A 72,089-nucleotide genomic window follows, 5' to 3' on the forward strand; every position below is an offset into this window, starting at 1 on the left:
TCCCTCACTATCCCATGTTTGTCTTGTTTGTCCTGTTTGTTTGCATTTGTTTCCTTACCTACCCAACTTACCTGACCATACCTGTGTCCCTTACCAAGCATTCCTCTCTTACAAAAGTAAAAAAAAAAAAAAAAAACAGACAACTATCCCATACATACCTCACCATTTTCAAACTTGTCTTCTTGACACACTTGATTTGGTCCAATTGGCTATCCAGCATGATTGTGTTCTTGTCAACCCTCTTTGTGGAGGTGACAATCCAAATTCAGATAATATTCTGTATGTATTTTCATTTTACCCTGTTGAAGAAATGGATAGATATAGTTCTTTCCTACCTCCCTTCTTCTACACATTCCTATATTGCTTTCCTCCTGTTCTTCCCCTTGCTTACCCCCCCCTTCACCGCTTTCCTATCTACCCAATTTTAACACCTATAATCTGATCAAAAATTAGAATCACAGACAACACTCATAAGTAACAAAAAAAAAAAAAAAGCAATGGGATCCTTTATTTTTTGGCCTATGTGTTTGTGTGGAGTGTGGCACCCCACACCAGTGCTTAGTGATAGTGAATGTCTCTTCTGTGGTGTGGTTACCTCTGAGCAATGCTGTTTAACCACACTGCACTACATCAACACACAGTAACACACTGTGAATGTAGTATAAACAATTATTTCATTGCATTATCACTACTTATTTAAAGTAGTACATACACCTGGATTCAAACCCTATATCATCTTAGCTCCAAAAGAAATGTGTCAATACATTTATACCTGCTGCTACAGAGTCAGCTAAGCAACAGGTGAGTTTCATACCCTCAGTACTGTGAATTCTCAGAATTTTAGCAATGGGGCTCACATTTCTACACTGCTTAACTATGTGCAAATAGGGAAGATGGTATAAATGTGTATCTTGCATTGACAAAAACTTTACTAGCCATCGCACAAACTTGCTGCTTGGTACTGTACTATGAAAAGTGGAAAATAGCATGTGTTACTTTCATTTACTGTCCATTTAGTCTTCATGACATTAAACTACATGTGGAAACACAAACAAAACAAAGGCACTATCTAAGAAAATGGCACATATTTACAATGTAGCCATCTGTTACCTCTACCTTGCACTGCAACCTTGGTCTCTCAGTACATGCTCACAAATATATCAACTACACTACATAAATAAATAAATAACAAATGTTGTCTTATATACCATGCAGATCTTTATAATAACAATACACATTCAGATTTGTCAGTACTTGTAGTAATGTGGACACCTGTTTGCATATAGTTTGTAAAGCTGTCTTAAAGTATAGCTGTACATTGGAAACACAACCACCAAATACTACACACTGCACACTCATCAATCTGGTAACATGCAGAACTTTAATATCTTGACGGTTGAACATGGCTAGCTATCCGTTTCATGCTGGCTTCCCAATATCTTCACTCCAACATCTACAGCTGATGGCATCTACTATAACTTGTCCTGCAGCCTTGTAAAAGTCAGACTTGTACCATGGCACTTGTGTAAAATACAGAGGTCTCCAGTCAGTGTACTTAGGTAGGGTTCTGTTCTCACTGCAGTCAACTGGGGGATGGGAGGTGTTAGTGTACTTGTTTGACATTAGGGAGAGCATTTTACACCAGCATGTGGGACACTGCTATTACCATCGCCATGTCAGATTGTGTCCAAACCCTAGGCCAGATCAAGATAGGCAGTATGCACTTTCTTACTTTCATGCAGGCTTATCACACAGACTTTGTGGACTGTGACAACATCATGAATCATGTATAACATGACTCAGAACATACATCTACCTGACACAGTTGGAAACAGACTTCAACACACCCTTCAGAAGGAATATGTTCCCGTAAAAGGCTGTACATCAACATGCATCCATTTCAGTCGGGGGTGACAGCACCTGAACCATGCATGTATAGATACATCCAGACTTTCCTCCTCTGTGAGGTAGACCAACATGTAATCATGGACCTTTTCTAAATGGACACTGGTAATATTCTGGCTGCACGCAAAAGACATGTGAGTTGTTAATGCTACATTCTTGGCTGTTACATCTGTTCATAGGTTCATAGATGTGTACTAAGCTAATCACTATGGAGCCTTTATAAGCCTAGCCCATAGAAGTGCCCTGCCATCATGCCACCTGACATTAGTTCCCAGTGCCTCTATCAAGTAGAGCCACTGGAGTGACCCCTGGGGAGAACTTTCTATTACCCATCCACTCATCAAGATTTCTCTTTAGAGGGACAGTGAGGTGCTCTGCTTGACATGTATGGGAAGTCTATTCCAGAGCATGGGCTGTCTGTGGGTGAGAAACCTGTCCCTCCAGTATGTTCTGTTGATTGCGGTAGTGAGGTTGAGGTCTCTGGAACATGTGGTGTGGAGGGATTGGGATTTCATTAGATGTATAATTTCTAACAGAGCTGGGTCAGACATGGCTTTGTAAGTCAAGTAGAGATCGCCTCTAAGTAGGTGATATGAGACAGAGAATAGCTAGAGTCTTTTGAGTCTGTCCGTATAGAACATGTGTTTAATTCCTGGGATCCTCTTCATGAGGTACTTCTGTAGCCTCTGCAGCTATTGCAGGTATCTATTAAGGTACATGCCCAATGGGGCATTATACTTGATGATTGGTCTAATGAGGGAAGAGTAGAGAGAGAGATAATGACATCTTTCTTCCTGGATGCAAAACTCTTGGTAATGGGATGTGACACACAGAAGGACTTTCTGACCACAGTGGCAATGTGGTGGTCGAAGGAGAGTTTGTTGTCAACCTGCGTCCCCAGATCTCCTATAATGCCTTCAGTGTTCAGTGGGCTCCCATCATTGTGTAATTAGTGGGAACTGAGTTTTACCCAAAGGAGATGAAGGACACATTATTTGGCATTGAGCTTAAGGTCATGGTTTCAGCACCAGTCATTGGTCTCAGTGAGGCCTTTCTGTAGGAAGTCTGCATCACTTGAGGAGTTAATAATGCCTCCTAGCTTGCAGTCATCTGCAAACCTGGTCAACCAGAGTCCCTTTTCATTGGCCTGGACTTCTGAGAAGTACATGCCAAACAGGAGGGGACTCAGGACCAATCCCTGTAGGACTGTTAGATGTCCTCAAAGAGGTCATCAAGTGCATCCATAATGACAACACTATCATACTGTGGAACTTGATCAGACCAAGGCATTTGACACAAATCCACTCAGAGGTATTCACTCTCCACTGTCAGATATAGCCATAAACACCTATGTCACCAAGTGGTTAGACTACTGGATCACATACATGGCATCTAAATATGTTGAAGTGCATGATGTGACCTATACCTTGAGTCCAGTGATCAGGTCCATACATCAGGGCTGTCTGCTATGCCCTTTCCTGTCCATTATTTAAGTCACAGATGTCAAGAATGACATACACATCCTGTATCCAAATAACTGTCTGGAGGACTATATATTGCGGGTGATCATTGACTCCAAACTGTGATAGTATAATACAGGCAGTATCAACACACACCAAAGATTGCTGCTACAGCCATGACAACACATGAGGTGAAACAAAAACATGGGGGGATTTGTTACATTATGAAAACAAATGCAGAACCCAGTCATAATGTAGTCATTACACCCCTACAAGTAGATCAAGTGGTATGATGACCTGTGTCTTGGGGTAGATAGTATGTGGAAAATCCACCAGTATGTGGCCACAGTGCTGACTAATTCCTTGTATGTAACACAACTACTTAGCATGTGCAGGACATCCACATCAAAGGCCATAATACCTCCATAGTTCACAGCCTTCATCACACCAATAACTGAGTACAATACACCCTTCTTCATGTATCTCCCTACACATCATCCAGTGATATGCAACTGAAGTGTACCATCTTTGCCACAGTCTGCTCTCACACAACTTGTTGGCCATACCCAAGTTTTCTTTTTGTTGCATAAACATTGCTGTCTGATGATGTGGAAGCCCCATTGAGGTGTTCTACCAGATGCATGTGTGATATCTGTACTGGTGATACACACAGTACCTACATAGCTGTTTGACAACACTGATGGCATGGGTTACATTTGTGACAGTGTGGATTGTGCAATATATATGTCACGCATACCGGTCAACTAGCCTGGATTGATTATAATGTCACACACAGGTATATCACTTTCTCTCCTAACACTTCCAGCGGATGTTACAGTGTCAGGATGGTGTGCTTGATTACCATCATAATGCTGACATGTCATAATAGTTATGCAAGTGTGTTTGTGCAGAACAATCTATAATCACTCAGAATTGCATATGTTATGTCAGAGTCATAGGATTACTGGTGGTATTATTCTGATATTGTCCATGATTGTGCATGATTCTGTTTACTGTTGTCTATGGGCCTGGAACTGCATCCTTCTTGTTGGAGACCTCTGCTGACATTACAGTTATATTCAGGCAAATCAGTTTGCACAGCTTCACAATATGCACCCAACCCCAATTGTATATAACATCCCTAATATATGTCCTCTGCATTGTTCATATCAGGATGCTTATATCACAAAGACATCTTCTCCATTGTTATGTCACCTTGTCTGACAGTCACAAAATATGCATTTTCACTATGCAGTCCGTACTGTACCATGTTGATATGTGATTAGTATTCCTGCTACAGCTGTCTTCCATCTACATGCCCTCATTTGCTGTACATTAAGATGTTTTCATTGTCCTGTTTCCCTGTGTTCATTTCTACAGTTCATCTATGTGCCCATATTCAATATACATACTTCCCCTGACTGTTTACTTTAAATGGCAATCCACATACCATTACAGATCATTTGCACAACTTTTATACAGAATGCCTGAAATGGGATTCCCCAATACGCTATACTGTATACACTGTCTTGTAATGTGTTTAGACCATATACATTGCTATATTATAAACCCTGGTAATTATTGTGGCATTCTACACAATCCTGCTAACCTAGTTTGCCCACAGGTAAACAGGTGTATATGTGTGCTGCTAGCCGTGTTGCTTTACATGGATTCCTGTGTTGTCAGCCACAAAATTACACTTGTTTATGTTTAAATGTGGTACACAGCATGATTATGTAATTAGTGCTGCTGTTAACAGTACAATCATGCTAACTCTGTGTAGGCTTCACATGAAGCCTACATGCAGTTTATTGAATCCTGGCGCTAGTTTATATGGAATAAATAAAAACTCTGTAGAGATCTGTAATCCAAGGTACACAATTTAGTTTGTTGATCTTATCTTTAATGGAATGAAACAAAATTATCAGTCTAGACAATTAAGCACAGGATATGTATTAAATAATATCTATTAATTAATGGAAGCATATATTAGATAGCATATCAAACATTCAGACATTCTCCTCATGCCTAAAGAAAAAAGCATTTTTATTGGTCCTCAGGTATAAGAGGACCTTTATCATGAGGGGTTTCCACCATGATAATATTATTTTTGAACAAATAGTGACACTTTATCAATATATAGCCAAAAATCAAAAATAACATTTAGCTATGCTTAAAATGAAATAGAGGGAGATGGTGAGGTTTCACTGGTGAATGGGAAATACAGTGCCAGCTGTGTTTGGATACTGATTGTAGTCCTTGATTGAATGGCATTATTAGCATAAATAGTGCCTTAAAACTCAGACCATTAAATCAGTAAGGCCTGTCTATTATTTTCTGTATGCGCTTTTAGTTAACATATTTAAACATTATATTAATTGCATGGCTATATTGTGAGGAAGCCTCATTATTTGTTCAGAAACAAAAGATCTCAAAAAATGTATGTTGTTAAATTTCCTGCAACTGTTTGCAGTTTTGTTCAATATTTTTAGCTTGTTCTTAGATCTCCTTTCATTAGATATTCGGGATTTGAGTGTGATGCATTTAAAGGGAATAATACAATTTATTGCTTCATGTTATGACAATACAACAACAAAGTATTTTGGAAAGGTCAACTTGTGAATATCTGGTATGATAAATGAAATTCAAAATGTGCAGAAGCAGATACAGAAAACTCGGGGACGCAATATAAGTCAGTCAAGATGATGTAAAGACTGCAAACAAAAATGCATATATAAATATGTATATCCATGTCTGTGTGTGTGTGTGTGTGTGTGTGTGTGTGTGTGTGTGTGTGTGTGTGTGTGTGTGTGTGTGTGTGTGTGTGTGTGATTTGAACATTTATTGAAGAAGGGATTTTCATAGTCACACAGGTAGTAATTTGTAAATTTTTTCAGTATGATTTGTTATGCCAAGTAAGAGAGTACATTGTACAGTGATGTAGTTTTGGAATGTAAACACACATTTAAACTTATATTCTAAATTTAATTATACATTTATGGACAATATCTAAAACTGCCTACTAGGCTTTGTAATTTACTACTAGATCGCTTCTCTGACTTTTGGCTAAGATCAAGTGTAGTAATTTAATACTAGACTCTACCTGTCATACTGTTATGACATGGAATTACAAAATCTTGACATTATGACCACAAGAAAAACAGTTCTCTTACCAGTTCTCGTATACTGCACTCTTCGTGATGGGATTTATGAGGTACATAAACTGTTATTCAAACCAAATAGTGGCTGTGGCAAATCAGCTACATTATCGCATGCTGAAGGAATACATAAAGCACCCTTGGGCACTGTCAGTTTTAAAGAAGATGTATGAATAAGTAAGACTCATGAAACTGAATTAAGGAAAAAAGGGATATCACATTTGTAACATGTTTGGCAAAGTGACACTGAAGATATGATTACATTTCATGACATAGGATCGTAGAATCATAGGTATTTCAAGGTAATTGAGACTTGGAAATCATTTACATCTTTCCAGTACTCTTTTATGTTGTATCTCCTGTTGGTAGAAGGGCAACACAGGTCGGTCTGCCAACAAATGTGTGGATATCCATTCAAACATCTAGGTTTGATCTAAAGAATGCAAAGTTGTCACTTAGCATAACTTCTAGGGGAAGTTTGTTACAGAGGTAGGATGGACATTGTGTAGTGAATGGTTTCCTCCAGCATGTTTTATTTATATGCTGGTGAACACTTAAGGCCTATGTTCTAGCATTTGTGGTCTTGTGAATATGCAAGAGATCAAACAAAGTAGGATGCCTAACAATATAAAATGCAATACATGAATATCCACAAAAGACTATAAATTACTAAGCGCATGGATAGAGATACAAGCCTTTCCTGGTAGCTTTGAGACTTTAAATCAATAATCTGTTTAGTTATGACCCTCTGGGACCTATGCCATTGCTTGATATGTCTAGATGGATACATCCTAAATGAGACATTGTATTCCATAATTGGCCTAATTAGGCGCACCTACACAGGACTGATAATTACTTCTGAAATGGATGACATACATTTTGATATCAGTTGTACTAAATATAAGGATTTTCTGACTACTATTACTACATGGTGGTCAAAGGAGAGGGAGTTGTCAACCGAGTGCCAAGATCCTTGATCAAATTGTCATTTTAGAGTTGGGTATTGGTTAGATTGTACACTATAGGAAAGAATCATTTACCAAATGTGATGATACTGCACTTTTTTCAGTTAATTTTAGTCCTTTTAGCATACATCATTAGTTTGTGAGGGTTAGTTTCCACTATACTGATTCGCTATCAAAGGGGTATTATGGCAATAATATCCAGCTTACATCCAATTACAAACTTAGTTAACCAAAAAACATGGTTTCTGGTTTGGAGATCATTATTTTCTTGCTCAGTGTGAGAGCATTATGAGCCCATCCACTTCTCTGGAAGTGATGATTGGGTATTAGGAGGCAGACTGTCCCACATTCATGTGGGTCCCTTCTCCTAAGTATCTAATTCCTCCCCATGGATGTAAGTGTTTTTTGTATATACTACCAATGTTGTAGGAGGTTCCATGCATCCTATCAAACATATGTGCACCTCTCCCAGCTTATGTGCAACATGTAACCACACCAGTCTGATAGTTGTGTGGGACAGAAGTGGACCATACTGCATCTCTTCTCAGGGTGGGTAAGCCAGTGGTGGCAACTCACTCCCACCCTCCTTGACTCGGTCTCTCCAGCTCAAGTCACTAATCTCAGGCCATCTGAGTCATAGTAAGGGTTTTATCTGTGTATACCATAGGACCAGGGACAGTGCAATGTGTTTCTTTAAGTATCCCATAAGGCTAAGCATGCATACAGATTCAAATGACTCTGTCTTGATCTTCAGCTGTTGCCGTGGCAGTAAAGCATGTGGTTGCTTGCTTGCTGTTTGCTTACTGTCTCCTGAGTGTCTTTTTTTCTGACTTCTAGGTCTGAAATTCTACAAGATGAAATTAAACCCAACAAAATTATAAACACTGTGCTGATTATTGTCAAAGAAAAATATGTTAAAACAAAAGCAAAGAGCACATTTCTGACATCTGTGTTTCTATATGTTAATGATAACAGATGCCAAAAATTTCAACAGGAACAACTGCTGTGAGAACATGCCATGGCTTGCTCATACATGACAATCAAGAGAAAAGTAAGAAAATGCCACAGACTGATCTTCATAGTAAAAAATGCATACATGCCAAAGTAATACACTGGTACTAAATAAACTGGAATTTAAGAAGTACTTCTAAACTGCTTTAAGCTTGATAACAGTGTGATCCCATACTTTGTCTACAAAATAATCATTTAAACTGGGTAAATCCATTTCTGTTATGTGTAGTAATTTATACACATGAACATTTGTGTGTGCGTGAGTGTGTGTGTCTGTGATAATTTATTATTTTGAATATGTATGTTGGCAAGACAGGTATCATTACCAATAAAATCACAGTTAGTTGAATTATACCACAGTGAACACGTGTACCTGATTGTAGAATAGTTCTGGTTATTTGCCTTTGGTCACAGTTACGTAACTGTGGATTTAGTATATATAAGCAAAGGGCTGTAGGAGAGAGAAAATCTCCCATATAAAACATTGCATGTGCATTTTGTTTGTTTGATTGCATATATGCATGATTGTGTGTAGAATTTATTTGTTAGACTGTATAAAGTGATTGGCTTGGTGCATTGTAATGTGTGTGTATATCATTGTGTTGTTAGGAAGTGTTAGCCTGAATTTAAGGATCACAAAAATACATGTGAGAGTTGTGGCCAAGATGACTAACTGAGAGGAGCAACTGATGAAAGCTTTGTGACTGAAAACTTTTCTCTGACAGAAAATATAATCAAAAAATTAGAATTTGGAGATACTTGATACCTAATTGTATTCTCTAATAGTCAGAGAAAAGATTTATAGCTGCAAGTTCTTCAAAAGCTGTAATTTTCCTGTCAAGAGTTTCAACTGCTTGGTTAAGAGAGAAGAAACTTTAACATGAGCCATTCAAAAACTGGTACTCAGGATGATGTCTGTTAAAAAAGGCTTTCAGTCACAAATGTCTAGTATGTAGGATGGTACTACTTAAATGAACAAGCTATATGCCAAAACAGAAAGTTTCAAAGAAGAGTCCAGAAAGAAGATGGAACACTTAGAAATTCTTATGAAACAGCAAAGTTCACAAAATCAACAGCATGGAAAAAGCTTTAAGTGATCATGGAGGGAGAATAACTGAAGGTGAGCGTCAGACTGAATTTCTTTTAAAAGAAAATATCCAGCTCTTAAATAAAGTGGATGATTTAAAAAACAGACTGAGATGAAATAACATCAGATTATATGCTCTATATGAAAAAAGTATGATGGAGATGATATAAGAAACTTCTTAACAATCTGATTATATAAGATTAAATCTACCTGAAACTTTATCTTTTGGAATTGAAAGGGCATATAGATCCCTGAGACCACAGTCAAAGAAGGAAACCTCTCCACCACATTGAATTATACTTAAGTTTATGTCCATCTAAGAAAAAGATCAAATATTAAAAACAGCATGGTCCAGCACACCTATTAAAATAGGTGAACAGGTAGTCGTATTTGACAATCATTATTCCAATAAAGTAATCAGTAAAATAAAATGCTGCTTACCACTGATTAAAGAACTTAAAAAGAACAATATTAAAACCACTTTGATGTTTCCTTTAAAGATCAAATTATTTGGGTTGGGAGTTAACATTCTGATTAAGGTATTCACCTTACAGGCACAAGGTACGAGATTTGTTTCTTTTGGAGTGCCCTCAAAGGTTTTTCACCAAAAAGGAGAGGGTATAGCCAACATGTCATATGTGGACCAATTAAAGCCCATTTGTGCCTAACCTACAAGGCAGACTCTGACCCAGCCCAGATAGAAATGTTGCATATTCACAAAACTAGCTGCACAAGGGTTAATCACTCCAAAGATCTAAACCTGATCTCTGACATGAATACATCATGCTGAAGAGATGGATATGTGTCCCAGAGATTGCTCCTTGTCTGGAATAGGGCTTCCTATTCATGTGAAACAGAGCTCTTCTGGACTGATCTAGTGTAAATCATAAAGTCACTCATGGGTTGGCACCCGTGTCCCTTATGGACAGAGACAGTCTGCAAAAATAGTCAAAACCCCCACTTGCTGGCCCTTGTTATATTTCCTCTAGGAATAGAAATTGGGTAAAATCTGGATAAAATTGGGCTTGTAATGGCTCTTGAGCCATTAGCCTAGTAGTCTTCTATGAACCTATGAACCTGTATTTCTTTCTGAAGGAAGTAAAATATTTGACACACTGGAGGAGGCATCCATCTTTGTTAACAAAAATAAATTCCTTAATAATACTGAAATTGTAGTTTATTGGCCGTTTGGGAAGTTTTTCCATCTCTTTCAACTTTCTGGTTTAAAAGACCGCATTTGCACTTGCTTCCCGCTTTTCCTGTAACTAGTCTAGTCCAGATACAAATTTGCTGTATCCAGGACTGTTTGTTAGCTTCTGAGTCCCCCAAACCTTTCTGTGTTGGAAGGAAAGCCTTCTAGCTTATCAGTGGGAATGGTAAGCACTAGGTAGCCTATCTACCACAAGAGGAGTGGTTTCTGGCCCAGAAATTATAGTTTATTGGCCGTTTGGGCAATTTTTTCCACCCCTTCCAACTTTCTGGTTTAAAAGCCTGCATCTGCACTTTTCCTACCTTTCCTGTAACTAGTCTAGTCCAGATACAGATTTGCTGTATCCAGGACTGTTTGTAAGCTTATGAGCGCTGCCAAAGTCTGCTCTTTAATTTTTCCCTTAGATTTTCTAGTTCTCTACTGTCCTGCACTTTTACTAGCTTATTAGTGTAACACTTTACCAGACTTCTTGTAGCAATTATTGTTGCACACAAAAGTGCTACCAGCACTAAATGTTCTACAAGGAAACAGCTTCAGTATTTATTATTAATGCCCACCCCTCCAGACATGTCTAAAGGTCAGTTCCATGTGCTTTCTCCTATTAACCTTGTGAACTTGGGCATCCTGTGGCAATGTAGCATCTGCCTCATGTACACTGACAACCCTCTCCTCTTATTTCCCAACACTCACACTTGTGAGAGATGCATTTATATAGCCAATTTGAAAGCCACACACTCTTCAGCCAAGACTAGCTGTTCAAGAGGAGGTCAACACTTGCATCACACCACATGGAACACATAGCCCTCCAGAACACAAACCAGCACTGCCTTCACATAAAAACACAAACCACACATCCACCTTTGTGGAGGGTCTCAATAAAAATCACCCAAACAGCAGAGACCTCCAAGGCAGAAACGCACTCAACCACCACAACACAACACTAATAACGAGACACATAACTCTCCTAAACAGTGTGCCACACAATCAAAGCCCCTAAGGCAAAACAGCATGCCCAACACACTAGTCATAGGTCACTCAATAGTGAGGCACACTGATGTCCCACTCACCAGGTTGAATAAGGAGAAAGTAATAGTCAGCTGCCTCTCAGGTGCCAGGATCTGCCACATAATACACGCACTCAGGTCTCTCTACAACAGGTACAAATATGACTCTGTCATTGTACATGTGGGTGTGAATGACCTGAGATGCACCTCTCTGGACTACATGAAAAGAGACATGGAGAAGCTCCCAGATTATGTAGTCCAGGAGGATATTACCCTAGCCCTGAGCAGCATCCTACCATCACCCAGAATGATACCAGAGTACAAGCAGAAAATCAGTGATTTCAACAATTGGCTAAGTTTCTGGTGTGATTCTAAGGGGATCTAGTATCTGTCTGCCCGGGATGAAATGATTGACAGATCTCTATGCTTTGCCAGAGATGGCCTGCATCTGTCACCCCTAGGTTCTAGGATACTGGCCAAGGCTCTTGCCACCCCTATAGTGCCTTTTTTAGGCAGTGTTCCAAGGACCAAATTACCACTGTAACAGCTACAAAACAAATGCAATCTGAGGTTCGTGTTGCTCAATGCTAGAAGTCTAGATCTCAAAATGCACTCACTCAAAGCACTACTTAAAATGGAGAACATCGACATTTGTGCTGTAACAGAGACCTGGTTCAAGGCAGCAGAAAGCACACCTGCAGTACCAGGCTATAACTCATTCCCCAACTTTCGGCCCCAAAACTTAGACTGAAGCTCCAAAGGCGGTGGTGTTTCCATATTCATAAAGGTTTCACACACCTCAAGACTGGTAGCCCAACATAACGCATCAGAGGTACTTCAGGTGTAGCTAACATTGGGTAAGACAGAGATTCAGGTCGTAGCCTGCTATAGGTTGCCAACTATGCCGCAAGACTCACACTCCACGTTCCTAAGTACCATGGAGAATATTAGGGTCCAACCTAACATCTCATACTGGGCAAATTCAACTACCCCTCCATTAACTGGAAAAACTACTCATGTACCAATACACTTATCCAATGTTTCCTGGAAATCATTAATTCTAATGCCCTGAACCAGCTCATTCTTACCCCCTGGTAGAGGTAGCAATATCCTTGACCTGGTCATTACTAACATGGGTGATGTTGCTCTACAGAAATAGTCAAATCCTACCTGGTTAGATCCAATGACAAACTAATCACCTTGGAAAACCACATCCCTCACCTCCCTCCCCCACAAAGGTAACCACCATGAAAAACTTCTTCAAAGTTAACTATGAGCTCCTACAAGCTAAGGTGGCTAACTTCACAGCACCCATGCAAGTGGAGAATAGTTGCATGACCACTGAATCATACACCAATGCACTGTACGAACAAGTACACGAATGCATTGCTCTCACCATACCCAATAGAACCAAGACAATCTCCTCCAAAAAAAAGAAGCCAATCTGGTAATCCCCTGCCATAAACAAAATCTACAACAGAAGGAGGAAGCTGATACGGAATAAACTCTAGTCCCAAGACTGGAAAAACTCCCTTAGCCTCAACAAAATGTTAACATCCCTCATCAAATCCTCTAAAGCTAGCTATGAAAACAAAATTACAGCAGATAGTAAAGACAACCACAAGGCCTTCTATAGTTATGTAAAGAATCTCCATGGCAATACCCAGATTTGCTCTGAGCTACTGCACAATGGTACCTCCTACACCGAGCAAACAGATATTGCCAATATACTGGCTGACAGATTCAGTGCTAAATTTTACCCTCTGTCCCCCCAAAGGACCAGTCACAATACCATTAGATTGCAGGCACCCAGTATTACTACTGCACAGGTTAAAACAGCACTGTCCAAGGCAAAGAATACAGCTCCTATGGGACTTGACAATATCCTTGGCTGTGTTCTACATGAACTATAGAGTGAACAGGCAGCTGACCTGTGTGCCCTGTTCAATCACAGCCTCACCTCAGGCTTTGTCTCTACTGAATGGCACACTGCTACAGTCATCCCTATCCACAAAGGAGGAGCAACTACAGACCCTGGGAACTATTGCCCCATTAGCCTGATGAATATGATATGCAAAGCTATGGAATGCATCATCATGGAGCTAATAAACAAGGATATAGGGAATCTCCAAACTCTGTATCCCACACAGTTTGGTTTTGTGAAGGGTAGATGATGCCTGCTCAACCTGGTCGACTTCTTTCAGTCAGTCAACAGAGCTGTGGATGAAGACAAGGTGGTTCATACAGCCTACCTTGATCTGTCCTAGGCTTTTGATACAATTCCCCACTCAGGAATCAAAGAAAAACTCACTAAGCTAAGCATCAACCCCTATATCATTAGGTGAGTTGCAAACTGTCTCACATATAGAACTCACAGCATGAAAGTAGATGACTCCAAGTCAGACTGATGACCAGTCACGAGTGGAGTCCCACAGGGTTCAGTCCTAGGTACTCTCCTATTTGGTATCTACTTCTCTGAAGTCCAGACCAACACAAAGGGAATCTGGCTGACAAAGTTCACAGATGATTGCAAGTTGGGTGCTGTTATTTACTCCCCAAGTAATGTTGACATCCTTCACAAAGGCTTCACTGAGACTGATGACTGGTGTTGGAACCATGGCCTTAAGCTCAATGCCAAAAAATGTGTCATCATCCCCTTTGGGAAAAACCTATTTCCTATGAATTACCACATCGATGGTAGTCCACCAAACACAGAAGGCATTATAAGAGATCTGGAAACACAGGTTGACAGCAACCTCTCTTTTGACCACCACATTGATACTGTGGTCAGAAAGTCCTTCTATGTGGCACATTTCATTACTAAGGGTTTTGCATCCAGGAAGAAAGAGGTCATTGTCTCCCTCTATTCTTCCCTCATTAGGCCAATCATCGAGTACAATGCCCCATTTGGCATGTATCTCACTAGACACCTGCAACAACTGGAAAGTCCACAAAAGTACCTCACAAAGAGGATTCTAGGCCTCAACCACTTGTCCTATATGGATAGACTCAAAAAACTCCAACTATTCTCTGTCTCATATAACCTTACTTCGAGGTGTTCTTTGCTTGACTTACAAAGCCATGTCTGACCCAGCTCTGTTAGAAATGCTATATCTAAAGAAATCCCAATCCCTCTGCACCACATGCTCCAGAGACCTTAACCTCATTACCACAATCAACAGAACATGCTGGAGGGACAGGTTTGTAACCCAGAGACTACCCATGCTATGGAATAGACTTTTCATACACTTCAAACAGAGCACCTCACTAGCCTTCTTCAAGAGAAATTTTGATGAGTCGATGGGAAATAGAAAACTCACTTTGCTTTTGCCTATGAAAAGAAGAAGTGCCTTAATCATGTCTGTCACAAAAAAAAGATAAGATCTGAAATTCTTTTCAAGTGTATAGGTGAGAAATCTATTCAAAATGACATCTTTTTTGAAATATTTATTTAGAAATGAATAACTGGTAAACAAAAGCTATGGTAATATTTTATACTGACCTGTTGATGATATATAACCTGTTTCCATTTTTGCTGATTGTTAACAGCTTATGTTGTAGTACTGTACGTATTAATGGGAAGAAGTAAAAATAGCATTTTGTTTCTGATTAGAACAGGTTAAAAGAATTACAAAGAATGAGACACAGAATAAATCAGCAGCTGCTGTAAATTGTCATTTTCACATGCTGCAATCAAATTCTAATGTGAGGATGTGAAGCTTAGATCAGAACAGCAGTTCACAATGGTTAAAATACACATTTAAATTAAACAAGCAGGAATATATATATATATATATATATATATATATATAGACAGAAAACTCCGGCGCCAGATGACCGACAGGTGACCAACAAGGGAATGTCGAATCGAGACGTAAGTGTGCGATGGTGACGGGGAGTTAGAGCCGGGGTAGTGCCTCGAGATTGTGGGATGTCGGTTAGGCTGTGGGAAAGGTGAGTATGGTTCGGGTAAGGTAAGTGTGTGCTAGTGAGGGGGGCTGAGGTGGTTAGTGGTTGAGTGAGTTAGGGTTGGGGTGCAGGGTGGTGATGTGCGTAAGGTGTGAGCTTTGGGGCTAGGGTGGGGGTTAAGAGAGTTAGGGTTAGGGTGCAGGTAGTGTCGGAGCTTGGGCTAGGGGTGGGTTAAGTGAGTTAGGGTTAGGGTGCAGGTAGGTGATATATATATATATATATATATATATATATATATATGTATAGTCATGATTGCTTATAATACTAGAATTAATAATAAGAATACATGTCTTATGAATAATATGCAAATACACAAGAATGAAAGTTAAGAAATATATACACATACTGTAATCTCTAAAAGACAGCTGATGATTAAATAGGTCTTTGGTGGGATATTTTAAAAATACAAGTTATATAAATAAGGTAGAATATCAGTGAACAAATATGACAGGAAAATATATTTAAATAGCAAACTGATTATAAAAAAGACAGTACTTATACCTGCATATGGCAGAAAGATGAATGTACAAGATCTCATATAATTTACATAGAAAATCATATAAAAAATGTTCAAAAAGATCTTGAAAGCTGAAATTTGAAGCTCAGTTATATGGACTTTGAAGATTGTTGCATATTGTGTGCTATTAGAATCACAAACTCTACATGAAATAACTCATTTCATAAGTCAGAGCTGAAATTTGAGTGTTATATTGCTGAATGAGAAGTTATGTTCTTACCATAACGTTCCATGTTAGTTGTCTTCTTCTCGCCTTCTTTCTTCCTGGATGGGTTCGGAGCCGATCCTTGGCTCCGACTCAGCCTAATACTAAAGCTTGAGAGCTATTTTTACCGGCTCGAGGCTATGCTATGTCCCATAATGCTAGGCGTCATATACCCAGATCTCATTTGATAGCTAACACTATGGACATATATGTCCCACCACAACAGAGAACAATCCACCTAATCATAGATACAAAAGGGAGAAGGACATATCTATATATATATATATATATGTATATATATATATATATATATATATATATATATATATGTAAATGGAGCTAGCAAAAAAGAGGGAGCAAGGGAGCTTGCTGGGGAAATAACTGAGGTAGTAAAAATTCTCACAAGGTACTCTAGATCTCCCAGGCTAGGGGGATGGAGGGTGGGACACAAGAAAGAAGATGAGAAGAAGACAACTAACATGGAACGTTATGGTAAGAACATAACTTCTCAATGTTAAGTTATCAATCTCACCTTCATTCTTTCTGGATGGGACAGTGTCCCTAGCACCTAAATCTTGGGTGGCTCAATGGAACAAACTCTTGAGTACCATGGAACCAAAATCAGCTCGACTTCTGGAGGCCATATCGAGCTTGTAAAGAGAAATGAAGGTATGAGGAGAGGCCCAAGTGGCCGCTGCACAAATGGAATCCATTGGCAATCTTGCCTGAAAGGCTATTGAAGAAGCTAAAGCTCTGGTTGAATGGGCTCTAGGCTTAGTAGGAAGTTCGGTGTTCCTCAACTGATAGACCAACATGATAAGACAGGACAACCACCTGGACAAAGTTACCTTAGAGACTGGTTGGCCTTGCTTCCCCTCAGCATAAGACAGGAAGAGCTGGTTTGATTTTCTCATTTGCTTAGTTCTATCCAGGTAGAAGCGTAATTGACGGTGAACGTCCAAACAATGTAACTTTCTTTCAGCTCTATTGGTGTAATTTGGGAAGAAGACTGGAAGATCTATGGTCTGATTCAGATGAGATTATTTTGGGTAAAAAGGACGGATTATTCCTAAGTGACACTCTTTCTTTGTGAAAAACAAGATAAGGAGGGCGAACGCAAAGGGCTTGAAGTTCCAAGACCCTTCTTGCTGAGGTGATGGCTACTAAGAAGAGTATTTTCCACGAGAGCAACTTCAACGAACAAGAAGATGCCGGCTCAAAGGGAGGAAGAATTAAGGAAGACAGTACCAAATTTAAGTCCCACAGTGGGGGAGGGTCCTTAACCAGGGGCCTAAGTAAAAGTGTTCCTTTTAAAAGACTTTGCAAAGTTTGTGGGACATGATGCTGGCCTCTGACAAGCCAATGTGGAAATTTTCAATAGCTGCCAGTTGAACTTTGATGGTAGCTGATTAGGAGCCCGATTGAAAGAGTTCTGCTAGAAACTCTAGAACTGTCTGGACAGGAGCCGTAAAGTGGTCCACATGCTTTTTCCCTGCCCAGACAGAGAAACGCTTCCATTTGCTAGCATAAGTCTTTCTAGTAGTAGACTTGTGAGAAGCAAGGATGATATCTCGAACTGGTTGAGAGATAAGGGGAAGCCTGGCTAGGGTTGGAAGTGGAGTAAACATGCTGTGAGGTTGAGAGATCGAAGGGACTGATGCAGCCCATCCGACTGATGGGTCAGAAGATCTGGCACTGGGTCCAGATGCCAGGGCTGCTCCAGTAGATGGCGTTGCAGGAACAGAAACCAAATTTGTCAAGGCCATTAAGGGGCAATGAGGATCATCCTGGCTCTCAAGGCAGTTGCTTTCTGGATTAATTGAGTAATCAAGGGAAAGGGGGGAATGCATATAGAAGACCCCGGGGCCAATCGTGAACCACAGTGTCTCTGGGGGGTAGACCTGGGAGAGGGAAGAGGGTGAAGAAGTCTGGGCACTTGTTGTTTAGAGGTGTTGCAAAAAGGTCGCAGCAAGGCTGACCCCACTTTTTGAAAATTCCTTCCGCTATTGTCTGGTTGAGAGACCACTCGTGAGGCATGAGAATGGCTCTGCTCAGTCTGTCCGCTATGACGTTGGACTTCCCGGGAATATGCGTTGCTACCAGAAACTGTTGAGAAGAGATCGCCTATTACCAAAGTCTGAGTGCTTCTTGACATAGGGGGTAGGATCTGGTTCCGCCCTGCTTGTTGATGTACCACACTACAGACATATTGTCTGTTTGAATTGCAATAGTCCCGGTGGGTAGAGAGTCCTGAAGGGCCTGCAAAGCTAAAAGTCCCACTCTCATTTCCAAGACATTTATGTGCAAATGGTATTTGAAGGGTTGCCATGTGCCCTGGACTGTCCTGCCCCGAAAATGCCCCCCCACCTGATCAGGGAGGCATCCATTGTCACAGTGGCAACAGGAGGAGGAAGGACCACAGGTCTGCCCTGGAGTACTTGAGGGGAGACCGTCCACCAAGAAAGATGTCTTTTGCATGACTGAGTGATTAGAATGGTGTGTGACATGGGGAGCTGCTGAAAGGACCACTGGGAAAATAGCATCCACTGCAGGATCCGCATATGAAAACATGCTAGGGGGAGTAAAGTGATTGCTGCTGCCATGAGACCAAGTGTTTTTAGTACAAATCTGGCTTGGACTCTGGTCTCCTGTAATAGGATCTGAACATGGTTGCGAATGTCTGAAACTCTTTGTGTGGGTAGTTTTGCTGAGAGCTCCACTGTGTTTATAATGGCGCCTATGAAGGTAATAGACTGACAAGGTGACAATGCAGACTTTTTGAAATTTATAGAGATATCTAGCGCATTGCACATTTGTACAGCATAATCCCTGGATTGGAGTAGTCGATGCCTGGTGGTGGCAGTAAGGAGCCAGTTATCTAAATATGGAAACACCTGGAATCCTTGTCATCTCAGGTGAGTCGCAACCACTGCCATGCATTTGGTAAACACCCTGGGGGCTGTGGTGAGGCCAAAGGGCAGGGCTCTGAATTGTTAGTGACTGGCTCCCAGCCGGAAGTGGAGAAACCTTCTGGAGTGCCTGTTCATCTTGATATGGTAGTATGCATCCTGAAAGTCTATAGAGCACATCCAATTGTCCTGACCCAGAAATGGTAGAATGGACTGTAGCGTGACCATCCGGAATTTCGTTCTTTGAACAGACTTGTTCAGCCTGCTGAGATCCAAAATAGGTCTCCAGTCCCCTGTCTTTTTTGGTACCAAAAAGAACTTGGAGTAGATACTTGTTGATCTGCTGGGACTGGCTGGGTGGCCCTTTTTCTTAGCAGCTTTGAAATTTCTAGTGCTGCTAGATCCCTCAGACTGGGTGGAATGTCTGGAAAGGGCCCTTTTGGCTTTTGTGGGGTGTGAGTAAAGGGAATTCTGTAGCCCTTGGATATGATCGCCCATACCCATTTGTCTTGCATGAGGGAATGCCAGGCTTCTGGGTACAGTGATAGTCTTCCCCCAACTGCCTCCGAATGTGTACAGTCGGGCAGCCCCTCAGGGGTGCTGGAAGGGTTTGTCAGAGAAAGATTCTCTGCTACCCTGATTCTGTGGATCCCCCCTGCCCCTCGGGTGGCATCTATTACTGTTCCCTCCTCTGTCTCTGGAAGGAAGCTCACCACGTGCGTCAGGCAGTACTCCCTGAGGTTTGCGGGACCACATTTTCCCACCTTTCTGACCCTTAGGGTATGGTCTAGAAGGGGTAGAAAAATGGATTCCTACGGCAGAGAGAGTCTTGCCTTCCTGCTCGCACCTGGTCAATGTATCCCTCACTTGAGGTCCAAACAAGGCAGAACCATCAAAGGGGGTGTTAGTGAAAGACACCTTGAAGGGGTCGGCAAAGTTGCAAAGCCACATCCAGGTGTGTCTCCTTAGAGCAACGCCCATGCCTGCAGCCCTACTCGCTCCATCGGTGGCATAGGAGATGAGCTGCATGGAGGAGTTTACAATAGAGTTCAGGTTCTCTAGCTGGGAGATGATCTTTTCCTGAGACCCCGCAGCTGATGAGTCCTGCAAGGTATCACCTAGTTCTTTGAGAAAGTCTCTCTGAAGATGGGTGAAATGGCACAAATAATTCAGCGGATGCATGGCAAAGGTCGCTGAAGAAAACATCCGCTTGCTGTACCTATCCATAGTCCTAGATTCCTTATTCGGAGGAACTGAAGGGTCAGCCAACTCCTTCTTAGTGGCCGCCGCCACCACCATGGCATCAACGGGGATGCCCTTAGTGAGAAATTGCTTGTCCGAAGGGGCTGTAATAAATTTTGTGGGCCTCCGGGGAGTTGGTTCCATAGTATCCGGAGCCGTCCATGCCTTCCCAGCCACCACCTCCATGAGTGGGTCGAATGGCGGGGACACCCAGGAGGTGGAAGGGCGAGAACCAAACGCGTCCAGGTACACCGACTCGTCCTCGGAAGGGTTGAGGGCAGACCAGTTCCCCCACTGTTTAAGGATTTCTAGGATGTCAGAAAAAGAGACATCCTCAGAAGGGGACCTTGGGGACCCTTCCGAATCATCCAGGTCAGTGTCAGATGTCACTGACTCCGGGGAGTCCACATCCTTCCTCTTGCATGTCCTCTTCCAAGGGGGCTCCCCCGCAGGATCAGGGGAGGCCTCAGAAGAGGAGGATACGCCCAATGGGGCGACCTGGAGCATTGGTTCTCCACGCTTAGGTTCGGGAGGGTAGGCAGAGACCAAAGCAGGCACCATGGAAGGAGGGGCTGATGGGGCTGACCGTGGCACCGGTATAGGAGCCAGCATGCACCTCATGACCTCAAAGGTGCCCCCATCAGACAGAGAGGAGGGACCCAGCTCTTAAGAGATGAGAGCTCCTCCCGGCACCGAGAGGGATGGCTCTGAGGCCAATGCCGGGGCCGAGCTCACCTGTGCTGATGCTCCGAGAGGGAGAACAGGGTCGGACAAGGGTCCGATGCCACTCGCCCCCTCGGAACTGACGAGAGAGTCTCGGCGCCCGGATCCCTCCAAGGACGGAGCCAATGAAGGGATTGGAGCCGACAAAGGAACCGATAAGGGTGGAATTGGATCCGACGCCGCCACGGTACCAACTCCGATGGCCTCAATCTCAGAGCTCAAAGGAATAGTCGGAAGAGGAACTGGAGCAGGTGTTGGGGAAGCCGCTGTCTGTTGAGATGGGCTATGCAATAACTGGGTGAGCACCTGCGACTTCAAAAGCCTACTGACTACCCTCTTGAGGTTGTGGTCTGAAAGCCTGGAAGATCTAGAGGAGTGAGACCTATGGCTCCACTCCGACAGCAAAGGGGACTTCGGAGCCAACCTGACCGACTCCAATGAGGGAGCTCGGGAGAGCTTTCGGCTTGGAGATGGCTCCGACGCCAAGGTCAGAGCCAACTTAGGCCACGATGTATTGGTTCTGGCCGGAACCGACGAGGCAGAAGAAGGTCTGCTTGGTGCCGTCTCCGGACATGGAGCCGACGGTTTGGCAGGCTTGGAAGGTTTTCCTGACAGAGGCTTGGTAGGAGAAACTTCGGGCTTCAGTAAGCCCCTTAAGATGAGCTTATTTCTGCACTCCTGCAGGACTCTTGGGCTAAAAGCATGACAGATGAAACAAGAGTCCAGCAGGCGCAGAGGGCCCAAACAATACACACAAGAAGTGTGACCGTCTGTCAGAGACATCTTCTGACAGCACGAGTCACACTTCTTGAATCCCGATATCTTGGTATCCTTAGACATGATACCACAGGAATGGGACAACAAAGTCTAACAAGTATGCAAACACACACACACAACACTTGACAGACACTCTTACAGTTACTACAATAAAACAAAATTCCACACACACACACACACCTAGTAAAGTAACCTGTATAAATCTACTTTACAGACTACTGTAAAAGGGGGGAGATAAAGGCCTAATCACCTTAAGGGTGGAAAGAGTAGGAAAACTACTAATAAAGGGTGGGAAGACTAGTCGGGTGACTACTAACACTACTAGAAAAAAATCTAGGAAAAAATATCAATCGAAAACTAACTATGATTATAAAAAATTCTAAATACGACCTGGAGCCGGTGAAAACGCAACCTTGTAGCTGAAGCGGCAAACGAGATCTGGGTATATGATGCCTAGCATTATGGGACATAGCATAGCCTCGAGCTGATAAAAATAGCTCTTGAGCTTTAGTATTAGGCCGAGTCAGATCCGAGGATCGGCTCTGAACCCATCCAGCAAGAATGAAGGCGAGACTGACAACTTAGCATTAAGTACATACATTTTGCTAGAAAGTAAAATAGATTTTTCAAGCAATTTAAACCCAGGAAGGGAGAATGTGATTTAAATTAAACACATTGTAACTTTTGTATGCAATATCGACTGTGATTTTTTTTTGACTCCGTAGAAATAGCAAAACATTCTCTTTGTACATTTTTTAATGAATTAATTTAATAAACGAAATGATTTTTCAGTATTTTGATATTTATCATAATAAGAGTATTACACCACTATAAGACATAGACACGTACCTTTAAAATTAATTCAGAGCTTTTGTTAGATATATAAAATATGTATATATCTTTTAGCATGATAAATTTGTATATGCATTGATTTTCCTGTTGTATAATAGTTTAGTAAGAAAAGATTACCTGTCACCTGTAAGTTTACAGATATCTTTATCCCTCAAGGTCTCACTCTGGTCTACTTATTTATTTAGTGATTTAGTTATAATAATATTGAATGAACAAATAATTTAAATATAGTTAATTGGAAATTATACTACTATCACACACACACACACACACACACACACACACACACACACACACACACACACACACACACACACACACACACACACACACACACACACACACACACACACACACACACACACACACACACACATATATATTTATATATATATATATATATATATATATATATATATATATATATATAATACAATATTTGTTTTAATATTTATGATTAATAGAAGATGATTATTAAACTTTTATATAGTAATTAGGGAAGAGTTTTAAATGACAAAATATGTAACTTAATAGTCTTATTACTTTTAACTTATGTATCATATTATATTACTTATTTGTAAGTCATGGTAACATTTTAGCAAGTTTTTGATGAATTTTTAGATCTTGGTAGGTAAAGAGATAGTATAGCAGTTTGTCTATTCAATAGGAAAACTAAGAACTTTGATATCAATGGTAGATTATGTTTTATTAGTAATATATACAGTTACAGTTGTAGACTTACTTTTATTTTTGCTATTTATGAGTTTTAGTGGTTTAGTTTGTAGAAAGAATCCAAAACATATGGAATGTTAAGATACTGTTGGAAGAACACAAAAAGATTCCTATATGCAACTACATAAATATGGTGGATAAATGTGTGATAATATCTCTTAAAAGCAGTATTTTCAAATACACAGTATGGGTAGTTTTAATCATCTGTGAATGTAAATTGATAAAATAATGGCAACAAAAGGAAATCATTAATGAGAAATCTAAAATTAAATAGAGGAGACATTATATTCTTGCAAGCAAAAGACTCACTTGATAGGTAAAGATATACACCATTTAAATAATTTAGGTTACAAAATGATATCATCTGATTCTTTTATGAAGCATAGTAATGGACCTGCTACACTTTGGAGAAAATCTACTGCAATGCCTAGGGTCATGGACTCCACTGATGATCCCAAAGAAATGTATACATTCACAGTAATTAAACATAATCGCAATTTCCATACAGTAGCTGTTTTTTTATCACTGGAATAGGTGCAAGAGTAGCTAAAGATCACTTAAGCTTACCACAAAGTCATTGGAAGGGTAGTTTAATTTTATCACTGGATTTTTAACTGCGCATAGAATATAGATGATACAAGTGAACAATAAAAAGCTAAAATTCTACCATCAGCTAAAGCACTAATCACATGGATTAGTATAATAATTTAGTTGATTTAATAGTAAAAACAGAAGATAAGTTATTGTACTTTACTCATATTTTATGCACATGGGATGTAAATTAGAATTGATAGGATTTATGCCTCTACAGATTTACTTAATAAAATGAATTATTTTAAAACTATTCCTTGTCCTTTATCTGATCGTACTGCAAAAAGTATTAATATTTTAATTAATACAAGGAAATTTTAGATTTTTTTACAGAATCCCAATATATATATATATATATATATATATATATATATATATATATATATATATATATATATATATATAATTAAAATTATTTAAGATTTGCCTTAAGGAATAAATCAAGAATTGTTTATCTTTGAATGACAATGGTCAGGTTAGTAATGTTATGTTATGGGACTCCTTAAAATGCATATTAAAGATAGAATGGGAAGACAGACTAGTAATAAAATGAAAAAGTGGGATAAAAAGTTGTTAGAAATGCAAGATGAAATACATAAAGCAAGGTTTGAACAGCAACCAAAGAAAATAGATAATACTGAAGTCATTAAAAGTACTAAAAAATATAAAGCAATTTCAATGCATAAAGTGGAGATAATTTTATAGACAATGTAAATGCCCAGTTTCACTCAACTGCACTTTTGGCATTTTCATCTCGAGATACTGAAATTTGAGATTTCAGTATTTCGAGATAGTAAAGTATATATATATATATATATATATATATATATATATATATATATATATATATATATATATATATTGCATTCAATTGGTTTAATACCTGAAGAAAAGAAAATGGAAAAAAAATGTTAACTCCATTCCTATGGTATCCTAAAAAGCTGATAATTGCTTATAGAAATCATATAAAAAAAAGCTGATAATTGCTTATAGAAATCATATAAGATTATAGAAGAGAGGTGGTATTAGCGTCCCAGATGTGAATCTTATTTCTTTGCTCCAAAGTTTTAATCTACTATACTGTGGATAGACTCAACATATACTAGCAATGGAAAACCATTCAAGAGCAGATTATACTAAATTTTTATAGGTTTATCAAATATAAATAATTAGAAATATGTAACAATCCTTTCATTTGTTTAACAAAATTTACTTTAGAATGAAATTAATTTCAGTGTTGAGACTCTGCATATATAAATCAATTCTTAAAACAGTTAATAAATATGTTTTTAAAATCCTATTAATATCATTATGGAAATTTTTGTGCCTACCCATTGTGCATAGCTCTAGATTTAAGGAAACTCAAAACAATTTTTTAAAATGAATTTACTAAAAAGGAATGGATTGGTATTATGGTCTGATTGCTTTGAATAAGAAAAAAGCAAAGTCAGTAGAATATTTAGTGAAAGGTTATAAGTTGGATGAATCTGTTAACCCATCAATATTATCCATCAGTAAGAAATTAAATGAATTCATAGATAACACGAGTAAAAAGGAACCGAACACTATTTCCCATTATAAGAATGCACCAATGTTATCATCGAAGATAAATTGACCTACAAAGGAAGCTTGTCCAAGTTATATAAGTTAATTATAAATAGTAAAAATAAATTTTGATGCAATAAGTTAATTATAAATAATAAAACAAATTTGATGCAAAATTCTGGAACTTTTTAGATAGTAGTGGATTGAGTGAGTGAATAGATGGTAAGATTAAAACTTTGTTGCTTAAATCAGTTAGTCAAACTTCTTCAAGTTTATACTGACAGGTTTTTATGTCAAAATATATACTTTGAGGGCTGGATTCATTAATGCCTCCACTGAGTGTACATTAAGTATTCAACATTCTGAGTGAATAGACAATACAAGCATAACTTTCACCTTCTTCCTCCTATTTTAGCTTTCCTACTGATTTTCTTACAGCCTTGAATATCGAGAGAGATTCATAAATGTTACCACAATGTGAAGACTATCCCCCGGATTCACAAATCCTCCATGTAAGACTTAATAAGTCTTACTCGGAGGCTGCAGTTGAACGGTATGAAGTCAGCGTGCCATGAATATTCATGAGGGCACGCTGACTCAACCATAACTCTTACATGGACCAATTATGAAAGCAGGGGGCATGTCCGACTGCCAAGCAGTCTAAATGTCCATGCCCCTGCAAGTGTAGTAAAAGCAAAATGTCAACACACAAGAGCGAGGTCGCTCAAATGTACTTGCACCCAACACCACACTCCCTGACACTGTAAACCCCCATCACAGTTATAAAAAGTAAAATATTTATTTATTTTTTTAAAATCCACGATATAGCTGCTCGTATTTGCGTGTGTGTGCATGGGTGTGCCCATTGCTTATCTACAGTTAGCAATTCCGACATGGAAGAGCATAAGAAAAAATGTTTATGCAAATCACACCAAATTGCAATAGCGTAATGGTAGAGCATGTGCACAAAGAGGATGCATTCACGGGTAGAGTCCCACCACTCCCCTTCTTATTTATGTTTAAAATCAGTATTTGAAATAATACCAGACATATATGATTAAAATTTTATTAAAAGCAGTGAAATGGCCAATGTATCAGTGAACAAAATATATATTTTTAAAGGATCCAGATATATAATAGCCTGCCATTAAGCAGTGCTTTACCCAGCTAAACAGAGGTGCCCATAGTTTAATAGTGCTTTACCCAGCTAAACAGAGGTGTCCATAGTTTAATAGCGCTTTACCCAGCTAAACAGAGGTGCCCATAGTTTAATAGCACTTTACCCAGCTAAACAGAGGTGCCCATAGTTTAATAGTGCTTTACCCAGCGTAATGTGTTTGCGCGGACGTGCGCGCCGCACCAACCAGGGCACCTTAGGGCACCGGGGAGCAACGTAGAGCTAAGTTGCTTAAACACAGCCACACCCCCTAGCCTGTCTAGACAGTATTAAAATAAAAGAGTGACAAGGTTCGAACCCAGGACCCTGTGCATCATAATCAAAGTACAGTGCCACTAAAACATGACAGCTTTGGAGAAACAGCCACTATTAGCATGCATATACTTAGAAATGGTAGATTAACCATTACTAAGCAGGTCTGCAGTCAGCTTAGAATTCTCAAAAATGGCCAATCACAAAAAAGTGTGGGAAATGCAGCATATTTAAGCCCCATAGGTGGGAATACTCACCATAACTGATTGTAGCTCACATTTGCAGTCAGAATGGCAGGTGCAGGAGAGGGTTCATGCTTCCGAGCACAGTGTTGGGGCATCGAGGAGTCGAAATACATGGTTTGGCTCCTTGTCCACTGTCATGAGTACAGACTCCTGCAGGGCCAGTTCCAAGGGACGGAATACAAGGCTGAGGCTTGGAACCAGTTAGCTCATGACCTCACCAGTGTCACAGGCGTTCCTCGCACTGGTGAGCAGGTCCATCACCACCATGCAGACCAGAAGAGACGGAAGCAGGACCGCTTGAACCAATGGATCCAGAAGGCCCATGGGATGCAGGATGCCCCACGACTGAGTATGTAGCCATGGAATGCAGTATGTAAGAATTGATAACTGAGTTTGTATAATGGATAGGTATGTCTCAATATCCCTTCATTTACTTCACAGCTGCAGGTGACCATGCTGCGAATCAGCAAGCCTATGCTGATAGGCTGCAAAGGCTGCACCACCAGGCAGGTTAGTGATTATTGTGCATGTATTGTTATATAAAATAGGGGAGAGAGCATGAAATAAAGTGTTGTAGTACAATAATATAGCCATAAAATGGCCTGAATAAGTCCTCTGCATGTACTGTTATACGAAAATTCATAGAGCTAGAAAAAGAGCGTAGTAACCCATTAAGAATGGTAACATATGTCTGGAATAAAATCTCTGCAGGTACTGTCATATAAAATAAGTGACTGAGCCTAAAAAAGTGTGTTCTAACCCATTAATAAAGGTATAATATGTCTTGAATATGTCTGCCATATGCACTGTTATAACAAATAAAGGAGTCAGCCTGTGGAAAAGTGCGTAATGTCAGTATTAAAGGTTTAAAACCCGGATTGTGTGTGTGTCACTTAGTTTGAAATGTTGTACCCTTGCATTATACAAATAGTACTGTGTTAGAAAGTGCTGGCAACCCAGAGTTCTGCAGTCCCATCTAAAGTTGGTGATGGAAGTGCTGGTAGCTGTGAAGCATATATACAGTCCTCAACAGTCAGTTACTGGTTGCCATGCATAAGTAAATCTGGCACACAAGTAGCATGCTAATATGTTCCCCAGAAATGTAAGTGTGCTTCAATAAATGCAGGGTTCTGTACAAATTGAAGTGAAAATGTCATGTGAAAACATCCAGATATGTAGATAAAGAAATATAAATGCAACCATGAAATATGTAGCAGTAACATCTGCATCTTGGACAGTTAGTATGTCAGATATAGGTCAAGTATATATTGAATTAGCCAAACCCACTACACAACCTAATGCATGGTGGCAAGTGTAATAATACATGTAGGGAATATACACCTGCAGACACTAGGAATGTAGTGTAGAGTAAAAGTGTTTATAAGATGTTAACTGAGGTTTTTCTACACCCTACTGTTTGTGCATAAACTATGCAATTCCACACCTCAATGGGTATATGTAATCTTAAATATTTGTTGGGACATATGTCCTATTGTTTTCTAAATATTTGCATTGATGTTGATGTATGTGCCCTGTTCAAACACCACGTTCATGGTGGCCTGTTGCTACCAAACATCCCTGCATGCTGTTGGAATATCCACTGCCGTTCAATATATGCATGTGTTATGCTTGCTGCTCAACTGTTGGAACCTTGGTGTGTTGGGTTAATGGGAATATTACTGCATGCTGTTACAACTAATCTGGAATGCTGTTGTTTATGTTGTAATTAAACACACCTAATCACAGAACGTATGGGAAGGCCAGTCCCAGCGGACCCACCTGTCCCTCCTCAGTTGGCGAGTGCACCTGGCACCAGCAGCTCCGGTGCCCAGCCCGGGCTCCCCTCCTCCGTTGGTCCTGTGCCACCTTTGTGTGGAAGCGCTACAGGGGATGGGGCTTGTCCCCCACGTGCAAGCATGGGTGGAGAAGGGCCACCTGTCACCCTTCAAATGGTCCGGGCTGTGGTGCGTAGGGAGATCCAGCGTTCAGTCGCTGATCCCCTATGCCAGCTTCAGGCGAGAGTGGTGCATCTCTCAGGTGAGCCTGTCCGTCCTACTCAGCCCCCAGCACAGACACCCCCGGGGCTGTGAAGGTGGAGTGGTGACTGCCCATGGGTGGGGATCTCAGTTCCACTGTTACCATTTGTGGGCTTATGGGCTTGCGATTTCCAAACAACCTTCCCCGTCAATTGTGTTCACCCACCCCATGTGTCAAATTCTGCCCCTGTATGCGTCTTGTTTGTCTTGTCTGTTTACCTCCTCAATCTACCTCCCCAAATATACCTATATCCCCTACCTCACATTCCACTCTCACCTGAAATAAAAATAAAAAAAAAGGGCAATCTGTTCCCACAAAAAAATTACGCCCCATACATAGCTGCTCATTTCACACACATGTCCGCTGGACATGTAAACTGATATTTATAATTGGCAGTACAACATACTCTGTTGTCCTCACCCCTCTCTCAGGGGTGGAAGGTTGCAAATTTCACACCAAATTACAAACATATGCACAGCTGTTGCTGATAAAGAAATGGGCAGCTATGGGCCTTCCCTACACCCTTCCTGCACATCCCAGCTGGTTTCCCTACTGTCTTTCCCTCTTTGTTCCCCCTTTTTCACCACTTTCCTATCTCCCCATTTTCTTTTCTTTCAAAGAAATTAGCATGGGGGTTAGTGGGAGTAAGCACGTTTAAGCAGTAGTTAGCGGGGGTGTGTGAGTGTGAGCTTGTGTGCGCTTAGCTAAGCATCGCTAAGTGTCGCGCAAACCCACGCCAACCCACTTTCAACTGCTTAAAAGTGCCTTAGTCACTCTGTATGACAGGGCCCTTGTATTGCTCAGCAGCAAAATAAAATACACCTGTCAGTCTCAAACCCCAGACCTTGGGCTCACCAGTCTGCATGAAGTACCACTACACCACAGCAGATATACGATAACTTGGTGCTGAAAGAAATATATCATGCATTACAATGAATGAATGTAAAGGGAGAATAGGAATGGCATAACACAAATCATGTTCTGTGGCCCTTAACCAGCAATTGTTGTGGAATTGCATGACATGACTGTGAAAAGAGAACCAGCCATGCTAGTAGTGAATAATGTTACAGTAGCACCTTACAAACCCCACACAGTATCAGAGCAGGATAAACACTGGCATATTTGAATAGATCAGAGGCCAGACCTCCCAACTGTGATGGGTTTAGAGGGATGTCACTGATTTGCAAACAAATGTTAGCTGTGCCCCTCAGACTCCCTGTGAAGTGTAGTAACAGTAGGCAGAAAGGTGGGGAATCCCACTTAATGATAAATGTCAATAAGCAAGAGTAGACACTGCTTGCATGTCAGAAAAGGTGTAGTAATACATATGCTCAGAATCCCCCAAAGTCGCAACTGCAAAATATCTGAAATATATCACAGGTGTATCCCACTGATATGTACCTCTCCCTGAGGCTGTTCAAATATATACCTGAGAATATCTGAGGCCTGGAAGAGTCAGAAACACACAAGCATATCAGCCTGTCTGCTGTTACACACTCTGCGAATAGCTGTAGAATGAATTCCACAAGCATGCCCTTATGTAGGAGTACAACACAGAAATATCAAAGGATGTAGCCATGTACTGCTAGCAACCACCTGTGACAATGCCATTGTTCAGGTGCTGAAAAAAATGGTGTGGTGCACAGTCAATGAATACTAGGCTAACCTCTGTCTACCATCTGGATATGTCCACAGGTGGGAGCTACTCAGACAGATTACTAGCCTTTATAGACTTACAGGTACACTGCAACTCTGCATGTTCAGCAAGATAAACATCACACGATAATAAATAATGCACTCTGCAATTCTGCACCCCTACCCAAAGGTACTATATACCCGTGTAGTCAGGCACAACCAAGGGTGTAGGTAGGCATACACAGTAGTGAAATATGTCCAGTTGTCCTGAGCAGACTGTGCTAATGTCAACACAAACAAACCACAAACTGTTCAGAAGTGAGTAACGTACTAATGACAGTATATCAGTTCACAAGTAGTGCATGTACCTAATATTCATAATTGGTAGTACAACATACTTACTCCTCACCCCTCTCTCAGGGGTGGAAGGTTTCAAATATCCCTCCTAATGTATTGCATAAGCACAGCTGTTGCTGGTAAAGAAATGGGCAGCTATGGACTTCTCCACGCCCATCCTATACATCCCGTGCTGGTTTCCCTACTGTCTTCCCCTCTTTGTGCACCCTTTATCACCACATTCCTATCTCCCCATTTACTTTTCTGTCAAAGAAATGAGTGCAGGGGTTAGCGGGAGTGAGCACTTGTAAACAGTAGTAAGCGGGTTTGCACCAATGTACGCGCATGTGTGTGCTTAGCTTAGCATTGCTAAGATATGATAAGCTAAGCCAAGCTTAGCTTAGTATTGCTAAAGTAAAATTAGCTAAGCTAAGCTTAGCTTAGTATCGCTAAGCATCATGCAAACCCATGCAAACCCGCTTACAACTGCTTAAAAGTGCCTTAGTCACTCTGTATGACAGGGCCCTTGTACTGCTCAGCAGCAAAATAAAATACCCTTGTCAGTCTCAAACCCCACACCTCGGACTCACCGGTCTGCATGATGTACCACTAAGCTACAGCAGATATACAATAACTTGGTGCTGAAAGAAATATAACATGCATTACAATGAGTGAATGTAAAGGGAAAATAGGAAAGCCATAGGAATACATTGCAATAACTACTGTTGTATGCCAGTTAATTCTCTAATGCAAAAAGAAAGTACATACTCCCATGTATCCAGTGTTAGCATTAGGAGGTGTGAGTAAACCTACACACTGAGAAGAGTGTACTGCAAGAAGCAACAGTCAGGTTTCAGTACAACATGCATTTCACTGGTTACAACCCAGCTTCATATATGAGACATATACCAACCTTCTGACTGAGACAACATTGTCCACAGCAAACAAGCATGGTCCCCACCTTGCAAAACTGAAAGGGCTATGCCTACCTAATCTATCATTTTATAGCAGTGTCCTGAAATCACAGTGAGAACTGCAATTACCACACTGCAGGCTGCATGCAATTACTAAATGGTGGGCACCAATTTGTGCAGAGGCCATCACATGCACATGTGCAGATACCTAGAGAAGCAGCCTGTATCTGCTGTCCACACATGCAATAATATCATTGCACCAACTGGGAGAGAGAGCGCGAGCGAGAGAGACAGACAGAGACATACAGACAGATGGATACAAACAGGCAGTAGGAGACAGACACTGAAAACAAACATCAACAAACAGAGGAAACCAAAACCAAAAAAAAAAAATACAACACCTACAACAGACGGAGGTGAGGAATACAAAGGTAAGGTATGCAACAGATATGTATTTGCTGACATCCGAAAGATGTATCTGAAGGGTACCCTACATACTGTGAATCATCCATATGTGGCAGCAGTCCGTATCTATATGTACATGCACATTTGCATAGGGCAAGGGACATACTGCAACTGTTAGTGAAGGCTGGACATATGTATGTTGTTGAAGGCTGCTATGTGCATATATGCATGTACGTTGTAGTGTGTGGCATTGCAGACAGCAAGCATTGCCGGTATATGTCGTGTGGTGATTAAACACTGTAGGACTGAGCCACAGGCAGTGAGGCCTGCTACAGCTATGCGGCCTGAGGACAGCAGAATGCATTCTGCACAACATTGTGCAATAGTATTACATAACCGTATGTCTCACAACTGTTGCATAATTGACATCCCCACCATGAAAGGTGGGCAGTATATGTGCCTATATGTGCAGCTATATGTACAGCAATGGATGTTTAGATGTATGTGTATATATACATGTGTATATACATAAATATATATATATATATATATATATATATATATATATATATATATATATAGATATATATATATATATATATATATATAGATATATATATATATAGATATAGAAATAAAGATATATAGAATTATAGATATATAGAGCTATATATAGATATATACATATATACATATAAAGATAGATATATGTAGATATATATATATATATATATATATATATATATATATAGATATATATATAGAGATATATAGGTATATATGGATAAATATATTATATATAATATATATGGATAAATATAGATATATATAGATATATATGGATATATATGGATATATATATATATATATATATATATATATATATATATATGTATAGATATGTATGGATATGTATGGATATGTCTGGATATGGATAGATATGGATAGATATGTATAGATATGGATAGATATGTATAGATATGGATAGATATGCATATATATATATATATATATATATATATATATATATATATATATATATATATATATAGAGAGAGAGGGAGACACAGGGTCATATGTACTGCAACCGGTGCCTGTTGTCCAAGGCATGGACTGAACACCAATGTTGACACTGCAGTGCCATACCCCATTCCAAAACACCTTACGCAGTAACTGCCACATAGGTGGTAGCCTGCCTAACACTGAAGGTGTCAGAAGGGAACACTTGACACAGGTGGACAGTAGGCTCCCCTTTGATAATCACAGTGCCACAGTAGTCGGTGTTCCCCTCTACTCATCACAATGCCCTATGCGGTATGTACCTCACATGACAACTACAGCAAGTGGACAGGCCACAGACATACCTAACAAAGAGTAATACTGCCCTCAAACACATGCCTTATGCAGACTGACTCACAAAATCACAGCTAGAGTGCATTGCATACCGCCCACCCAGAGGTTACCACTGCTGGACATACAGAGGTATGTCACACCCATAGCAGTCGGCCAATCACCATGACAACACCTCACAATCCCTCCGGGCTACATGACCAAGGGCCCTAATCCTTGTCACCTCACTAAACAGCAAATGCTGGAGGTATAGGTTCCTATCCACAAATATGCCATACTCTGGACTAAACTACCCAGCATTAACAAACAAGGCTCCTTATTAGCAGATGTCATACATACCCCTGATGATTATTTTGGAGATAGGTAACATGCCCTGGGAGTCACCTCTGTGTATCCGTTTGACAGCAGTAAGTGAAATTACATTACATGTGTGTCAAAGGGCAGGGTAGCATATGGTTAGGCTGCTCTAGGCCCTAGGGCCAATAGCATATTACCTACCTATGACACAATGCACACACACACATGTACTCAGTGCAATATCTGCTATGTGAGGTGGAATGAGTGTGACAGTGACTGTGTGCAAGGTTTGTAAAGGTGTGATAGCTTAGTGTGAGGTTGTGCCTGTCATGGTAGTTTGTGTCCTAGGTGTGAGGCCAGAGAAAGATGTGTCAGTTATTGTGATGCAGACATAGTAGGATGGCATATGTTGTGACGTAGTTCCTTGTGTATGACTGTGGTGTCCCATTGTAGGCTGAAGCAATACATGTATGCTCAGTAAGTGGTACTGCTGGTGACTCCAGCTCACATATGAACTGTTGTACTACCTGAAGCTGTAGGCCTAAACAGCACAGTATGGTGTATGTTCACATTTCCTGGTAACACTGTCTTGTGTGTTTCCTGTAGTCTGCACAGATTACATACCACAGGCATAGGTATCTGTAAGTAGGGGCATACACTACTATAAGGTACACAGGTAATGCTCATCTGTGTCGGCATACATCTGTGTGTTGTATGTATGTCTGATGTGTATGTAATGATGCCTGTACCATGCCCGCAATCACATGTATGTTATAGGGTATGTGTGTGTATCTAGCAACATGTATACTCTGTTACAGCAGTATGCCAGCTATATTAACAACTGTGCACATATGTTAGGTAGGGGTATGGCATCAAAGACTAGAGTAGTTTACTGGTAATACTGTAAATGTACATGACATTCATTGCATTGGATGACATATTTCTTCATGCATTAGCTTGATATATACCCCGGGGCAAGGTTGTGCATTGTATCCCAAACAGTGTGCTGACTACTGGTGTATACTGGTTTGTTATATGGAGTGTGGCAGGCACTGTCAGCCAGTTGTGGGCTGAGCACTGATATGTGGTATTGAATGTGTGTATCCTCTGAAAGACAGATAGATGCTATATATGGCAGTTAAGTGATATCTGTACTTCATAATGTTAAGTGTGCCACATGACATGCTCACACATATCGTTAAATTGTCTTCCAGGGTTATGGCTCATCAACGTAATCCATCGTATTCAGCTTCAGAGGAGCAGGAAATTCTGAACAGCCTGGTGCAGCACTATAAACTGCTTTTTTCCAGGGCCAGCCAGCACCAGCATGACCATACTGCACTGTGGCAAGACCTTGTTCACCGGGTAAAAGGCATAGGCATGCATAGCCAGACATATGAGCAGGTACGCCATCACTGCAATGATTTAATTAGATATGTCCGGCAGCATGCATCTGATATCCATAGGCAACAGCTTGCCACAGGTGGTGGGGCGGCCATACATGAGCTGCTCCTAAGCATGGTGGCTCCTGGCCTACAGCAGCAACAGCATCACACATGTGATATCATGGAGGCTGGAGCCACCCAGCAGGATGACATGGGGTGTGCAGGTAATACACCCTAGTTGTAGACTACCATTACCTGTATTGTTAGAATATGCATATGTGAGATGTGTACTGTGTGTTTAGCAGTTGTGCTGCCTAACGTGTGCAATACTGTTATTTGGAATAGTGTCCGTACACCTGTGACTGTTGACTGTTGTTCCACTGTCGTTTAGCACACTCACAGTAGCAATGCCACAGTTGTGGCCACTGACAAATACATACTAGTTGTAGACTACCATTACCTGTATTGTTAGAATATGCATATGTGAGATGTGTACTGTGTGTTTAGCAGTTGTGCTGCCTAACGTGTGCAATACTGTTATTTGGAATAGTGTCCGTACACCTGTGACTGTTGACTGTTGTTCCACTGTCGTTTAGCACACTCACAGTAGCAATGCCACAGTTGTGGCCACTGACAAACTGTGTCATATTCTTGTAGGTCCCTCTGGTGTGACAGCAGGGCAGATGATTCATGCTGGTGAGTGTGTTAACACTTTAATATTGGTAATGAAATGTGCATGTCATAGATGAGGTGTAGGCCATGTACAGGTAGCACACCTACGCGTAATACATGCTGTGCATGTTTGCTGTGAGACATCAATCATCTCAGTAAAGTCAGTAGCTGCCTCAATCACATGCAATGCACAGTGCAGCAGACACAATTGTGGCAACACTGTACTGCACATTGGATATGCATAGTGGCTACAGCTGTATACAACAGAACACGTTTATCATACGGAGTACATGAAAACATGCTACATTTGGCATTACCACACACCCGCTGTAAGGTCACTCTTCAGTATCCCACATGTCATGCACACACACACATGATGTACCTCAGGGGTAGAGGCCTATCACGGGGCTGTGCAACACTCTGCAACACATAGCACAGTCATGTTAGGCAATGCTCCCTATTGGGCACTTCACACACCCATGTACAAGGTGGCTGTGTAATTGTGAACATAGCCACGGCACTGCAGTTCAGGTACATCATGCTAGGTGGTGGTCTTGCACACATTAGTAGCTGTGAGTGACCACAAGATGCATGTTGATGGCACAGGGTACTATACCCCATCCAGTTACAGTGACCACAGTACTACTCATAGCAGTCATTGCTTTGCACCTCAATGTTGTTCGTGTGCAAACATATGCACCTATACACAATATGCATAGCATGTTGTGTGTGTGCTTACATATGTCAGTATACACAATATGCACAGCAGTCACCATCCAAACAAAGTGTCACATATATGTCCTAGAATGCTAGTGGGTGTACAGGTCACTTGACACACATTGGGTATGTGTGGTGTTTAATGTTGCAGTCGTGTAGCATGCCATGCCATGTCTGGCACCGACATATCTGCAATATGTCCCACACTCACCATAACCACTGTACACTGGCCATGTCGAGCATTGGGATTCCTTCATGTCAACATGCACCACACATCCTGTGTGTGTACATAGCATGCATGTGCTACACCCATGCCCACTATTATCTGCTATGGACACAGACACTGTACTCAGACATGGATATCTATGTGTCATACAGATAACCATGCAGCCATGGCATGTATACTTGTGAGTGATGGTGCACAGGGCATTACAGAGCTGATAATACCTGCACAGCAATGTTGTGTCCATGTACACATTGTGTTCCAGGGTGTAGCCAATCACTGAACAACTACAGAGTTGCATCAAAGCCATGTATACTGCCATTTAATAGGGGCATCTACAATTACACTGCATGGTCTTGTGAAACACATATTCTGCATGCTGACATGTGTGTGGTGACTGTTTACCTTGTGATACTGACACCCACCTTCACCCACTATAGAGTATGTGTTGGATTGCTGGTATGTGTGTGTAGGTGCTGTAGTGAGGAGTGTATTAGTGTTCATGTGTTCATGTGTGCATGTGTTCATGTGTGCATGTGTGCTTGTGTGCATGTGTGCATGAGTGCATGTGTGCATGTGTTCATGTGTTCATGTGTGCATGTGTTCATGTGTGCATGTGTTTATGTGTTCATGTGTGCATGTGTGCATGTGTTCATGTGTGCATATGTTCATGTGTACATGTGTGCATGTGGTCATGTGCAGACCGTAAAGTGTGGTCCCTGTCTTCCTCTCACAGGTGCTGAGTTAGGGGTTGGCGAAAGCAGCAGGCAACCTGAAGCCACTGCCATGAATAGTGATGATGATGAGACATGTATTTTGGCACAGGAAGGTTTGACAGGGTCTGTCGTTGGTCCACCAATCGACAGTACACAGCGTTCAACCTCATCTATGCGCACACTCATACTGTCAATACATCCCTCACCACCAATGGCCATAGGCGAGGGACAGCATACAGTTGACATTGACCAGGAGAGTGTGGTACCCATGGCACTTGCATCCCCTCACAGCAGCCATAGCCGCATTCCTGGAATGGTACCACATAGGCAGAGGTTCAGGGGGTCTCGGGGGACCACCGCTGGTCGTATTGCCCCTGGCAGGCGAGCCCTCACAGGTCTTACAACTTCCAGTATGTTCTGGGCTGTAATGCAGGCTCAGGCACGTATGGAACGGTACACCAGACAGGGACTTTGGGTGCAGAGGCCACATTACACCGCTATCAATGACAGCATCTGTGACCTTGCCAGTGCCATCTGGGCTTACACCGAGGTCATTGATAGACGTTGGGAGGGGAGACATTAGATGCCCTCCACAACATCTCTTCCATGAGCCAGGACCGCGCGGGATGGTTGCAACGTCGACTCGGATGCATGCCAGCAACAGCAACAGCTGGCAGTGGTCGCAGATGGCCCACAGTTCACAGCTGCTCCCATAGTGGAAGTACCAGCCCCAGGGCTGGCCTGTCCATTGACCATCCCAGTAGACCATGTGCACGTGGCTCTGGCCAGTCCCAGCAGGGACATGGGTCCAGTCGTCATACCTCTGCCTCTGATGACAATACCCAGTCAGGGTTGGTACCCGATACTGTCTGTAGCACTCCTGCCAGGCACAGGTACTGTGTCCATGGCCAGAGACAGTGATCTGTACAGCCTAGCAGGTACAGTCTGTGGCTGTCCCACAAATTACCGTATATGGCAGCCACATGGTGGAGCTGTGTGCATGCAGACACACACACATTAATCAAACAACTAGGGCTCACACATACACACACACATTACATCAACATTGGCCCATGCTGTACTGTTGTCCATCACACACACACACACACACACACACACACACACACACACACACACAGACATGTCGATTGGATGGGTCAATGTCAGGCTCTGACAAACAACAAAACGCCCTGTGCATATGATGATACCTGTGTCGCCTCCTGTTATCTGCAACATTGACGGGGGAACAGGCTAACATGGTGCTGATACACAGGGTGACACTATAGCAGTGTAGCAATAATAGCAAGTTGTCAACAAGGAAGTGTAACAACATCCTTGTAGGTATATCTGAGCAGACATTATGCATCAAAGCTCTGATTGTCAATGTAGCATTGTTTACAACACTGTTAGGTCTGAGTATGTATTGTCCACCCATGTGCCACTTGGCTGAAGTGTAATGTATTGCCAGCATGTGTTAGTGAGTGGACAGTACATGTATGATGTGTGCAGTACAGACTAGCAAGTGTACATCTGTGAACATGGTGGGTGCACACTGTCTGCATGTACGTGCATAGTGGACACACGGGACATGTGGCATACCCTGTCATACACATTGTTAACATCTCATAGTAACAACGTGAAGTACCAAACTGCCAGAGCCACGGATGTCGAAAACAATGTTTTAATGTTACATGTTGAAACATTAAAACATTGTTTTCGACATCCGTGGCTCTGGCAGTTTGGTACTTCACTTTGTTTCTTGGTTTTAGTGTACCAAATATCCTTTTTGATTTCATAACATCTCATAGTATCTTTCAATGGCCAGTATGCCTTCTACTACAGTTATGTACTAACATGGGTGAACGTGTGTATGACATGGGTTGACATTATGCTGTGGGTGATACCGTTATTATCTGTCAATGATTTGCGGTCTGGTAGTATACACAACCTCAACAGCATGACTATAAGCAATCATTGGATGATGTCCTGACAAATGACACAGTCGAAGGGAACTCAGTAACAACTGGATCCTTCTGGTGCTACACTATAACACTAACCAGTGGTAACGACCGCCACCCATTCCTGTGACCACACCTGTTTGGCATATAGCCCCCTTAGGTACATGCAAACACACTAGAAATGTGTCCATCCAAATCTGGAAATGCATGCATTGGCCTACAATGTATTCCCTGGATGGGACGCATATCCTACACAAGGGTATCATACAGACAGATACCTGTTGTCTGATACATGCTTGGGACGCATATCCTACACAAGGGTATCATATAGACAGATACCTGTTGTCTGATACATGCTTTATAGCAGTAAGTCAACTATGGCATAGTCATCCTCATGTACTATACATACTATCCTGTCAGTACCACACAGGTGGTAGCCCTCAACATCTATGTTGGGTACCAATGTGTACATACAGCCTCATGTTATGTCATGTGTCCCTTGGTATCCACATATCCATAGGTATTTTGGTGTCCCAAGGTGTATCACATAAGACATTAGAGGCCTGAATGCATATCCACAAGGCAGTTGTACACCTATAAAGACTGTCCATTACTGGCAGTCTTTGTTGTGTATGAACATGTCTGACATATACCCCAGGCATATACCCTCTCTCACACTACTCTTAAGTAACTGTCATGGGTGTGTGTGCCACAGATGACCTTGGCCACAGAACACGACAGTGGACGGCCTTGTCACAAACATACATATGTGACCTACGATCTGAGAAGCAGCGGCACAACCTGTTAATGGAAACAAATGTATTCATGTAGTATGCAGGCTTCACACCTATGTACTGATTGAGGGGACATGTACACAGATATATTTGCCATGCAGATACCTGATGTGTGCAATGCACTTACTGTTGTAATCATAATATGTCATACCATAGTAAAAGCAAAACCCACACTGCATTGACCAACAGTGACACACACACAGTCAGCATTTGCAGGATTCAAACCCCTACCTAACTATGTTATGATACCAGAGAGAGATGCAGTAACACGGCGCACTTTTTGCTTTACTGGGTGGTTTTTCTTCTCCGGCTGTATTTGTAGGATGGTAACATCATCAGTCTTTCCAAGAGGAATGTACATCTTTTAGTATGTTTTCCCAGTCTCCAAAAAGGGCACTCCTTTCAAAGACAATATCACACATACACACCCCCCCACACACACACAGAAAAAGTCAGCGTTTGCAGGATCTAAACCCCTTCCTCACTATGCTCTGATACTAGAGAGCGATGCATTAACACAATGCGTTATTTGCTTTATTGGCTGGTTTCCCTTCTCCGGCTGTACTTGTAGGATGGTGACATCATCAGTCTTTCCAAAGAGGAATGTACCTCCTTTAGTGTGTTTTCCCAGTCTCCAAAAAGGGCATGCCTTTCAAAGACAATTGCACACATACACACCCCCCCCCACAGACACACACAAAAAGTCAGCGTTTGCAGGATCCAAACCCTTTTCTAACTATGCTCTGGTACTAGAGAGAGATGCATTACCACAATGCACTATTTGCTTTATTGGCTGGTTTTCCTTCTCCGGCTGTATTTGTAGGATGATGACATCATCAGTCTTTCCAAAGAGGAATGTACCTCCTTTAGTGTGTTTTCCCAGTCTCCAAAAAGGACATGCCTTTCAAAGACAATTGCACACATACACCCCCCCCACGCACACACAAAAAGTCAGCATTTGCTGGATCCAAACCCATTTCTAACTCTGCTCTGGGAGTAGAGAGTGATGCATTAACACAACGCGCTATTTGCTTTATTGGCTGGTTTTCCTTCTCCGGCTGTATTTGTAGGATGGTGACATCATCAGTCTTTCCAAAGAGGAATGTACCTCCTTTAGTGTGTTTTCCCAGTCTCCAAAAAGGGCATGCCTTTCAAAGACAATTGCACACATACACAACCCCACCCCCCAAACACAGTCAGCGTTTGCTAGATTCAAACCCCTACCTAACTATGGTTATGATAATAGAAAGAGATGCATTAACATGGCACGCGATATGCTTTACTGGCTGGTTTCCTTTCTCCTGCTGTATTTGTAGGATGGTGACATCATCAGACTTTCCAAAGAGGAATGTACCTCTTTTAGTGAGTTTTCCCAGTCTCCAAAAAAAGAACACCTTTCAACATAAATTGCACACCTACACACATTCACTGTTTGCAGGATTCAAACCCCTAGCGAACTATGTTATGATACTAGAGAAAGGCGCATTAACATGGTATGCTATTCGCTTTACTGGCTGGTCTTCCTTCTCTTGCTGTATTTGTAGGATGGTGACATCATCAGTCTTTCCAAAGAGGAATGTACCTCTTTTAGTGAGTTTTCCCAGTCTCCAAAAAGGGAGCACCTCTCAAAGTCAACTGCATAAACACGCACTCACTGATTGCAGGATTCAAACTCCTACCTAACTATGTTATGATACTAGAGAGAGACGCATTAACATGGCACACTATTTGCTTTCCTTGCGGGTTTCCTTTCCCCTGCTATGTTTATAGGATGGTGACATCATCAGACTGGACATGGTGATGTGTGTACACTTTGTTTTATGCCATTCCAGGAATGGTCCATGTGGGTCAGCAGGTGTCAACAGCTTGAACAAGACCTCATAATCCTTACCTTGTGTGATCTATCTGTGGACACATTGACATTCCATCATCTGTCAACACATATTTATGCACAGCTTGTTGGTTTTGTGGATACTATATGTGTATGTGTCTGGGATGTTGATAAAGGGCTATTCAAAGTCTATGTGACACATGTGTAGATGTGTTCATTGATGTATGTCCTGGGTGGCTGCCTTGCAAACAGTCTAGCATGTTTGGGAACCATGATCCGCACATGAAGATATCACAGTTGGTAGGGTTGTGTGTATGTCAGCTTCCAATAGCTCTGTTTATGACTGCAACCATGATGCACTCCATGACCTTGCAGATCAGACTTCAAAGGCGTACTGGGCTTGACTTCCCATGGTGTGTTGTGTACCAACACTTGTGGGGAGTGCCATATGTAGCTGTGACACATTCAACAGTTCCACATCCTCAGCTGACTGTTCAGGTGCAGGATCTGTTTGTTCTGTAGTTTGTGCATGACACATATTGGGAATCAATGTATTCCACTTGCTGCCATGCTTTTGGCAGTGGGGGTAGCTGCTCATCCATTCTACATTTGATATCTCCTGGTATGATGATATGGACTATTGTCAGTGGGAGGTGGGTATGTACATATGGGCCTGTCCGTCAGGATGTCAGCATTGTCAGTCAGGTACAGTTGGCCCTGACTCAGGACATATATGGGTGTACATTGCTACTTAGCTGAAGGAGGTGTCATGATTCAGTCTGGACTCCTTCTCAGCTACTCTTTACAAAACACTAACGAACATGAGCACTAATCCCTGTTATACTCTTTTACATGCTTAACACCCTACTGATCCTTTGTGATCAGGCTACAGAGTATGTCATCATAATATCCTGGCATGTCCAGGGGTTGGTTTCGTGTGTACTCTCCAGTCCAGATGGTGGATATTGCGATATTGACACAATGTCACATCTGCCTCATGTACACAGACAACCCTCTCCTCCTCCTGACAAACTCAGATATATGTGTGAGATGCACCTATATAGACATACAGGGTGCTGAACTCTCTCGACCCATGACTGTCACAGTCTATCAGGTGGTGAAGGTAACCACACACACCACATATCAGTCTCACATATCCTCTAGCAACAGCACCCAAACCACATTATCACACATAGACATACTCAGATGCTGTAAATGTACTCTGCCTAAGCAGCAGAGACCTCCAAAGCAGACACACACACACAACTGCTACCCCACTACAATACCCACATATCACATAGTTAATGTCAGTGTGCCACACAGTCACTGCCCTTCGGGCTAAACAACACACCTAATACACTTGTAATAGGTGACACTTAGTGTCAGACACACTGACGCACCACTCATCAGCCCTAACAAGGGAATAGTCACTTTGGGCTGTCTATCGGGTGCCAGGATCTGCCACATAACACAGGCAGTCAGGTCACTCCAAAGCAAGTACAGGACTGGCACTATCATTGTCCATGCTGGTGAGTAAAACCTCAGACATTACTTCCTAGACCACATGACATGATACATGGAGGAACACTCTGATCATGTAGCCCAGGCCAGTATGACCCTGACCTTGTCTAGCATCTTATGCCCACCAATTATGATGTCACAGTATACAGACACACATATCATGGTTAACAGTTGACTAACAAATTTGTTTCATTCATAGGGGATACAGTGTCTGTCAGCCTATGGCTCAACATGCCACGTAGCTTCACTATGGACAGCTTGCACCTGTCACCATTGGACTTTGGTATGCTGGCTAAGGCTCTTGCTACCACCATAGTGCCTTTTTTAAGCAGGGCTCAAAAGACAAACCCACCTCCATAGACATTACAGGTTAAATGAAACTAAGGGTAATGCTGCTCAACACCAGATGTGTTACCCTCATATTGCAGCCACTCAGGACTCTCCTCAGTATGGAGGATAGCAATATCTATGCACTAACAGACACCTGGTTCAGGCTCGCTTATGCACACCAGCACTACCAGGTTATGTTTCATACCATGCTTTCTGACAACAAGACGTGGAACAGACAACACAACTAGGGGGCGTATCCATATACATCACAGATACACACACCTCCAGGTTAGTAGCACTGCACAAAGCATCACAGACCATACATATACAACTACTATTGTGCAAAACTGCCTTTCAGTTTGTTGCCTGCTACAGACCACCCTCCCAAACTCAGGAACCACACTCAGCTTTCATGAGAACTATGGAGAATATGAAGGTCTCCACAAACACCATTATATTGTGTGACTTCATATACACAAATATTCACTGGGGATACTACTCAAGCCCCAACACCCTCACCCAACAGTCACTACAATTTGTAGACTCATATGCTGTGGCACAACCAGTCAGCACAGCCACAAGGGGAAATACATATTGGACCCGATCATCACCAACATGGGGACTCTATGTTCCACACCAGTGATATACCCCTCATTGGTAAGGTCAGAACATACATGTATCTCACTGGACATACATATACCCTCCACACACCCATCCTGGGTAATCTTGCTGAACTTCTCATGAGCCAGCATCTCACTTCACCAAATCAAGTTGGTATCCTTCAGAGACCCTGAGACAGTGGCAAATACGGCTCACACTGCTGAATCCTTTACATACATATTCTATGGACACCTAGTGGACTGCATGGATTGTGCTATCCCAAATAACAACAGGACTCACTACTCCAATGGCAGGGGACCTGTCTGGTAGACCCCAGCCATTAATAAGCTGTACAACATCAGGAGGATGTTACTACATGATAGAGCACAATCCCAGACTGGGAAGGCATCTGTGATCTGTACTAGCAGACAGCTACGATCTCTCATGAACTTTTCTAAGGGCCACTTCTACCAGACAATTGCACCAGACACGTCAGACTATCACACGGCCTTCTTCAGTTATGTCAGGAACCTGGGTGGACATTCACTGATATGCTGTGAGTTACTGCATACTGACTAAACGTACCCTGAACCCACTGGCATTGCCAACATCCTGGCAAACAGGTTCAGTGCAGATGTCTCCCCCATCCCCCCTAAGGAGCAATTATCCACCCCAACAGAGTATAACCTCCCTGACATCACACAGTAACAGTTGAGTGCTGCCCTCCCCAAAGCGTACATCACATTATCAATGGGACCAGACGGTGTCCCAGCCTGCATATTACACGAGCTTCATGACAGATGTAACCCTCACATTACATCACTGTTCAATATCAAAGTTACTACAGGATATGTACCCAAGGAATGGCATACAGGGACAGTGGTCCCACTCCACAGAGTTGGTGCCACAATGGACCACAGACAATATTGCCCTATAAGCCTAACTAGCCTGTTCTGCAAAGCTATGGAGCGTATTGTCATGGGACTCGTACACATAGACATCGGGAACCTACAGACACTGTGTCCTACACATTTCAGCGTTGTTGTGGGCAGATCTTGCCTCTTGAACCTGTTTGTATTCTTTAAACGGTTAACAGGTCCATCGACATAGGGATGGTTGTCCACACAGCCTACCTGAACCTTGCAAAACCCTTCATCACAATAACCCACTGGGCCATTATGCGTAGGCTCACCAGCGTCGATATGGACACATATCTCACACGATGGATTGCTACCTGGATCAGGGATAGCACCCACATGGTCAGAATAGCAGGTGCCATGTCTGACTATACACCAGTTACTCATGGCATCCCACACGGCTCGGTCCTGGGACCTCTCTTGTTCAGTATATATTTGTCTGACGTACAGGCTACCACAGGGGGAATATGGCTGAACATGTTTGCACTTGACTGCAAACTGGGTGCCATGATCAACTCTCCAGCTGCCACATGCATACTCAAACAGGGTCTCACAGAGATGGATGACTGGTGCCTGAGCCAAGGCCTACAGCTAAATGCCATTAATTGCATTGTCATCCCCTTTGGGAATAACAACATGCCCACATATTACCACATAGGTAGTACTCCATTACATACGGTAGGAGTTGTTAGGTGTTTGGGGACATGACTTGTTCGTACTGTCGCCTTTGACATTCATGATGCCAAAGTGGTTGGACACACCTTCTATGTGTGCCACCTTATCCCATATGGTTTCACATGTAAATCAAGTGAGGTCATTGTGCCCCTATACACATCACAAACATGCTTGGTTACAATTCCACATTTGGGGTGTACCTTACCTGACACCTGCAGCAACTGTACTGGCCAAAGAGGTTCCTCATCAAGCAGATCCAGGGACTCACACAGATGCCCTGCACAGTTCGGATGCAGTAACTCCAGCTCTACTCAGTCGCTTACCACCTACTCGGATATGATGTGTGCCTGTTGTTTACAGATATACCCAACCCAGAATTACTGGACATGCTCCACCTCAGGATATCTGACTCCCTTGGAGCTAGACATTCCAGGGACGTATACCTCAGCACAGATGTTAATAGGACATGCTGGAGGGACAGATTCTTATCCCAGAGGCTCCACTCACTCCAGATTGTAATCCCAGTTTTACATAGGCAGAGCCACCCACTGACCACCTACAGGAGACATCTTGATGACTGTATGGGTGATCGTATGTTTACCCCTGGGATATCTTCTGTGTCCCTGCTAGACAGAGGCACACTAGCCTAAACGTACATGGGCTATCATGTGTGACCTACTATTCACACACACAGTGTAGTAATCTATGGCATTTATGAATGCCAAACACACTCTGGCTAGGCTTGTACATGCCCTAGGGCAGATAGCCTAGTATCGACATCTGAACCTATGCCTAATGTTCAGGATGCACAATGTTTATTGCTGATACTGTTTGCAGGTCTTTATCATCTTTGCTTTACCAGCTTCTATGAACAACTTCAGTATCTGCAGAAAATATTTGATTATGACAGGTTTCCACTATATTATAGATGTGTCTGTTTTCATATAACTGTGTGCACAGGGCGGATTGCTGGATAGTGACAGGTTCCTGGGTAAACACATGCAACTGCCAGATATGCATGGCCCACTGCTGTACTCAGACATGGCCTAAGTGTGTGAACATGCCCAGTTCAGGCTTTCAGTGTTTTGTTGCCTGACATTTGTCTCATTTATTCAAGTGTGTGAGCATGCCCAGTGTGACCTTTCAGTATGTTGCTATCTGAGGTCCACTACATTTGTTGATGTGTGTGAACATGACCGATATTAACATTTATACTGTGTGTTGGAAGCCAGGTTCTGTTCTTACTGCAGGACTCACCTTTGTGTCATAACTCGACAGGGATTATGCTGTGCCTGCAGGGTTTCCATGAGATACTTTGCATAGACTTATCAACATTCCTTCATACAGGCTGACCACCGCAATACTGTCATGGTTTAGTGGTTCAGTACTTTGACTATAGTGCGCAGTATCCTGGGTTTGAGGCCCATCACTGCTTTATATTTTCATACTGAGCAGACCAGACTGCTTAAGGGCCAGTTAAGCAAATATGAGCATGTTGGCTTTTGTTCAGCTATACTCTACTTAGACCAGGCTTGTCTGACATTGCTCAATATTCACCAACATTGCTGGATATTGCCCAATATTACTCAACATTGACCACAGTTGTGCTAGTTGGTGTGTGCGATTTTGTTTGCATATACTACTACTACTGCTTTATATTGCTTAACACATGGCAATCATGCCTTAGGTGGTGCTGCAGGGCTGCCTATGTCAGATGCACATATTACACTCCCTGTACATGTCTGAAAGCAGGTAGTGTCAACTTAGCCATCCCTTTTACTATATGTGCGAGTCAGAGAGGTATCATTTCCAGAGTTCCTACTGAGCCAGTGTATGTGCTATTGCCTCTTTGACAAGGCCAAAGCATACTGGGCACACCTCCTTCTGCCTACTGGGGCAGGCTCACGTTGTTCCTCCTCCAAGTCACGCTCTGCCTGTTATGGCCTTGGCAATGGTGGGGGACTGTTTGGCCCAGGCCTATGCTGGTCCTGCTGCAGCTGTTTTAGCAGGATCATATTATGTAGCCTAGCATATACTATGACAATTTGGGTACATGTAGCTGGTGAGTACTGCAAGGCTCCACCAGATGTGTCCAGGCACTGGAACCGTGAATTGAGCAGACCAAACACACGCTCTATTACATTACGTGTTTGTGCGTGTGCCTCATTATGGCGTTCCTGTTCAGGTGTGTGTGCATTTCTGATGGGTGTCATCAGCCATGGCTCCAGTGCATAGCCAGCATCCCCCACTAGGTGACCATGTGGGATGTCCCCAATGGCAAATGTCTGGTACAGCTGCGTCAGATGTCAGATATGGGAATCATGGTAGCTTTCAGGGCAGCCTGCACACACATTCAGTATTATGCCCTGGGCATCACACATGACCTGGCAGTTGATGGAGGGGAAGCCCTTGTGGTTGAAGTAGACCCTACCCCACTCGCCGGCTGGTGCTTTGATGCATATGTGCATGCAATCTATTGCACCCACTACCTCAGGGTATTTCACTATTTGCTGGAAGAGATGCATATTGCTGGCCAATACCTCACGGGAATTGGGGAAATATACATGATCACCGACATGTGCTGACATGGCATCCAGGAACTGGTGCAGTACCCTGGATGCTGATGCCTGTGATATCCCCATGATATCACCAGTTGGCCTCTGGAAGGTACCTGTTGCTAATATTCTTAGGCCAACACATACCTTGGTTTCCACTGGGATGGGTTCCCCTCTGTTGGTTTTGTGTGTGAGGCGTGGCCTGCATAGCTCAACAATTTGCTGCAGGAGGTCTCTGTCCACTCTATAACGCTCCACTATCTCCAGCTCATGCAGCCCCTGGTAGGTTACCCTGGGCCTGTACACTCTTCTCCGTCTCCTCACTGTGGGTTGTCCAGCAGCATTTCCATTGTCACCACCCTCAGCATGTTGCATATGTCGCCTTATAACAGCAATGGCAGCTCCTAACATTTCTTTGTCTCAGTAAAGCTTTTTCAGTTTTCACTTCTATTAGCTTACTGCAGTGTCTGTTGTTAGAAACATAATGGACTGTTATTTGCAGAGTTTTAAGTGCTAGGCTGGGCTGGGCTAGTGTACTGCCTGTGTAATTGCCTGATTCTGATTGTTTTCACCTGCTAGCTCTGCTAGTACTCCCTGGTAGCTTCCTACTATTTGTTGTGCTTCCTTTTTCCTTTCTGTTTCCTCAGGGGGGAATGCCATGCACACAAGCGCAAACACGCGCACACCAGCTAACACGCATGCACACATGCTTACACAGACTAAAACTTGCTTATTCGGGTTTAAACACGCGCACACCAGTGCAAACGCACTTACAACTCTTTAAACATCCTTATTCATGCTTACTCTGGCTTAAACACGCTCACTCATGCTTACACGTGCGCACTCTGTCTTACTCGGGTTTACAGGCGTGCACACGCACGCATGCACACTCAGCAAGAAACTTTGGTGTTGTCCACGGCATACACCTTCCATTTCTTGCCTTTCCCTAGCCTACCTGTTGACAGAACTCTTTCCATGATGCGTAAATGACAGCAGACACTTGCCACTCTGCTCCAATGAGCTTCACTTCTTTCATACATACCCCCCTCATGATGTCACCTATCTTCTATTCTGTTACTCCCCTTATCCTACTCCTACACTCCCCTGACTGTGCTCATTTGCTATGCAAACTTGCGATTCACTATCCTAACTCTCATTTACATAGGATTGCCTACTAATGCTTGGTTACATCTCTTAGACTGAGCTTCCCCCCTTAGCAACCTCTACTCAGTGGCCATGTTGTCTTCAACCTACCATTCCCTTGCATTGTACATTAACAATTTAAATAAGATTCACATTTGTGGGTTTTATTTTTTAGTTTTCTGGGATTTAGAGTGCAGCCCGTTTGCGTGGCGCTGCGCTACGCTTAAACATCAGAAATCGGAGAAAAAAATTATTTTTATTTTCATATTACATCAGGAAACATTTCCAATGGCTGTATATTTGGCCATTGGCATGCTTCCTGCACTGGATGCAACCTTTATTTGGAGCTGTCATGGCTCCGTTTTGCTATTTGCAGAACGGTACTCAGTTGTCAACTGAGTACATTTCTGCAAATAACACTGCTCTTACTCGGACAGGTTCAGGTTTCCTGAATCACAAATCTACCTCATTTGCATGCCTTTTGCCTGCAATTGAGGTAATTTGCATTTCCCAGCCCTGTCCGTGTAAGAGCCATTTTAGGAGCTCTCTTGCACACCCCTGCAGGCTGTTCCTGGATCGCTCATCGGACATGATGGCTGCATGGAGTCTTACTCTACTCTTAGACTCCATGCAAGCCTTCGTGAATCCGGCCCTATATCTGCATTTAGTCTTACCTTTCTCAATAGACAGCACAAAAATGTGATAGAGATGTTCTTGAATACAGATTGTGCACACTTAGTGTACACTTAGTGTTCATGAATCCTACCTAGAATGTTTGTTACACCCTATAAAATCTATAAGTTTAGTAAAATGACATCTTCAGTTTGTTGAAGATGCAGTAAAGATGTAAAAGCTGATTGGACACACATGTCTATGAATTGTGAAAAATTAAATATATATTGGGAAGAGATAAGTATATTCTTTATAGGGTTATGGTCTGATAACTGTTCTTTAACTAGATCAATAATGCTAATGAATGTTTCACTTTCTCTGTCTGTAAAAGCCAAATAAAAATGCTTTGGATTCTGTTAGCAGCAATTAGAAAAGATATTACAAAAAAATGGAAATCAAACAATATTATGCAAAACTAAAAAATAAGTGATTAGAATAAGATCTATAAATCATACTAAGACTTTTAGTTGTTGCAATAGCCTTAAAATGCTGCTATTGAAATACCAAGACTCTTACTGTGTTAATTGTATAAGATTACCTTGATGATTCCATGTATTTCTAACATTGTGCAACAGTATGTGTTGTTGAATTTCTTCCTTTCAGTATATATATTGTAAATATGTTACATCAGTAACAACATTCAAAAAATATGTGCCCTTTTTGCAGACAGCAATGGTTTAGGATTTGAGATGTTTGGTGATGTGCTGTTTCAATGATTATGATCTTTGACAGATATGAGTTGTGGCTATAATTGTATATGCATATGTGTTTGCACGTCATTTGTCTATATTTTGTATCTCATGTAGAGACTTAGATAAAGGGGTAAAATAAACATGCAGATCTTTCCTACAATACCAGATATGTATTTGATATATACCCTATACATCTGTAGTTTAGCTATAGCTTATGTCTGTCATCAGCTATTTATGCATATCCTGTGCATGTCATCAGTTAACCAGATTAAATTACACCATTAAGAACCAAGGAAAAAAATGTCACAACACTTAAACACTAAAAGTTCATGCAACCACATTCCAAAAAATGTACACATCCACTAAACCTTAACCTTACCTCTACAAAATATAAATCTACGTTAAATCCAAATTAAAACAAGAGTAAATGAAACAGAAGCAGTGATCATAAATGCCTCACAATAACAAAACTAAACTATTAGCTTAAGGCATACTTAAGACATTTCCTAAAATGAATAACCGTACAGTAATTTAAAGCATATAAACATAATTAAACAATAAATACACAGATCACCTAACTTTCATGCAAAGCCACAAAAAAGAAAACCAAACAGAAAAGAAATGTGAAAATGTTCCTGAGTATTCCCAGAAGGAAAATGGCTAACCTACAAATTAACAATAAGTAACTGAATCATGAAAAAATAAATCAGTCAAGGAAATCACATCCTATAAAGAAAGATCTGGGGTCTGTATCAGTTCATTGATGGTTCATTTTGACAAACCTTCATTCATCAACCCTAATACAGTGAACATTCACTTCAGCAAATGTTCACTTCGATGAACAACTTACCCAGGGAGAGGAACGAGTTGCCCAGCATTCTAATCATCACACAAAGCACAGTATGTCAAACCCATCCATATCCCACACCTCCTAATCTGGGGGACTGCTCCCCCACACCCCCTAACTATATATACCAACTCAAAGATCGCACTACAGTAGGGAAACAGAAAATTTCTTATGATGGCCAGCTCATTCTTTTCCCTGGGTAAGTCATTTTTGAAGTGAACATTTGCTGTTGTGACCATTCACTGTATTAGGGTCGCTGAATGAAGGTTTGTGGAAATGAACCTTCGACAAAGTGATTTAGACCCAAGATCTGTGTACCCAAACTGCACTGGAAACCAGAAATGTATGAGGGAGAAAAAAATCAGAAATATAAAACACTTAAAACAATGACAAATTTACATAATAATAAGAATAATAAAAATAATAATAAAAATAATAATAACAATACTATTATTATTATTGTTATTATTATTATTATTATTATTAAATACAACATATAAGTCCTACCCCACCCTTCCCCAAAGACACATATTCATTATCAGAAGTGAAAGCAGTAAAAATAATTATAAAGCATTTCAAAACATTATAAAACCACACTAATCTTTATCTTTTAAAAGCAATTTGGCAGGCATGGCCAGAAAAATGGTCTCATTGCATTTTCATCTCAAAATCCAATCTCCATTCTAACCAGCCAACTTGAAAAACCTACCCTCTTTCAAAGTAGTAAAATCCTTCCATGATCTCTAATGCACACAACCACACTCCTTCTGGACTAAGTCTTGGAACTTCCTTAAATCTAATTAGTTTGATTGCCAAATTTACTGCATCACCAAACTAACCCTTGCAAGTATGTCATGTGCACGGCCCCAAAACACTAAAAAGCAACCAAAAAAATCAGGAGGCCAGGACCCAGTGGTGTAAAATACTTCCTTTGTTTATTAATACATACCCACAAGGCAAAACACAGACCAGTTTCGGCATGAAATTAACCAAGCCTTCATCAGTGTGAATGAAAACGTACATTCATCACACCCCATGATACTATATATATATATATATATATATATATATATATATATATATATATATGTAGTTGAAGAACTCTGCTGCCAAGCCTTCATCAGTGTGAGTGGAAAAGTTAGCAGAGTTCTTCAGATATATATATATATATATATATATATATATATATATATATATATATATATATATATATATATATATATATAGATATATATGTATCATGTATCACACACACACACACACACACACACACACACACACACACACACACACACACACACACACACACACGCACACACACACGCACACCTATATGCACATAGAACAACCACTGAAACATACATCACACACACCGTTTTAGTAACATTTGTGCCCCGTAAGAGCCACTCATCCATATGCATATATACATAGAGATACCATTTGTTGTATTATATGTCAGGAGATAATGAGCCTCATAAAAGTGGGCACAGCCTCTCATTGTAGGGTCTATATTATAACACCGAATGACCAAATGATTGAATGTTGTTATAGCGAACTCAAAAGTTCAAATTCATAAAACATCGAACAACCAGAGCAGTGATTTTTTTCCCAGGGAAAAAAAAAATCACTGTTCCCAAAAAAAAAAAAAAAAGACATTAAAACATTGCATAAAGTGGGGGGGCTTCACTCCCCCACACCCCCTAATGTGGAGGGCTGTGCCCCCACACCCCCTTACTTAAATATGCCAACTCCGAGATTGCACTAGTACCGAAAATGGCAAAGTGACAGAAGCGGCCAAGCAACTTCTTTCCCAGGGAAAGAATTTGCTTATATGCTGCTTTGTCATTTTGCCTTTTTGACATTTCAAGTTCGATCAAGATGCATTTGACAAAATGCATCTTCAGTCATCTGATGGGAACCCTCATTTTACACGCGATAGGCTGAAAAAAGGTTTGTAACAAAACTTTAATACTTGGCTCCAAGGAATATGAGTCCCACTGATGCAGACAGTCTGTCATTTTACATGTGTTACAAAGCAGACTAGTAAATGAGGAAATTTCAGGGGTAGTTTTAGAGGGAAATGATCAACGCTAAGAGCCTGCTTCTGTACAGTGCACTAAGTGCAATTGTAAATATAGAAACTCAGAAAATGCAACGACAAAGCTAAGGACCCTCTGGCCAGGCAGAAATAACACAGTTTTCCTTTCTTTAAGCAATCTTGGGTCAGGAAAAAAAAACTCAGGTCCTCTATACGCTCACCAAAGTGTAACCAAAACTGCTCTAACTTGACATTACAAAATGGTGAAAAAAGTGCAAGTTTTAACAATAAACCATTGCCAATAATGCAAATAAACTCCTAAACTCTGAAAAAATGGCACATGCTGAACAGTAAAAAGGCATTTAGCAGTCATATTTATACACACAGATAGCAAAATCAGTTTTTCAGTTGGCATAGTCAACAAATGCTACTGAGAACTGTGGAAATAAGCCAGTCATTCTGCAAACACGATGACTGCAATACAACTGAGAAAATTCAAAAACCTAAGCTAGCAGCCCTCTGTCAGTCAGGATCATCCCACCTTTCCTTCCTTTAAGCAATTCTGGGTCAGAAAATGACTTGCATATTTTCTATTTTCACAAGAGTGTAACCAAAGCTACTCTAACTTGAAACAACAAAAGGGTGAACAAAGTGCAAGTTTTAACAATAAGGAATGATCAGTATTGCAAATAAAGTACTAAACAGTGAAAAGTGATAAGTGCAGTAGAGTCAAAGGTTGCTAACAGTCTTAAAGAAAAAGTAAAAGCTTATCAGGTTGTAGTATTTATCTGTGCTAGGATGGCACTGGATTGAAACAAAACACTGAGCAGTCAGTGCCCTAGAAGCCAAGCACTGTATATTATCGTGCGAGAGAAAGGGAGATAACTATAGATATATATGAAATATAGCAGCAGCATTATGACTGGAAATGTGGAGTTAAGAATTATTGGTATAATTCTTAGATTTCATTTTATGAAAATGGAATTTCACTATTTTGAACTGCAAGTCTAAGTCCCTGACCATAATACTCTGTACATGTAGCACCACATATAGAGGCATAACTAAAGTGGGGCAAAAGGGGTAACTGCCCTAGGTGCAAAGTATCAGGGGGCACAACCAGCACATGCAAATACTAATACAGTTTGCATCATGGCTGATGCCTTTCAGCACTCTGTGTTTAGTATAGGCAATTTTTGCATTTACTAATTAATACCAATAGTGTATTCATGAACAGGGCTGAGTACTTCAGAGCCCTACATGCCATATTTAGACTGTAGACAGCCATTTGTACATCTGTAGCAAGTATAATGAAGAGCCTTTTTTTGCTCCCCAAATTGGAGGAGGATACATTTGTTTTCCCTTTTTGCCCTTATCTTTGAGTTGAGGGAGCTGCACAGTGTGCCAGAAAAGCTAGGTTCAGTTCTGACGCATAATCTTCCTAAATTTAAACACACACACATACACACACACACACACACACACACACACACACACACACACACACACACACACACGCACACACACACACACATTGACAGATATAAAGATAGGTAGATATATATATATATATATATATATATATATATACAGCTGTAGTTATAGATACAGATATAGATATACAACTATATGGCACCACCAAGAAATCCTTTTCCACTTGTAAACATAAGATTTTCTAGTTGCAGGTTTTCCTACCTCCTTAAATACCTACTGCACATCCTCATAGAACAAGTGCTTAAAAGGTATCAAAATAAAATAATCGAGGCTGACATCTGCAATTTCTTTAAGTTGGAGTGTGTCATTCACCCTGATGCTTTGTGAGCAGAACCAGTCTATGAAAAACCTTGTGGTAATTGCCCTTGGCCAGTTCTATCAAAAGGGAGAAAAACTTTGTCTGGGCCAAAAGAGGATTATCACAATGATCTTTTGTAATTCTTTATGAATCTATAGAAGTACCTTGGGAAACATTGAAAAGGGTGGAAATGCATACATGAATATTACCAGCCATGGGAATAATAGTGTCTGTCTTCCAAGCATGTATGCAAGGACGTCTTAAACAAATTTTTTTCAGTTGTCTGTTTTGAAGGGAGGCAAACAGATCTACTTGAGGTGTTCCCCACATCTAGAACAAGTTCTGGAAGACCCTGACATGGAGCTTCCACTCATGAGGGTTTGTTCAGGATCTGCTTAGTCTGTCTGCTATTGTGTTTTGCTCTGCCAAAATGTATGAGGCATAAGGAGTAGCAGAATGCTGTACAGCCAGTTTCCAGGCCCTCACTGCCAATCAGCAAAGAGGGTATGACCTTGTACCCATTGCTTCTTCAGGTAACATATCATGGTAGAGTTGCCTGTTACCACTGCAAGAGGACCTGGAGTACATAAGTGATGAAGACCTTTTAAGGCATTAATCACTACCAACATCTCTTTTATTTTTATGTACTTTGGCATGTCTTGAGGACCCACAAGCCTTGCACTTGAACTCCCATGGACACTGCTCCCCTCACAAATTCTGAAGCATCCATGTGAATAGATTAGACTAAGCTCTAAAGAGGGGGAGAGAGAGAGAGAGAGAGAGAGAGTCCTGTATTCAGAGTCAGTTGATCACTCCACCATTGCAGTTCCCGTTTTACAAATCCTTGAACTGGTACCTTCAAAGCTAATGGATGATGGAGCTGAGTCCAACAATTCTTCAAGTTCCACTGCATTTTTTTCATTTGTAGTCTAGCTAGTGGTATCATGAGGATCATTAATACTTGGAGGCCTAGAAGTTTGAGCAACTCTCTTTCTTAGGCCGCATCTAGAAGAGAGATATCCAAGAAAATGTCCTGATTAGTCAGAACTTTGTCTTCTGGCATGAAGCCCATCATTTTTACTGTGTCTGTCCAATACTCCAGGAAAAAGTCATTGAGAGGGTGTGAGGAAGAACCTTTGAAGGTTTAATCTGAAGCCTAGGTGGGAAAGGAAGGATGCACCCTTGTCTAAGGACTCCAATCACCTGGTTACAAAATCTGCATAAATCAGAAAGTTATCTAAATAAGGAAAAATGTGGATGCCTAGGATTTTACAATCGGCATTCACTGGAACCAGACAATTTTAAACACCTGAGGTGCAGTAGATAGGCCAAAGGGTAATTCAGAAAATTGAAAATGTAGCCATACACAGCAAATCTCACAAATATTTTGAAATTGGGATCAATAAGAATATGATGTTAAGCATCCTTGAGATCTGGAGTCACCATGAAACAGTGGTCTAGAAGGAATGCTAAGACTGACTGTATGGTTAACATTTTGAATTTCTGAACTTTTACAATGGTGCTTAGAAAGGACATATCTATGATGGGTCTCCAGGAGTGCTCCTTTTTGGTACTTAAAATTCTGGAATAAAATCCTTTATTTTTGTACATCCTTTTTCGATCATTTGATGGAGGAAACAGCTCTGTCTGGTCTGGTAGGTGTGGGGAAAATTCCTCTGAAAGGGGAGGATTTTCTATCCACTACCAACTGTATTGTCTTTGAATACTTCATATAAACTTTTTTGTTTGAGACTATTTGTGACCAGATTGCAGGGATGACAGACAACCTGAGGGAAAGAGGAAGAGAAGGAAGGACGGGGTAGTAGGGGGTCTGTGTGGCTCATTATAGTCATTCCTTTGCAGGGGTTGATCCTTCTTCAGAAAGGAACACCTCATGTTTGTTTTTGAAGAATTATCCTCTGGACATTTCCTTTTGGATCGCTAATGTTTGTTTCTTCTGCCCCTTAAAGGAAGACATCTTGTTTCAGGAAAACTTGGGAACAAGAAACATCCTAGATACCTCATGCATTCATTTGCTTTTATCAACCTACTGCTTTGGAACCTGGTTAACTGAGGACCCAAACACCAATTCAGAACTTAAACGTGCACTTAGAATTTCAATTTTATAGGGTGTGGCCAAGACACTGAGCAGTTAACAACACTGTTTTTAGCTCTACTTCATTTTAACATCGTTGGGATTTTTACTAAAAAAACTCTAATAGAATGTTTCAACACTTGATGGATTTATGCTAGAAAGAACTAACTATCTCAGAATGAGCCAGTCTAAGCCCAGTATACAGGGCAGTAGAATGGAAAAAGACATACAGGCTATACTAAGTAACATCGATGAGTTATCTGTAAAGGTAAATTAGAAAGCAAAATGGATAATTTTAAAGAGGAATGGGGAAAAAAAACAAGTCAAAGTGCTGAGTGAATCTCTTAAACAATATTTATCACAAAGTATAGAAGAGGTAGTGGCTGATTCTGATGGAAGATTACATGAAAATGAAAATAACACTGAATGTCTTTAACTTATTGCAGGAAAAAACAGAAGACTTAGAGAACAGATACAGAAGAAATAACATCAGGATTTATAGGATTCCTGAAAAAGAAGAGGGAGACAGCATGATTCAATTCCTCAATACCTGTCTGGCTAAAACTTTAAACCCACCTAAAGCTTTTTCCTTTGGCATTGAAAGAGCACATAGATAATTTCCAACTCATCTTTAAAAAAACACCTTTGCCAAGGTCAGTCATCATAAAATTTTTGTCAAGTCAAGATAAGGATTTAATCTTAAAAGCTGCATGGACTAATTATCCAGTTAAAGTTAATGAAAATACTATAAGATTTGAGCATGACTGTTCAACATTAGTGATATCAAATAGAAAGCCATGTGTACCACTTGTTAAAACCTTAAAAAATATATTAAAGCACAACTCTTGTTTCCAGTAAAACTAAGGATTCTCCTTCCCAAAGGAAAGATGATTTTTAACACATTGGAATATGCAATGGACCTTATACAGAAAAATAAAATCCTAAAAAAAGCAGAAGAAATAGATTGGAAGCCATCAACTTCTTTGAAGAGAAATGCAACAAGGGATGGTTGGTTATTAAAAGACAAACAACAGTAAAAAACTAAAGGACAAATGAGAATCAATATATTTCATGGTTATGAATTCTTGTTAATCTAAAAAATGCTTGAATATTTATGAACAAGTGCTGAATATTACTTTTTATAAGGTAAATCATGTCTTGCTTTCTTTCCCTACTACAAATGGTTACTAGCTCCCTTTTTAAAATGTTAGAGTTTGATTATTTTAGGTATAAATGAAATTAAAGTCACTTATTTTCATTTGAAATTTAAAAGATTACACTATTCATTTTATTAAAGGCTAATCATTATTATGATGAAACTTAAGTTAGTTTACACACTTTCTGATATCTTAGCAATAGTTGAATAATGTACTATTAAATATAATACAAAATGCAACAAATTACACTAAAGATACATATTAAGTTACATTTTGAGTTCTTAAAATGGTCCGTTAGTGTATTATTGATAGTATACTTGGCATCCAATAACACCCAGGAAAGACATGCTATGTTATAAACAAAGTATAAAAATATAACTTTTTACATATATAAAAGTTATTATTTGAATGATATCAAATAATTAGAATAACAGTCACATTTTTTCACGTTAATCCTGGATCACACATAACTGCCATTTTTAATGCAAGTTTATATGCTAGGTCTCCTTTAAAAAATGACTGTGAGCTTTATTTTAAACATCTCATACAAATAGTACTTACTGAATTATTAAATGTTATTTGTTTGAATACAATAGGTTTTAGTGGTTAACATAGTTTGAAATTGTTTGTGGTTGTTTTTAGTAGTTTGGAAGGGTTTGAGGGAGTGATGTATAATGTACATGTGTCTTGGATTCAATTGTGAATGTTTTTGAATGAATTGTAGCTGATAAACTGTTCATTTGCAAGTCCTTGTCATGAGGACCAGCTTGAAGCAGCTTAATTAGAGTCATGAGCACTTTTGTGATGCTGCAGGAGTTCTGAAAATTTTAAGAACTGCCCAGGCTACTTCTTCCTGTCTAAAAGTAAATGTTCATAATATTTTGAATCATATGCTAAGATGTCAATGAATACAAGTTTGATAATAAGCAAAATACAATGAATTGCATTCTAAACCACTGTCAGTTATGAAATAGTTCTGGTCGCTTGCAGTAGCCTATAGAAAGACACTTTTGATAAAAAATTAGGATTATGTTTCTATGTTATTGTCTCTTTTCAATGCTAACAAAACTTAATATCTCAGAGCAATTTATTATGGAAAGTTTGAATCTTAAAAGGGAATATTTTTCAGATGTTTGTTTAGATACTATTAGACATAACATTTAAGGAAAAAATAGGACTGATTTTAATAGTAGTACTAGCTTAAAGAGTATCAAATATAGAAGGGTAAATATAAATGTTCTATTATATGATATTCTACACTAGGATTATAACAAAAGTGTAAAACCTAGGAATATGGTAGCAGTATAAGACATCATATACAAACATAACTAGAAAGAGATCAGAATAAGTATGTATACAGTTATAAAGATGTCTACAAGGATGGGTGGTTGGCATAGTGTTTAAGGTTTTCACCTTATAGGCACAAGGTGCACAGTTTGATTCTCACATGGGGTAGTTGGCTGGGCTTAGAATGGCCCCAAGAGCATTTCGCCTGGTACTAATTTATGAACTTATTGTCCTATGAACAACTTTACACATATTAAATAAAACAGAAAAAAATATAAACCATCTGATGTATAAATTAATAAATATGAAAATAACAACTGACTTCCTCTGTGTAGTAGACCATGGAGATAATGTGATGTACAAGGAAAGATGATTGTAGAGATATTCAGTTTGGTCAACTTATAATAAAGATTCTGAAGACCTTTTTTAACTGTTCTTATTCATAATAACTCACAGATGGGCTTTTTTAAGATGATGCACGCAAAAAGGGCTTTTTAAAGAAGATGCATGCAAAAAAAAATATGAGACACATTGATATGAATTGGAAGCAAAAGCTAAGTGTTGTTAGTCTAATGGAGAGTTTGAAAGGTAGTTTGTTCATCTTTTCCAACAAACTAGGAATTTGTTTTTCCATGGTAGAATGTTTTAGGGTTATATCATCGAGTAATATTTTTATTTGCTTCAAAAGTTTTGTCCATAGATGAATATTTCATATTATAATATATAAAATATATAATAAGCTCTGTACATAAATTTGATTTCATTATACCTGTGTTTGTTTTTTCTCTTATATAAATGTCTTATTTTAAATGCTTATCTATTAATATTAATGGACTGAATAATCCAATAAAGAGGGGAAGTTTGTTCAAATACTTGCAATTACATAATGCTCAGATATTATTTCTACAGGAAACAAATTTGCTTATTAAAGATGTAAATAAACTTTCATTAAAGAATTATTTGGTTTTAGCAGGTTCTTGCTTTTGAGCTAAAAGAAGAGGCACCCTCATTGTATGGAAGAACTCAGCGGAAATGCCTAATGTAAACGATAGCTATGCTGATAAAAATGGTATGTTAAGCATTGTTATAACTGAGTGGAATAGAAAACTATATACTTTGGTGAACTCTTACTGGATTTCAGGGGTTGAAGCTAAAGATACAAAAAGTTGCTTACACACTATAGACTATTACATGAAAGGTAAAGTCATAATGGCTCATGATTTTAATTGTATTTTATCAGGCAAAGACTCCACTGCAGATAGAAAGGGGAGAATCACATATGCAGTCAAACACTTAGCACATTTTGCAAATCTAATGCAATTTAAATGATATATATAAGCTAAGGAAAACAAACTCACTTCAAGTTACTCAATATTTATATAGATATGGAACACAAACAGACATTGATAACATTTTCTCTCAAACAATTTATCACATACCAAAGACATTTCAATAGTTTCATGTCCATTATCGGACCACAATGCTATAATTTTTAATATTATTTTAAAAACTGGCAATTTAATACATCACAGGAGATTACCAGCTTACATTATTAAAATAAAATGATTCAATAATTGGTAAGTTAAATAGATCAAACATTTCCTAGAAAGAAACATGGTTAAGTATCTGACATTGTGCTGTGGGATTCACTAAAGGCTTACTTAAATAGAAGAGTTACAAACTGGTATATTAGCAAAACAAGAGAGTGTGACAAAGAATTGAATAACTACAGGTGAAAATAGACACATTAAAGTTAAATCTAAAACAAAATGACACTATCAGTCAGTCTGAACTTAAAAACTTAAATACAAAATGTGCTGAAATTCTAAATCATAAAGTTTCAATAAACCTGGAAAAACTTAAACTTCAGGCATATTCAGTAAACCCTTTAAGCTTGCATAAACTTGCACATAGATGAAATAGTATGAATATTGCTACCAGAGTATAGGCAAAGAAAGAAATAGGGGGTCCCACATGAAAAAACAGCACTGGTAGAGTATTTGGTAGAATCTAGAACAGAAGCTACCATTGAAAAGGAATAATTAGTGCAGCACATAAAATATTGCTTGATAATTATAACAATCAGTCAGAGGAAGTTAGAAAGGACTGGAAAGAGAGAGACTGGATAAGCAATTCACAAAGAAAGAATGGGAGGATATATGTATGTCTCCCAAATATGCAACAAAATTTAGAAGATTTAGAATTTTTGTTTGGAAATGCTTACATATATATTTTTATACTCCAAGCAGACTCCAGAGAATTTTTCCTCAGCTAGATAGCAAATTTTGGAAGTGTGATGGGGAAGAAAGAGCTAATTGGGAACATATTTTCTGAGAGTGCAGCGAGTTGGCAGACTTTAAGGATTCCCTGAGGGATGCAATGTCAGAGGCACTGGGTGTACAGATTGGTGTGATAAGAGAGATGACTTTTCTGAGCTATGATTCAGAATCAGAATTGCCTAGACATTGTAAGGCTTTGCTGTTTCTAATTATGGTGGCTGCCAAAAAACAATTACAAGAAAATGGAAATCAAAATCTAAACCAACTATATTAGAAATAGTGAATATAGTAAAATAGATAAAACAAGTGGAATTGAGATCTTTAGGAAGAAGGTAGGAGTAAATTACATAGGAAAAATGTGAAATGTATAAACAATATGTACAGGGAAGGGATGAGATTTAAAAGAAGGCAGGGCTTAAATGAGCTATATAATGCTTTACTGAAAACAACTGGGTAGATAAGTGCTGTATAATGTTTATAACTGGGAGTGTGTCAGTATGGTTTTGCATGATTGTGTATGTCATAAGTGATGGTTTTAATAAATATGTTTCTTGTGTAAAAACAAAAGAGCAGAAATTTAATAATTTATGTAATGTTGCTTAGGTTATATGATATATAGTAATATACATGAAGCATAATGTTTGTTAATTTTAACTTGTTAATACAGTTTGATTACTTTTATATAAATGTAAATTTGGCCATTTCACAAGTGATAATTCAATAAAGGTGTTTGGAAAAAAAGAATATGAATAAACTAAATCATATCAAAGCAATTATAACACATATAGGTAATAAAAAAACAATGAAGAACAGATATTAAAGGTATTCTTGAGGGTTTTAAAATATTTTATGACTATATAAATAATAACAGAAATAGCCTTAATAATGGTGATATAGCTGAAACGTTTCTAAGGGAAAATATAGATAATAAAATAACAAGTAAACAAATAAAAATATGAGAGACCATTCACTTTAACAGAAACAAGAGATCAAATAAAAAAGTTAAAAAATAATAAGGTGTCGGACTTAGAAGGTCTTATAACACAACTATATAAAATATTCCAGATGATACAGTTAAAATATTAGATAAGGTCTATAGAGAAATCAATACAACTGAAGCCCCCACATCATGGAAATATTCCCTTATATCACTTTTTTTAACAAAATAAGGATAATGCAAAGTGCTCATCATACAGACCCATTTCACTTTTAAATGTGGACTATAAGACATTCGTGTCTATTTTAGCTAACAGAATTAATTTACTTATAGCTAAACTAATTAACAATGATCAAACTAGATTTATTTTAAATACACAAGTACAGAATAATATAATAAAACTACATACATTAATAGGCTACATAAAGAAAAATAAAAAAAGAACTTTATATCATGAGTCTCAATTTAAATAAGGCTTTTAAATCAGTTAATTGGTTGTACCTATTTAAAACACTTAAAGTATATAATTTTCCATCTGTGCTAGTTGCATTAATTTCCAAGTTATACAGTAACTGTCATGCTTATGTTAAAGTAGGTTCTTTTCTTTCTAATTTCTTTAAATTACAAAAAGACACAAAACAAGGCTGTCCATTATCACCTTTACTTTTTGCATTAGCTATAGAACCCTTTGCTAATACTATTTGATCCAATAAGAACATTAATGGTATCAAAATAAAAGAAGATTTTGAAGTAAAGATTCAACTCTTTGCTGATTATATTTTACTAATAATAGGAAATATAGATAATTCATGAGAACATATGTTTAGTTCTATGAGTCAGTTTGAAGAAATTCTGAACTTAAGATTTAATTATAATAAAACAAGTACATTATTAATTAATAGAAAATTTAAAAAATCCAAAAATGTTCTAACTTCAATTAGAATAGCAATTAAATGAATTATCTTGGTATAACCATTATGTCTAATAGTAAAGAAATGATACAAACAAACTTTCAACAGGTTGCTGATAAAATTTTAAGTTTAGTCACAAACTGGAACAAATTCTTCTTTAACTTGTAAGAATGAATAATGCTTATTAAGATGGTAATTCTCCCTAAAATATTGTTTGTCTTACAATATTTAGTACTATCTCCACCAAAAAAATTGATGAAGAAGATAAACAATATTCTGCTTAAAATCTTTTAGCATCCTAATAAACCAAGATTTTCCTTTGATTGATACAGAAAAGGTTGTGATAATGGTGGAATATGATTCCCTGATATTCAATTGCATGCTGTTTCAACAATTGTAAACATTATAGTGTTATGGATAAATTAATCTTATTATTCAAAATGGAAAATAATACATGAAGAAATATCATTAGCAAATAATATATCTATCACAACCAGTCATAAACAAATAGTCTGTAATAGTTTTATCTGTTTATTAAAAGATTTTTGCATGAATGGAATTACACCCTCTTCTCAAATTCCATATTTAAATAACATTATTTCCTCTTTCCAAAGTTCACATATTATAACCATTGTATTAAAGACTTAATATTTTCTATGTTTCCAATTGCATATACAAATGACTGCTTAGAAATGCATAACTTCAACAAAATGTTAGTATTGCAATAACATAGTCATTTATTGGCATCCATTCTTAAATTACATTGATAGATATACTGTTGAAAATGTAAGGTCCAAATACAAACAAGATTCTGAGAATTTGTTAATTTTACAACCTTACTCAACCCCACGTAAGTGAGATAGGGTACACGGACCAAACCAACACATAGTCGAGCACACAAAATAGTCCAGCACTAGGGAGATATGAAGAATGTAAAATTCTTTAATGTAGCAATCCAAAAAAAAAAAAAACAGCAAACTGGTTTCGGCAAAAGTAAAACCTTCTTCAGTGCATTAGCTGACATGAATTAACTTCACATTTAAATAGTCCAATATTAGACCAGAGTTAAAGCTGATCGGTACATATCAAAATTAGCTCAGCTCATTAAGGCCTGGCTTAAACAAAGCACCCAGCCTAACAATCCATCTAGATTCCTTATTGTTTAAAATGGAATGCTATCCTGTTTTATTAAATTTATTTCCTTGGATTTTATTAATAATTGTGAATTGAAATTTAGCAGTACAATGGGTGATTGTGTGTTAGCAAAGACCACTGGATATTCTTTTATTTCTTATATCACTAAGATGTTCACTAATTCTGTGTTTTAATGGCCGAGATGTTTGCCCTACATAAAAAGCAGAGCAAAAACAGGTAGCCAGATAAATGACCCAGTCACTGCTGCAGTTGCCGAAGCATCTAATTTGAAATATATGTGGGGTATTGCTGCTGGTAAATTCTTTTGTTTTACAAATATGTATACAAGCACTACAGTGGCTGCAAGAAATACTACCAACTAACTTATCCCCAAATAAAGTGACTTGTTGTATAGTAGTAGGGGTGAAATGTTTATAATGAGTTAAATGTGAGCTGATTGTGCGGCCTCTTCTGTAGGAAAAAAGACATTGTGGGGAGAGCATTCCAGCTAATTTTTCATTGGCCAACAGGATGTCCCAATGGTTATTGATAATATGTTTGAAGCCATCGTTATTGCATCCAAAGGTTGTGACTAGATGGATGGGTTGGGATGATTGTCTATCCCTTCTTTTGGGTCCCTTAGCATAAGTCAGCAAAGTCTTTTTATCCTGTTCAGTAGCAAATGAACATGCCCTATTGATGTTGTCTGCATGATAGCTCCTATTAAATTACTGACTGGTCTGGACTGCTGGACTATTTGGTGTGCTTTACTATGTGTTGGTTTGGTCCATGCACCCTGTCTCACTCGTGTGGGGTCGAGTAAGGCTGTAGCATCATTTTTTCTACACTGGAGACTCCTTGCTGGAGATTGAACTGATACCCTTTCATGCTTTCACCCGTTGGATTACATTATTTAGACTCAGAGTTTCTTACACATCTTGTATTTTGCATCCTGTTTCCATTCTTGGATATTTTACATATACTTTTTGGACATATTGCGTCTCAACTAACCAGATACTTAATCAGGGGTTGCTTCTGGTCTCACGGTCAGAATCGGATGGTGTTTGTCTGGGAGCCAAAAAAGTTTTTTTTTCAAGAAGATCACTCCCAATTAAGGTTTTGAACCAGGTAATGGTTTTTTACTCAATTTTCCAGGCCAAGATGAACATCATCTGTTTCATTACAAACATGGAGGGAGCTACGCTTTAAAATTTAAAAACCATCCCATCTACTCTTCTAAAGAAACTTCTTCCTTATAAAACTAGTTCTACTAACTATCTCTAGAACACCTAATCTATATTACATTCATTTGCTATGACTGTATTCTACACTGTAAATTTTGGGATTTTAACTGCATCCTTTGCTATGCCTGTATTCTATACTGTTAATTTTTTACTATGATAACCTGTAATTGGCACTGTAAATAGAATTTATTTGTCTTCTATATCCGTAGATAGAATTGTATTAAATTCATTGTCTTACCTAGGAGCTTATCTCCCCGGGCCTCTACTGAAAATGGACATGTATCCAGTTAGACTAGCCCGGTAAACAAATGTAAAATAAAAAAATAAAATAAATAAAAATGTTTTGTGTTGGTAGTTATGTGTTCCCATTAAGGTGAATGGACACTTATCATTACATCATAAACTGATCTTGGCAAGCCAACTGCTTAACAATTTAGTGACCTAATATTTCAAGAACATTTTCCATTTGACGTGTGCTGTTTAATGGGCATCATCTTGTAGAAGGTGACTCTATGAAGTCTTTTGCTTTGTGTTTGCAGTCAGGGCCATTTCTAGGGCATTGTTGGATTTATGTTTTGCTAATCAGTTTTTTGGGCAAACCAAGTGCAAAGAATTGGTGGTTTAACTTATTATTTTATCACAAGAACATTTTCAGCTCAGTGAGTGTTTTTTTTGACAGACGCCATTTTGCATCAGGGGCTTATAAGATATTAAGGCATAAATATTGAATTGTGCCTAATACGGATCTACAGTCATTGTGGTGACAGAACAGTCATTCCATTTGGCTATTATGTATTACATCAGTGCTTAGAACATTATTTGGAGTTCGGGCGCATTCGTGACTGGATCAGATTATTGTTTTCACCTATTATATCATTTTGGCCGAATGAGGAGAAGAGGTGGAAGGCATGCCCAAAGGCAGGTAAGGGCTAGGACTGTGATAGTGAGGGTCGGAACTTTGAATGTTGGCAGTATGACTGGTATAGGGAGGGAGCTAGCTGATATAATGAACTGAAGTATGGTTGGTATATTGTGTGTGCAAGAGACCAGATGGAAGGGGAGCACAGCTAGGTGTATCGGAGGCCATTTCAAATTGTTTTATCATGGTGTGGATGGGAGGAGAAATGGGGTAGGCATTATCCTGAAGGAAGAGTATGCTAGGAGTGTTTTGGAGGTGAAAAGAGTGTCAGATAGAGTGATGTTTATGAAGCTGGAAATTGATGGTGTTATGATGAATGTTGCTAGTGCATATGCTCCACAAGTTGGGTGTGCGATGGATGAGAAAGAAAAATTTTGGAGTGAGTTGGATGAAGTGGTGATGACTGTACCCAATGGTGAGTGACTGGTGATTGGAGCAGATTTCAATGGGCATGTTGGTGAAGGGAATAGAGGGATCGAGGAAGTGATGGGTAGGTATGGTGTTAAGCGAAGGAATGCAGAAGGTCAGGTGGTAGTGGATTTTGTGAAAAGGATGGACATGGCTGTGATGAATAGGTATTTTAACAAGAGGGAGGAGCATAGGGTGACATACAAGAGTGGAGGAAGATGCACACAGGTGGATTATATCTTATGTAGAAAGGCCAATCTGAAGGAGATTGGAGACTGTAAAGTGGTGGCAGGGGAAAGTGTAGTTAGGCAGCATAGGATGGTGGTTTGTAGAATGACATTTGTGATCAAGAAGAGGAGGATGGGTGTGAGGGCAGCACCAAGGATCAAATGGTGGAAATTGAAAAAGGGTAATTGTGAGGTGATGTTCAAGGAAGAGTTAAGACAGGCACTGGGTGGCAGTGAAGAGTTACCGAATAGCTGGGTAACTACAGCAGAGCTAGTAAGAGAGATGGCTAGAAGGGTGCTTCGTGTGACATCTGGAAAGAGGAAGGAGGACAAGGAGACCTGGTAATGGAATGAAGAAGTACAGAAGAGTATACAGAGAAAGAGGTTGGTGAAGAAGAAGAAATGGGATTGTCAAAGAGATGAAGAAAGTAGACAAGAATACAAGGAGATGAGGTGCATGGCAAAGAGAGAGGTGGCGAAGGCTAAGGATAAGGCATATGAAGAGTTGTATAAAAGGTTGGACACTAAGGAGGGAGAAAAGGACCTGTACCGATTGGCTAGACAGAGGGACCGAGCTAGTAAAGATGTGCAGCAGGTAAGGGTGAAAAAGAATAATGAGGGAAACATACTCACAAGCGAGAAGAGTGTGTTGAGCAGATGGAAAGAGTACTTTGAGGGGTTGATGAATGAAGAGAATGAGAGGAAGAGAAGGTTGGATGATGTGCGGATAGTGAATCATGAAGTGCAGTGGATTATCAAGGAGGAAGTAAGGATAGCTATGAAGAGGATGGAGAACGGAAAGGCTGTTGGTCCAGATGACATACCTGTGGAAGCATGGAGGTGTTTAGGTGAAATGGCAGTGGAGTTTTTAAATAGATTGTTTAATGAAATCTTGGAAAGTGAGAGGATGCCTGAGGAATGTAGAACAAGTTTTTTGGTACCGATTTTTTAGAATAAGGATGATGTGCAGAGCTGTAGTAACTACAGAGGGATTAAACTGGTCAGTCACAGCATGAAGTTATGGGAAAGAGTAGTGGAAGCTAGGTTAAGAAGGGAGGTGATGATTAGTGATCAGCAGTATGGTTTCATGCCAGGAAAGAGCACTACAGATAAAATGTTTGCTCTGAGAGTGTTGATGGAGAAGTACAGAGAAGGTCAGAAGGAGTTGTATTGTGTCTTTGTGGATTTAGAGAAAGCATATGACAGGATGCCTAGAGAGGAGTTGTGGTATTGTATGAGGAAGTCTGGAGTGTCAGAGAAGTATGTAAGAGTGGTACAAGATATGTACAAGGGTAGTGTGACAGTGGTGAGGTCTGCAGCAGGAGTGATGGATGTGTTTAAGGAGGAGGTGGGATTACATCAAGGATCAGCTCTGAGCCTTTCTTATTTGCAATGGTGATGGACAGGTTGACAGATGAGATCAGACAGAAGTCCCCATGGACTATGATGTTTGTAGATGACATTGTGATCTGTAGTGAGAGTAGAGAACAGGTGGAGGAGACCCTGGACAGGTGGAGATATGCTCTAGAGAGAAGAGGAATGAAGGTCAGCAGGACTAAGACAGAATATATGTGTGTGAATGAGAGGAAGGATAGAGGAATGGTGAGGATGCAGGGAGTAGAGGTAGTGAAGGTGGATGAGTTTAAGTACTTGGGATCAACAGTTCAGAGTAATGGTGAGTGTGGAAGAGAGGTAAAGAAGAGACTACAGGCAGGATAGAGTGGGTGGAGAAGAGTGTCAGGAGTAATTTGTGACAGACGAGTACCAGTAAGAGTGAAAGGGAAGGTCTACAAGAGGGTAGTGAGACCAGCTATGTTATACGGGTTGGAGACAGTGGCATTGACAAAAAGGCAGGAGTCAGAGCTTGATGTGGCAGAGTTGAAGATGTTAAGATTTGCACTGGGTGTGACAACGATGGACAGGATTAGGAATAAGTATATTAGAGGGTCAGCCCAGGTTGGAAGGTTTGGAGACAAAGCCAGAGAGGCAAGATTATGTTGGTTTGGACATGTGCTGAGGAGGGATGCAGAGTATATTGGGAAGGATGAAGCTGCCAGGTAAGAGGAAAAGAGGAAGGCCTAAGATAAGGTTTATGGATGTGGTGAGAGAGGATATGCAGGTGGTTGGTGTGACAGAGCAAGATGTAGAGGACAGGAGGAAATGGAAACAGTTGATCTGCTGTGGCGACCCCTAATGGGAGCAGCCGAAAGAAGAAGAAGAAGATATAATTTTGAAAGGACATTTTCAATTGGAAGAAATATTGGCTATTGGGAGTAATATGTTTTGTACATATGTCAGCTAGTAAAACATCAGTTTTCTTGTATTGTTGAACCAATATGTTATGACAGAATGTACCTATTTTACTGCCTGGTTATGACGTATTTAAGGTTTTACTATCCATCATGCTCAGTACACAAGTATATTGGTGGTAACATTTATTTTTGGGTCTTGAGTTCTGTTTTTCATAAGCATCAAGTATACATATTCATTAAATATAGGCCTTTATCTCCATAATAGATATACTTAGGCCTATCAAGCCTACACACCAATTGGTTATACAAACTGCAGCCATTTAGCTTGGGTTGGCGTTTTTATTTTGAGATTATCTTTCAACATCTACCAATATGGAGCTATATGCTTACACTCTTTTAATGTTTTTTCTATTGAATACAAGTCAAGGGGCATGCATACTGGGATTTAGTCTTTGGCATATATTGTTGGAAGTAATAAGGGCCTACTGAGGTCTTTATAATATGTTTTGCTTTCAGCATATGAAATCACTAAGTAGAGACGAAAGTCAGCTCATGAACTAATTGTATGTTTGCAAAGAGTGTAGACGAAAGTCAACTCTCATAAAGAGGATTACAGATACACTCTTTTTGAGCTAATATTCTCTGCCTGTGTAT

Source organism: Protopterus annectens, chromosome 3.part0 (genome assembly GCF_019279795.1).
Source record: "Protopterus annectens isolate FY-2018-M chromosome 3.part0, PAN1.0, whole genome shotgun sequence".
Lineage (NCBI taxonomy): Eukaryota > Metazoa > Chordata > Ceratodontiformes > Protopteridae > Protopterus > Protopterus annectens.